We start from the raw sequence: 60,948 nt of genomic DNA on the forward strand, positions 1-60,948 counted from the left end.
TTTCCAGATCTAAAGGGTCGCTCTTTGGTTTAGTTTCTCTCTTCCTTCGTGTTCTAGTGGCTTCTATGATGGTGAGATGGTCGTTTGTCTCACTAGGTTTTGCTTGAGTGTTGCAGATGTGTTGGTTTAATTGTCAGAGATCTCCTTTTGTCTGGTGGGTTATTCTAAATTTGGCTGCAGTGGTGGTGGGATGGAGGTGATGGTGGGTCGGTTGATGGGGAGGGGTTATGGTTTGTTAGCCTCTTGACTGGGTCGAGTTGGTGCAGGGTGGGTGTTGGAGGGTCGCTAGAGTTACGATCAAAGGGGTTGGGACCAGTTCTGAATTGGTTTGGGTATATGGTAGTGAAGATTTGAAGATTAGATCCATTGATCTATGGTCTCTTATGTGTATTTTTTTATTTTATGCAATTATTTTTATTTGCTTTTTATTTTGATTATGGTCTTAATAATGATGTTGCTACACCACCTGTTAGATTAATGAAGTTAGCTATTATTCTCAGGGAAGTTGTTTGTGAATCTTATTAAGTTTTCGATATGTTTCATCAACTTACTCAAGTTGCTTTTGCGAGGTAGCCATAGACTCTCTTCTGGGGTGTCAAATCCGAAAGGTTGTCAAAATTTTATTGGTTCCGTACCCTATGATATTCCACTCTCTGGTGTGGATCGTATTGTGTGCAGTTGGTCGTATGTCAATTATCATTTATTTGGGATTGAATAACGGGTTTGTTATTGCCCAACTTTTGTTGGGAGATATTTGGCTAATAGCCATGGATAGGTATTGTTTGTCAAGTTTTCATTTGGTTTGGAAATTTAGTTTACTTCATACTCATTGGATGCTCGTTGGTGGCTTATTAGACCTTTAATTAGAGTTGTTAGAATTTTTTTCATTTTTATTTAAACGGCAGATGATTTTGTTCAAGTGTTATTTTGATGTAATGGACATTGTTCGATTTACCTATAAATAAAAATTTGCGTGATTATTCACTTTTTTCTTTTTATATATTATATATATATATATATTGTATAATTATATGATGTAATCTTTTTTTTTTTTCATAGTTTTTATATATCTGTAACATTTATATAACAAATCTTTTTAGTTTTTATGTTATTTAACAATCCATTGTAATATTTTGATGTATTCGATTAATGCGTAAAATAACAACTCGACAACTATTTTAACTAGAATTTCGATGGCATCATCTAGAAAATCAACGATAACAATATTGAATAGGACTTGTGGTTGGACTATAATCATTAACCACACATATATATATATACTAGTAAAAAGTTACGTGCGATGCACGTATACTAAATTTTATGCTAGTTTTTTTCTACGTTATTAAAAAGTGATACAATTAAAAATTAAAAAAAAATATTATTAGTTATTAGGTTCAACATCATTAACCTGTGTTCATTTTTAAGGAAAAAATATTTATGAAATAATAATTTATTGCAACGCGAGTACATGCAAAATTCAGAAAATATAACATTTATTAGTAGAGTATTGACAATTTCAATAATAAATTAACTGATTGTATACTTTTTTGTCTGCTAACATGCGCTTTTGATATTTGAGTGGTGAACTCTTATTTGTCCGCTTTTCAAATTTTTCTAACACTCTCATTTTATTCTTCCAACTTTCTGTAGTTGGAGTGGTGTCCTTAATTGTTGTATATAGTGTAGTCATTTATTCACATGTTTTCAAATAAAACAATAGATATACAAAATAAAATAAAATATAACTAAGCTCATATTAAAATCAATCTCACCTTTGAATATAGTAAAAGGTTTTTAAATTGATTCATTCTCACTTAATAATAATTGTGACAGAAATAACGAATAATAATATTATGTTACCTAATAACAAAATAGGAATCCACCAAACAACATTATGAAAATTTATTCCAGGTATAATTATATAAATCTATTGCTCATTGAAGTCTATAAGAAACTCTCTAAAAAGCTCACAATACGAAATTTCACATCAAAAATCTAAAAATGATCAACTATGTAGCAGGAATAATAATACAATAACCAAAATTGCCTAGTCATATACAGTCTTAAAACTTAAAAGAGTGGCATTATTCATTCAAGTTTCGACTAAGTGTTTCTGAGTTTGAGTTATAATATTGTGTCATGTGTTTATGTCCAAATATTATGTGTCTCTGGCTAATCTAGTGAAGAAGATTGAAGTTTTGATTCTCAATAAATAGAATGAATATAAGTGTATACTTTGTAGTAGGTCATTATTGTGTCATTTTTAAGTTAATGTGTCAACTTGAAAATAATTCATTTAATAAACAGAATGGAGTCAATCTAAAAATATTTTTCTACCTTAATAAGTAGAGCTATAGAAAACAAACTCAGTAACTTTTTGAGTGTTAAAAAATTGTAAATGGTTATAAATTCAGAGTAAGTAAGTTGTGTGAGGCAGCTGGTTAAAGAAGCCAAAATTGAGGTTTATGGTTAGAAAGTAGAAGCACCGCTAGAACTTTCCTTTGTTTGAAGTAATAGTATAATAACTAATATTTTTTATTACATATTAATAATTAATTCAAGATGAACTTTTCAAAGTATTTTTGAAACATCGTGGGATATATAAATGCAATACTTTTGCATCTTTAGCAATATATATATAATATATAAATAGTAGTAAATTCTTATTTAATTTTTAATTGTATCATGGCATAAAATTTAATATATAGCTTTTTATTACTTACCATGCATGGTCGACACCTCAATTGAATAGAGTCCTATTCAATTAGTTTCTGTTTTTCGTGTCTTGATTTCAGATTATAAGAAATTATTATTTTTCTTTGGACCTTGACCACTTAATCTATGATCGTATAGTTTTAGAATAAAATTCTTATATGATCGTAGATGTATATTTATGGTATTGTTTATTAATAATTAAGATATCAAATTAAATATTTTAAACCATGAATTTCTCATAAACCATTTTATTTTTATTAATAAATCATTTTATTTTTAATATAAATATACATCTACGATCATAAACTATATTCGGTTCCCTACTCATCCTTTCAACCTCAATTATCTCTTTGTGATTTACAACCAATTTTGTCATTTTTTTCACCTACAAAATTAAATTTATTTAAAAATCCACCCCATATATATCTATTATCAAACTGTACATATATACAAAGGCTTGATTAGTTTAAAATTCAAAAAAGTTTTATATTTCTGAAAATTTAAAAGATGAGTCCACACAAATTTTTTTGATTGGTTGGTAGTTTTAAAAAATCTGTTTGGTTTGGTTTTGTTTTTACTTTTTAATTTTTAAAATTGTATTTTTAAAATTAATAAACCATTTTATTTTTATTAATAAATCATTATTTTTTAATATAAATAAAAAATCACTCATGAATTTTTCATAAATCAAGAATTATGTTATATAGGCACACTTTATATAGAATATAAATAATTATATAATATTCTTCGCTTTTATTTATTTATATATATCACAATTGTTATTCTTTTTTTTTCCTCTCTCAATGCGATTCTTTGAGTGTGTTTACTGAGAATATTTAATGCTTAATAATCTCTTCTCATTCTTTCTTAGTTTACTATGATTTTGAACTACATTTGTGTTTTTGCCACTTTTTCTGTTTATTGTGATCTTGAACCACAATAAATTATTTTAAATAATATAAATAAAATGGACGATTATTTTATATGTATATATATTTTTAATTTCTAGAGTTATAGTTGTGATTATATATAGAGTTGAAATATACTAAATATCAATTCAAATATTAATAGGATTTATTTTTTTATTATTTTATTATATATAAATAATATTTTATTATTTTATTAAATAAAAATAAAAAGTCACCCATAAATTTCTCATAAACCAAGAATTTTAGTTATATAGACACACTTTATATAGAATAGATATACACACATTATATATATTTACAGATACCTGATTGGCGCTTAGTGTTTGTATTAGGAAAAATGATTATGATATAAGAATAAGGAGATAAAATCTGGTCGGCCTAAGTGTGACTTGTGAGAATTGAGATTGACCAATACACATGAATGAATGAGATGTTTTTTATTCAAATAATTACTTTATATATATAAAAATATATTTATAGCTTACTTCTTTATTGATAGATGAGTGCGTACGCAGATGGGATCCAGTCAAATTAAAGTTTTTTGGAGACAATTTAACCAATAATGATCGATCATATATTTGATCACATATTTTCTTTTGGTGTTTGCATTGGTGCACTTATAATATATTGGGTAATATCAAATATCAAAATAATATGACAAAATCAAACGAAACTAGACTGACAATCATAACAGACCAATAAAATATAGTTATTCTCTTTTACATATACATACATTATGTCACAGTTAATACATTAAATATAAGTGTATCACAGGCTCAATGGATTAGGCCATACTTAAAATCTAGCAAATTCCAAACTCAAAAACCCAACATATATATACGACCCATATATTTTAAAAAAATTATACTACAAAAATAATACGTATAAAATGATTAATTATTTTTGAAGAAATTACATTGTATACTTACTTTATCTTATTTGTTTTAATTTTCACTTTCATTTTTATATTTTTTAAGATATATCAACTTTTATAAATGATGACCATTAGACCCCTTAAGTATATGTAAATTATATGATAGACTTAAGTAGAGAGTAAGGGTATATTGTATGTTTACTAATATTAGTAGATTGTGTAACTTTGTAGCCCATAATGTGACCAAATAGACATTTGCTCATCAAAGGTTTGGTGTCATTCGGTTATCTGCCATTCCTACAAACTTATTATGTAACGACCGTGAGGTCTAATTACTTTTATCTATCATAAGTACGCTTTTTTTTTTCTTTAAAAAAAAAAAAACTCATTCATAAAAATGAGTATATTTTTATAAAATATAATATAAAATTATTTTTGATTAATAGATACAAAAAAGAGGTGTTCTCAACTTATCCTATTTTTTTTTAATTTTATTAAAGTAGTTTTGGGCCAATTTTAATTATTAAAATATGCCCACTCTTCTTAAAGTCCGAAATTACCCCTTTCACTTTCCCAACTCTCTCTCTCTCTCTCTCTCTCTCTCTCTCTCTCTCTCTCTCTCTCTCTCTCTCTCTCTCTCTCTCTCTCTCTCTCTCTCGATTACCACCATCCTAACCCAAATCCCCGACCACAACCACCGTCTCAATCCAAAACTACGACCAAGACCACTGTCTCAACTCAATCTCACGACCAGGACCACCGTCCGCCAAACAAGATATTACAAATTCATATTTAGTTACTACCTCATATCCAAATACAACTTATATTTTAAAATAAGGATAATTACATAAAACACAATTTTTTGTAAAAAATTTACATTTTTACGTTTAAAGTTTGTTTTATTTACATCTTTACGATATTCTAAAAAAATATAAAAAAACAACAAAAAAACCTATATGAAAGTAATAAAAAAAACAACATCAAGATAACAACAAAATAACAAAAGTATAATATAAAAAGACCTTATTTTATGTAAATAAAATCTAAAAAACCGTAAAACTGTTAAAAATTCTGTACAAACCATATTTTTGTAATTTTTTTTTTGTTGTTTTTGTGTGTGTTTTTTTTTTTTTTTTTAAAAAAATTATCCCTTTAAAATATAGTATAATTACTAGATTATATAAATACACTATCTACTTATCTAGTAATTACATGGTTACTTCTATACGGAAAAAAAATAAAAAAAAATATATTCAATACCAAAAATATCATTTTAAAATATCAAATATATATATAATAATAATAATACTATAGCAATTTAACAATTAATTTACTTCTCATTCTCCCAACTTTACTAATAATATTAAACTACATAAATAATTCTCACTTTCCCCTTTATCCTTCCTAATTAATTTATCCATTTTCCTCTCCATCTTCCTACCAAACATAATCTAAATGGACCAAATCGAAACACATATCAAAGCTACACCCTTTTTTTAAAAAGGTTAGATTTTTGCCCCCTGAACTTTGACATGTACCAAATTATGCCATCTGAACTATTGAGATTGTTGGATTTAAGGATTTTTTTCCAATTTTAGTAAAAAAGTCTAACATGGATGAAAGTTCAGGGGTCATAATTTAGTACATGTCAAAGTTTAAGGGACATGATTTGGTAGATATCAAAGTCTGGGGAGCATGGTTTAGTACATAAACAATAACTGAAATAGTAAAATTGAATGAAATTAGACAAAAGTCCTTAAATTCAACAATCTCAATAATTCATGGGGCATTTTTAACGACCTTAAAAGTTCAGGGGCATGATTTATTACATGTAAAGTTTAGAGGCAAAAATCCTAATTAGCCTTTTAAAAAATAAAAATAAAAAGCTACACACATTGGCCTCATATTCCTCGAAAAATTAATAACGTTCACTCTATCCATTCTTCAATTTTACTCAAATGACGAGATTATAATATTATGGCCCCCATTATTGGATAATACATAAAAAATAATAGGTGAGATATACATTTTCTTTTCTTGAGATTAGACTTAGACTCTACACTTTCAACTTAATATACTTTTTTTCCTGAATAATTTAACATAAGACTTTGATTACGAATATGTCCGAAAAAGACAAAAATAAAATAAAATAAATAAATAAAAAATCATCAGATTAGTATTACAATTGCTATCTTTAATACTCACACGATAATCATCACAATTTTAATATTACATTAGATTACAGTCAAAACCTATATATATATTTACTTGCTACATTTTCATTCCATTAAGCACTATTTTATTTATCATTCACCAAAAGCACATGACTTCTTTCACCTTCCTCTTCCCTTTTCTCCTCCTCCTCACATCGTCCTTCATATTTTCCAGAAATGGCGCATTCGTGAGATTCGCAGAGGGAAAGATCCACATTACCGATGACCTAGACGACGTCGTTGACGACGAGGAAGACGAGTCCTGGAAGGAATGGGGCAAGAAATCGCCACCTTCTTCGGATGACGACCTCAAGCCCAGCGATCTCTCCAAAATGGATATGTCTAAGATCCAGGCCGAGATGATGAAGCGTCAATCCGGACCAGTCTTCGGCTTCGTTAAGCTCCGTTTGGGAGTCAAACGAACTCGGGTACCTTTAATTTTTTGTTGAATTATTTAAACTGCTTGTTTGGTACTTTTGGTTGATCTGAATTCCGAATTTTGTTCCCAATTTCTTAGGACACGGTATCCGAGACGGCTATGAAATGGACAAAGGTTCTGAAAACTGGAGCTATAGAAGCCAAGTTCATGGGCGTTGATCTCAACACTATCATGTTCACTATGGAAAGAGGACAAGATGTTTCAGAGGTCAGCTCTCTCTCTATATATATAGTTTGTAGTCAATTTGTAATATATCTTGGGGTTGTGAACTGTTTTCTGCGCCTCTTTTTTTTGTCTTAACAGGTGAAAGAGTTTGTGTTGGGTCAAGCAGAGGCATACGAGGTGAAAATTGGGGATCAAGTTTTTCGAAGGCCTGGAGATCCTCCATTAGAGGAGGTTATTGAGGAGCTCCAGAAGAAGAAGACGGCGCAGAATGATGGAAATGTGAAAGAGGAGTTATAGTTATCTTACTTAAGTATTGTTAGGTTGATTTAGTTTGATTAGCTACGCACTTTCTTTCTTTAAGTATCTTACTGTTACATATTAAAAACCATCCATAAACTAATGAGAAGTACGGCAACAATCCAATCAATCAATTCAAAAGAAGATGAATTTCATTAATCTGATTTCCCTTTAGGGCAATTTTGTGTAATTAGATTATGGATGGAAAAATTTACTAGCATTGGAATGCTTTTGGTTTCTTCATTACAAATGTTGTGAATAGTTCCAAAGATAAAGAGAATAAAGATTTTAAAAGGGTGGAATTTCTGTTGAGTACAGTATAAACTCCTCAAGTGGGAAATTAGAACAATAGTTTATTTGCATTATCGCTTGTAAAAAGAAGAATAGAGATAAAGTTACTGAAACAGAAAAGCTATTTCAACTTCTTACTGAAGTCGGAAAGCTCGAGGAGACGAATCCTGGGAATGCTGGCTGCTTCCTCTCTCTCTTTCTTGGTGTTGTAACCCCAATCCCCTGATTTAATGATTTTAGTTAAGCAATTAGCACTTTATAACAACAATGCAGACCAAAAAAGAAAAAAAAAAAAAAGAAAAAAAGGAAGGAAAGAAAAATTGAAGAAAGAACATAGCTAGCTACAGTTAAAGACAAGTATGAGAGAGGTACTTACCGAGATAAAGGTTCCAACCATCTAACTCAGGTTCCTTAATGACATTCTTTAAGGTTGCCAGTCGATCTTCCACAAAGCTGGTGAAATGACAGTCAACATTTTCAGCTTTTAACCAATAGAAGTGCTAGATATGAAAGTGTGCTTAACAGAATTGCCATGTGTATAAAAACATGTGAGCATGTTCACAAGTTGAAATTGAGTTTATTTTATTAGAATGCATTACATATTTTTGCATCAAGAAGCAAAAGGATTCTTACTGTAGTTTCATCCCCTGGTGTTCTGGTTTCTTTTGAAGTTGCTTCAACACTTCTACCTTAGGACTGAAAACCAAATTCAAAGTCAGAAAGAAATCTCTGACCCGGTACCCAAGCCATAGGAACAAGTCCAAGCAAGCATACAGGAAAAGAAAATTAATTAGGTTCTAGCACTGACCCGGTACCCAAGCCAAATATCCTTTCTGGAGGTATTGTTACTCCAGCTAGTTCCCGCAATAAAGCATCAGCAAAGCGCCCCTGGAAGAGGCAAAACAGTGGGAGGAGTCAAGTGTTCAGCAAATGACAAAGACTCAAAATGTTAGAAGAAGATGCATCTTATTCTCAACCGTTTAAATGCTAAGTTGAGCTCTTAAAACTTCATCAAATTTTCCGTGTTCTCTATAGTATACCATGTAAGAAAGACTAATTTAAATATCTATAGGGGGCACACCTGTTTTGTTGTGACAATAAAAATCCTTGAGCTAGCAAATTTTAGGGCATCAGGAACACCTGGATAGAATCTGTAATTAACGCATTAATATCATATGATCAGTAGCACATTTACCCCTTCTGAAAATTTAAGTATACTTAAAGCAATATGAATCCACCCATATCAAGAGACTGAAAATCTTAAAGCAATATGAATTCACCCATATCAAGAGACAAGAATGATGCATCTTTATAATTTAGTTTGTTTCACAAAAGAAACACATGGAAAATTGAGATCACTGAATCACCTCCAACTATCTAATTCACTTTTCCAAAGGGATGTAGTTAGCTGACAATCTGAAATGAATCTGCTTGTGGTTCTCAACAGTTTGACTAGATATATGCAGTAAAAAGTCTATCTTAAACTTGAAAGCAAGAAGCTCCAAGTTCAAACAGTACTAGTATAATACCATCCGCTTTGGCTTTAGGCTGTATTGTGTTTATCTAGAAGGAAATTAGATGGTGGAAATTCAAAAAGTGTAAATGGGATACCTATTTGCGCCAATCCAAGTATCCAAGTCGTTCTCCAACCATTCGTCTCTCACCTTCCCAAAAAGGTCTATCAGAATCTCCCTATTCTCATCCCATTCTTCCATGATGACAGGCTTCAACTTCGACCAATTGTCCAATATCCCCTCAACTGTGAGCCCTTCTGAAACCTACATTAAACCATATTTATAAAGTTCGCACTACTAATATTTTTTTTTTTAAATTGAGGTTGACTGAAAATTTCTTGATTACCAATTTCCAATTTTACAGAAATCTAATGACTAATGCCATGATTTTAACAGCAGCCAGAAAATTGCATGAGTATAAATATATACCTACCGAAGATTTTCTAATAGAAGGTATTCTCATTTCCAGCAATAACCTAACAAGTAAGAGATTTTCATATCCCGTTTCCACCACAGGTCGCACCTACCAAATCAAGATTGTAATCAAATTAAAAAAAAAAATCCTGCTGTTATATGGTGATAAGATTTACAACCCAAATCAATTATGGGGCAGTAGGTTCTGAAAAAATGCCCAAAATTGTGAGACGAGCTTACTGTAAACATCTGTTCAACAATCCAACTCTCCAAGGTAGAATCCACATTATCAAAGAGACCCGGCCACCTTACTTTAGCAGCCTAACAATAAACCCATCAAAAACTAAATCAAATACTCAACTTTCATCAAACCCAACAAAAAAAGGAAAAAGAAAAGAAAAAAAAAGGATTAAGCAGGTGCCCGATTGAATTCTTTTCTTCTATTTTACATATTAAGAACATACTCTTTGACTTAATCATTTGACACAGTCAACTAGAGGGAGACAATCAAATGGAGGAGAGAAGGAGAAAGTAAATGCAGAACCTTGACAGCAGAAACAGAGCTCTCTCCACAGCTATCACAAAGAACTCTATCAAAGTCCAAAGCGTAAAGATCCCCCATTCAACTTCACTTTCTCTTCCTTTCCAAAATAAATAAATAAATAACTAGTCTTTCTCTTTCTCTCTCTAACAACAATTTAAAGAAAAGGAGATAATTTGTTTTCGTTACCCGCCACCAATAAACTGGATTTTCAGGTCACAGAATGCTACAACAAATAGAAAACTGCCACGTATGACGAAATTTTTCCACTAACAATGTCCTGGACCGGGGCCATTAATCAAAGTAGCAAACGTTTCACAGTTTAATTTCTTTTTACATTTGTATTCAGAAAAATAACACCAAAATAATAAAAAAAACCTTATAAAAATAATATACAAATAGAAAAAAATTAACAACAAAATAATAAAATTAAAACATTAAAAAAAATTATTTTATGTAAATAAATCTTAGAAGCTGTAAAAATATTTATAATTCCATATGTATTTTTGTAATTTTTTTTATTAGGGATTTTTTTAGGAATATACTAAATTAGATAACTTTTTACAAAAATAACGTTATTTTTGAAATGGGAACATAATGACGTGACACATCATCGTCTTCCCCACGGTAACCTTCAGTGGAGCAAAGGTTATTTTTCTTTAATCTTAGGTTTTTTATTTTCATTTTTTAGTTTTTTTTATATATATTATGTTGTATGATTTTGAAGTTGCTTTTTATGCTGTTTTTTTTTTCTTTTTTGTTGCTTTTTTTTATTTTCATTTTTGTATGATGTTCGTTGGTGTTGATTTAGCTTTTTTTCTTTTTTTCTAAGTAGTTTTATTGTGAGTTTTTTATATATATTTTTGTTTTGTTTTTTTGTTTGATAAGTTGTTGATTTTTTTTATACTGATTCGTTATATTTTTTTTTATTTAGTTTTCATATTTTATTTTCTTTTTCAGTATGTTATTTTTCATTCATTTTAGTTTTTTTTTTTTTTCTGTATGTTGCATTTTTGAAAGTGTTTTTTTATGTTGCGTTATTTTTGAAAATAATTGCCAAAATAAGGTGGCCCATGAAAATTTCCCTTTTTATTATTGTATTTTTTTTTTTATTTAATCCCTGAAAAAAGTCGTGGACCGGTCCAATAGATTCCGTAAAAACGACCCACTAATTTCAGGTTTGTATATATGGGCCCAGCCCAGCCTTTTGAAACATTATTTACCATCATTTAGGCGCCAATTCGGCCGTTCACCATTTCCCGCTCAATCTCAACTTCGATTATATCTCAGTCACGAACCCACGCCGCTACCACTCTCACAATCCAAGCCCCCCCAACTACCAACTACTACCAACACCTGTCACCGCCTGCCGAGTCTCTCCGAGTGGAGCCATTCAGAAGGTAACTTCAACAGTTTTTTGCCTCAAAATCGTGGCTTTTATGCTTCTGTGTATTGTGGGTTTGTGATTGTTCATCTTTGTGATCGTTTTTGTGCTGTTCCGCGTCTTTTGATTTTTTTTTTTGGTTGAACTAGTCATTAATTTTCTTCTGGGTATCGTTTCCATTTCATTTTCAAAAAATGAAGCTGAAACTAAAGCAAGTGATCAACCGCTCCCTCCCACTCTCAATGACCTTTTCCTTGGTGAAGAAGAAAAATCCATTAGCCTTGATAATGTGGTGTCTAGTTTCCCTGGTAGACGTGTTCAGATTATAGTGGCTATGCGCATTTTGGGTCCTGTGAATTGCCCCACGGTTCCTCTTTTTGTCCATGGATATAGTTCTACCGGGAAAACAAGTATAATTGTGGGAAAATTACTATGAATAGTGCAGAATCACAATCAAACTTTAAACAATCAAACAATTAGCAATGACAAGAGTGACAAATCAAGAACAACAATTGGGTATAAAACATAGCAAATAGTGTAAAAAATCAAAAAAAGATAAATGCAGAGAATAAAAAAATTAACACCAAGATATATACTGGTTCAATTTTGATAGATCAATGTGATCTATAGCTCTATTCCAGTTATGGAACACCACCGTAATTCTTTTTTATTGATTGAGCTAGAATAGGTTGAGATGAGATTCTTTGTTGAGCGCTCGCTAAGTATTTCAACTCTCACACTTACACTCAAGAATCTTCTTCATCTACAGAAGAATCTTCTTAAAAAACTCAAACTCAATCTTTCTCTTTCCTCTGTACCTCTCTCTTCTACCTCTCAATCTTTTCTCTAAAACTCTCAGTCTCATTTGAACAGGGTTCTGAATCTCGTATTTAGTATCTTAAAAAGATAAGTGTAAGTGGTATTTATAGGCTTAGGATCAAGATCCTTAAGTTGGTAGCTGCAAGAAACGAGATTGTTAAGTTAGTTATCTAATTAACTAACTTGACCAACTCCTCTTTGAGCGAAGTCTCCAAGTCAGCTTAAGTATTAGGGCCTTGGGAACGTAAACGAGCTTTTGGACTCAAGAACTAAGGATACTTGCTGAAGACGCTTCCGGATAAGATAAAGTCTACTGATGTCGACTATCAAGAAATTATCATTCCATGATGGATAGCTAGCCAACAAGAACTCCCTCCTAGAGTGAGGCTAGCTATCTTGAGACCTAGACTAGGAGTAGATATGATAGTCATTCGAGAACTTCCTTTCGGACTCGACTATCATTCTACAAGACTCCTTTCAGGACTGGCAACCGTGAGTAAACAACTTCCAGAAATGATGATTGGGGAGGCTTTTTCTTTTAGAGGAACTATACCACAATAACCATCTAGATATTTTGACATCTTAATTGCCCTCTTGTTTATTCAAATTGATCTGAACTCTAAATTTTGTTCCCAATTTTTCAGGACAGGGTGTCCAAGACGGCTATGAAATGATATTGAAGCTAAGTTCATGGGCGTTGATCTCAGAACTATCATGTTTGCCATTGAAAGTGGACAAGATGTTTCAGAGGTCGGCTCTCTCTGTGTATATATATGTATGAAATTCTATGTATTTAGTTTGTAGTCAATTTGTAATAGATCTTGGAGATGTGAACTGTTTTCTGTAGTTTTTTTTTAATAGGAGAAAGAGTTTGTGTTGGGTCAATGAGAGGCATACGAGGTGAAAATTAAGGATCAAGCAGAGGCAGAATGATGGAAATGCTAAAGAGGAGTTATAGTTGGACTGATATGAATTCAACTAATAGTGAAAATCATTGTTAGGTTGATTTAGTTTGATTTGCTAAGCGCTTTCTTTCTTAAGTATCTTATTGTTATTACCTACATATGAAAAACCATCCATATACTAGTGAGAAGTACGGTAACAATTCAATCAATTTAAAAGATGAATTTGAATAATCTAAATTTCTTCTTCAATTAGTTTGGGGTAATATTTTTTATGTAATTAGATTATTGAAAGCAAAATCTACTAGCATTGGAATGCTTTTGGTTTCTTCATTAGCAATGTTGTGCATAGTTGCCAAAGAAAAAGAGAATAAAGATTTTTCAAGGGGGTGGAAATTTCTGTTGAGTATACAGTATTAATTTCCCTTAAAGTGAAAATTAGAACAATAGCTTATTTGCATCATCGGTTGTAAAACAATAAATCAAGAGAAGAATAGAGATAAAGTTACTGAAACAGCAAAGCTATTTCAACTTCATACTGAAGTCAGAAAGCTCGAGGAGACGAATCCTGGGAATGCTAGCTGCTTCCTCTCTCTCTTTCTGAGTGTTGTAACCCCAGTCCACTGATTAAATGATTTTAGTTTAGCAATTAGCACTTTATTACAACACTGCAGACCAAAAAATATTGAAGAAAGAACATAGCTAGGTAGAGATAAATACATGTATGAGAGGTAGTGAGGTACTAACCGAGATACAAGTTCCAACCATCTAACTCAGGTTCTTTAATGACATTCTTTAGGGTTGCCAGTCGATCTTCCACAAAGCTGATCAAATGACACTCACAATTTAAGCTTTTAAACAATACTAGTACCAGATATACAAGTGGGCAGAACAGAAGTGCCAGATCAACGTATAAGAATATGTTTATAAGATGATATTGTGTTCATTCTATTAGAATGCATTACATACTTTTGGGTCAAGAAGCAAAAGGATTCTTACTGTAGTTTCATCCCCTGGTGTTCTGGTTTCTTTTGAAGTTGCTTCAACACTTCTACCTTAGGACTGAAAACCGCATCCAAAGTCAGAAAGAAATCTCTTATGGTGCCATGATAGCCATAGGAACAAGTCCAAGAAAGCATGCATGAAAAGATAACTAATGAGGTTCTAGCATTGGATTAAAACTGACCCGGTACCCAGGCCAAATATCCTTTCTGGGGGTAGTGTCACTCCAGCTAGTTCACGCAATAAGGCATCAGCAAAGCGGCCCTTGAACAGGCAAAACAATAGGAGGAGTCAAGTGCTTAGAAAGTAACAGGCTCAAAATGTTAGAAAAAGATGCATTTTTATTCTTAAACCTTTTGAATTGCTAAGTTGAGCTCTTAAGACTGCTTTAGTTACCTTCATCAAATTTTCTGTGTTCTACACTATGTAAGAAAAACTGATTTAATGGATGAGTAAAAAATACAGGGGCCACACCTGTTTTGTTGTGACAATAAAAATTCTTGAGCTAGCAAATTTTAGGGCATCAGGAACACCTGGATAGAACCTGTAATTGACACATCATGCAATCAGTAGCACATTCAACCCTTTTGAAAATTTAGCAAATTTAAAGCAATATGAATCCACCCATATCAAGAAAATTTAAGAACACTTAGCAATATGACCCATATCAAGAGATTAAAATAATGAGCGGTGACCAGCAGATAAAGAAACTGTCTACTGTGAATCACTTTTACGCAGGGATGGTTGTTAGCAGAACAATCTAAAATGAAACTCTTCTGGTTCTCAATAGTTTGAGTAGGTATGCAGTATAAAAGTCTATTTTACACTTGAGAGCAAGGAGCTCAGTTCTAACACTATTAGTATAATACCATTCTCTTTTGCTTGAGGCTGTCAACGTGTTTATTTAGAAGGAAATTAGATGGTGGAAATTCAAAAAGTGTAAATGGGATACCTATTTGCGCCAATCCAAGTATGGAAGTCGTTCTCCAACCATTCGTCTCTCACCTTCCCAAAAAGGTCTATCAGAATCTCCCTATTCTCATCCCATTCTTCCATGATGACAGGCTTCAACTTCAACCAATTGTCCAATATCCCCTCAACTGTGAGCCCTTCTGAAACCTTGCACATTAAACCATAATTACCAAGCCCACACTACTAATTATTTTATTTTATTTTTATTTGAGGTTGACTGAAAATTTCTTGATTACCATTTTCCAAATATACAGAAATCTAATGACTAATGCCATGATTTTAACAGCACCCAGAAAACTGCATGAGTATAAATATATATTTACCGAAGATTTTCTAATAGAAGGTATTCTCGTTTCCAGCAATAACCTCACAAGTAAAAGAGTTTCATATCCCGTTTCCACCACAGGTCGCACCTACCAAATCAAGATTATAATCAAATAAAAAATAAAAATGAAAATTCCTACTGTTAAATGGTGATAAAGATTCACGTCCCAAATCAAGTCTGAGGCACTAGGTTCTGAAAAACTGCTCAGTATTGTGAAAACAGCTTACTGTAACCATCTGATCAACAATCCAATTCTCCAATGTAGAATCCACATTATCAAAGAGACCCGGCCACCTTACTTTAGCAGCCTATCGATAAAAATACTCGACTTTATCAAACCCAACAAAAAAGTAAAGAAAAAAATTGATTAAGCAGGTGTCTGATTGAATTCTTTTCCACTAATTTAGATATTAAAAACAAACTATTTGACTTAACCATTTGACTCTGTCAACTCAAGGGAAACAATCAAATGGAGAAGAGAGGGAGTAAAGAAGTAAATGCAGAACCTTGACAGCAGAAACAGCGGTCTCTCCACAGCTATCACAAAGAACTCCATCAAAGTCCAAAGCATAAAGATCCCCCATTCAACTTCTCTTTCTCTCTAATTTGTTATTCCTTTTTTTAAAAAAAGAAGAGATAATTTTGTTTTCGTTACCCGCCACCACCACCAGAATAAACTGGATTTTCAAGGTCACAGAATGCTAGAACCAATGAAATGCGGCCACGTATCACGCAATCTTTCCACTATTGTCCTGTAGCGGCCCAATAGCATCAGTAAAAAGCGGCCCAGTTATTCCAGGTTGGGTTAATTTCCCAAATGTACAAAATAACAAAAAAAAAAAAAATAACAAAAATATAGTTTTACGCAATTTTAAATATTTTTTACAATTTTTTTTGATTTTATTTACATGAAATACGGTCTTTTTATGCTGAAATTTTGTTCATTTGTCGTTAATTTTTTGTTATATGTATGTTATTTTTTGTTGTATTTTTGTTGTTATTTTGATATTATTTTCTTATTGATTTTATGTTGTTTTCGTGTTATTTTTTAGAAAACCGTAAAAATATAAGAAAAACAATCTTTGTAAAAATGTAAATATTTAAAAAAAAATGGTACAATATGTAATTATTCCTTGCAAGTTTGTATATTTGGGCCCGGCCCAGCATTCTGAAACATTATTCACAACCATTTAGGCGCCAATGCGGCCGTTAACCATTCGGCATTTCCCTCTCAATCTCAACTTCGACGCCGCTGCTACTCTTAACGATCCAAGCTTCAACTACCAAAACCTCGCCAGGAACCACCGCCTGCTGAGTCTCTCCTAGTGTAGCCATTCAGAAGGTAATTTCAACAGTTTTCTCCTTCAACATCGTGGCTTTTCTGCTACTGTGTATTGTGTGGGTTTGTGATTTTTCATCTTTGTGATCGTTTTTGTGCTGTTCTGCGTTTTTTTGGATTTTTTGTTGTTGTTGTTGAATTAGTCATTAATTTTCCTCTGGGTATCGTTTCCATTTCATTTTCATTGTAGTTTCTGTTTTAATTTATGATTCTATTTTGAAGTAATGGGAAAAGAGGAAACCCCGCAGATTACAAGAAGGGCGACCAGGCATTCTTCAGCTAATGTTTCAAAAAATGAAACTGAAACTAAAGCAAGTGATCAACCGCTCCCTCCCACTCTCAATGACCTTTTCCTTGGTGAAAAAGAAAAACCCATTAGCCTCGATAATGTGGTGTCTAGTTTCCCTGGTAGACGTGTTCAGATTATAGAGGTTATGCGAATTTTGGGTCCTGTGAATTGCCCCATGGTTCCTCTTTTTGTTTATGGAGATAGTTCTACCGGTAAAACAAGTATAACCAACCAGATATTTCGACATCTTAATCGCCCTTTTGTTTATTCAAGTTGCCTTACCTGTTATAGTCCAAGAATCTTGTTTGAATCTGTTCTGAATCAACTCTTGTTTCATAGAAAGAATGCAGCAAATGGTTACTCCAGCGCGAAGCGCTGTGAGAAGCCATCTGATTTCGTTAATCTTCTTCGTGAAGCTTTGGTTAGTGTTACTAGTAGTCTCCAGGGAAACTCGGACAAATCAAGCTCCAAAAAATTGTGTAGACGAGCTTGTGGAAATATGATTTACTTGATATTTGACAATCTAGAGCTTGTTAGAGAGTGGGATAAGAGTTCTACTATCCTACCCTTTTTGTTCAATCTCCATGATATTCTGAAAATGCCTGAAGTTGGTTTGATCTTCATTAGCAATACTTCACCGGATACATATTACACTAGTATGGGATACTTGGAACCTGCCACTGTATATTTTCCTGATTATACAGAAGATGACCTTCGCCAAATCTTATTGCTAAAACAAGAAAACAAGAAGCTTTATTCCTCTTTTCTAGAGTAAGAAAATCATATATATTTTCTTTTCTTCCCTTTTCTGCTGATCTTATATTTTTTCCGATTATTGACGTGCATGTTCTTTTTTTGGCAGTGTGGTACTGAAGTCTTTCTTTCGAATTACCAGACGTGTAGATGAATTGTCTACATCCTTTTCTCAATTATTCAGAAAATACTGCGAGCCTTTAAATGATTTAGGTGTTGTTCCCAATGAAGAAATGAAAAGAAGGCTGTTTAGTACTCTTCAACCACATATTGCCCCTGCTATGAATGAGATATTCAAGGTTTCTTCTCAAACTTCTACTGAAGGTGGAGCTACCAAGCACAAAAGTAGCAGTAAGAAATCAAGTCTTGAAGTTAGTGATCAGTTAGATTTGCATATGTCCACTTCTGCCAAGTATCTTCTTATTTCAGCATTCCTTGCTTCAAGAAACCCAGCTACTCTTGATGCTTCTCTGTTTGATTCTACTGGGGGCTCAGATAATCGGAAACGAAAGAGGAAGTGAGTGCATTTTCTAATCTGTTATCTACATTATACGTTCGTACTTTAGTTTCTTAGCATTATACTTTCAACGGAAGTAGAATATGGATTTCCATCAGTCTTGTCATTCCTTGCAACGGTTGTTTCTGTCTGTGTTCTTTTCCTCTTCAAATTTTAAATGATGGTTGCTCTTCACTTCATAAATGCAGGTGGTAGTATGCAAAACTTTTCGTGACAACAATAAAATACTTTAGTACTTTTCTATAGTATGCAGGGCCATACAAGTTATGTATATATTTATGTATGTCTATAATAAATAATATAATTATATGTGTGTGGATATACATACTTTTTATGCAATGTCAAACAAGTTATGTATATATATATATTTATGTATGTATGTCTATAATGTAATTATATGCGCATATACATACTTTTTTGCTTCGAATAACCTCACTAAGCAGTTCTTTAAACCTGTGCCTTACACTGTCTAAAGGAACCTAGAGTTTCATGGTATATTTTTTTTTGCCTTTTTTTTTCTCTCAACATAATATTAATAATGTAATGGGACTAATGCATTACTTTTGTTTCTTATAATATAGTGTGCGCTCTGTTTTCAAAGATATTTGAGAAATCTATCTGTAATACTTTACTCAATGAACTTTTTTATTTTTTGCAATGATTTAAAATGTGATAGATAATAATCAGGAACAACTTATATTACTTGATGATATAATTGTGTCACTATGGATCATTTGTAGTCACTAATATATAATAATTTACCATGTGTACTTAGACCATCAGAAAAATCATTGGATCTGAAGGAAAGCGCAGAACAGGAGTTAATGATGAAAGGACCTGGAACGTTTCCATTAGAGAGACTATTAGCGATATTTCAATGTATTACGTCTGTAGCAGAAGGTTCATTTGAAGAGGAAGAACAAGAAAATGATGGCATAGGAGTTCAAACTGGAGATGATAGCCTCATGTCTGATGTCCTTTTGCAACTATCCAGTCTATGCAATGCAAACTTTATTGTGAAAGGGGGAAGTTGTCCATTAGAGGGCTCAACTCGATATCGATCTACAGTCTCTGAAGATATGGTCTTGAAGGTAAAACATTATTTACCTTCTCATATTGATCGTTTACATTTCTCTTATAGTTGAAGCATTCTTTTTTGTACATCTTGTTTAGACGTGATTTTTGTTTGGGCTTGCACAGGTAGCAAGGAGCGTTAAGTTCCCCCTGTCAAAATATTTATACAGAAGATAGTCTTTGGTGTGGTGACTGAAGAGGTACTTGTAACTTGGTTTCCATTATTATTCTCAAAGGCTGAATAAGGAAAAATGTAATTAATTTTACTGTTGAGCATTTTAGATTAAATTCTGTGTTGCCTTTTTCTTGTACTTCTGAAATCTGTGCCAACTGCCAAGTAATTAAACATGCCTGTTTAGAGCAATGGATTGTAGTTAGCTCTTTAAAGAGCCAATTAATTATCCACTTTGATTAACCAGATCCCACAACTTCTGTGTAAACTTTGACTTCGCTCTTCTTTTGACTCCCGTCATTGCTGTTTGTCGTATAAACTCATCCCATAATCTCTTCTTTACTCATTTTGCGCTACTCTTCTCTCTCTCTTCTTCTTCTTCTTCCTTACCCTACCTATTTTAGATGCTCAACCCGTTTGTACTCTACATTCTATTGGTCCCTTTGAAACATTGAAATGGGTTGTCAGAATTCAGAGGGCCATTTGAGTTGACTTTGATGCCATATACCCAAAAATCTTAAAATGTAATAGATATTTCATATTTTGCTGAAATCTATTACTATGATATCACACTATCACTCTTCATTCAATAGGCAAGTTTAGTTTCTGTATTTATATTTATTTTGTATGGGGGACAGTATTAAAAGTAATTGTATGGGAATTTTAATATTTTTTATTTATTTATGTAGTTAGAGGAATTTGTATGAGTTGTATACACTAGTGATGGACCCAAGTAGAGATAATATTAAAGGAGGGTGTGATAATTTACGGCTGAAGTGGAGACATTCATTGGTGAGGTTTATGACAGTTTGATCAGAAAGTTGGTTTTTTTTTACTGAAAGTTTGTTGTATTATTAATTAAAATGACAAATCTGCTAACAAAATAGTACGAAGATCAGTTGGGACAAAAAAACATAAATAATTGGCCGTTTTATTCGTACCTCTTTTAATAGGGATAGAATTTATAGAAAGTTGATTATGTATTGGGAAGAGAAAATAAGCTGAATAACTAAGTACTGAAATGGGCCTGCATTTACAAAGGCCAAACAATTGGGCCTTACTGATCGAAAAAAGATATAACAAAAATAACAACTTTATCTAACTAATTCTAATATTAAGGAGTTAAAATTTTACTAGGGTGACCAAGCCCGGTCAATGGCTCTCTCTGTGGTGAGATAACAGTAACATTATAACATCTTATGAGGTTTTCTGGTACTAGAGTCTGGATTGATATTGATCAAGTGATTAAAATATTATCCTCCTATTAATGCTATTAGTGGAGGTGGATACAATGAAATGGCAGATGGCTGATTTTGTTGATGCACTAGTGGTTTAATGGATATATATATTTACATATTTTGCTCTTCACAAGTTTTATTTGTTGACATTGATGATGGTCTTGGGCTATTGAATAACTGGCTTAGTTTGCCCATAGAAATATGTAGCGTCAAAGATTATATCAATAACGCGTCTGAGACTTGAGTTGATTTTGATAAGCGGCTTGGTTCGTAGAATCAAACATTACAATTTATTAACACCACCAACCTTTTTTTCTTTTGCTTTGACGGGAGGTGTTTGGTTGGAGGAATGAAAATATAGGAATAGGAATAGGAATAGGAATGAGAATGAGAATAGGAATAAGAATGAAATAAAATTTAAAATGCATTAAAAAAATTGATAAAAAAATAATTAATTTTTTTTTCTTGTTACATTAGAATGATCATTCTTTTCTTTTTGAAATGGAATAGTCATTCCACCGAAATGGTGGAAAGAGCATTCTATTGGAATGTCATTCTAATACTTTAAAATGCAACCAACCAAACGCCACCTAAATGTTGCTTTTGTTTACAGTTACTAGAATTTAGAAACAGAACTTTGACTCCGTCTTTAAGAATCTAAGATTGATATACTGTGTAGTCATAATGCTAAAGTTCAAATATCTTTGCATAAATATTTGAAACCAAAGGTTTGGAAACAATTAGTTTCGCAAAACTTTAGTAATTTTGTTTAATTTTAATTATTTGTGCGACGTGATTTTTGCACAAATATTTAAAAAAAAAATATACCACGAAATATAAGTATTTATTGAGTGAATTATTATGTGGTCCCCAATAAATTAAGTAGATATATTTATACATAGAAAGAGGAAAAACTGTGATACCTACTTATATATTCTCATTAATCATACTCTTAATTTATTTTAAACATCTACAACTATAAGCAAGCTTTTTTAGTTAGGGTCTTAAGTTGCTGATGATAGTTTTGTTCCTTTCATATATATAGAAAGGTTGTTTTGCTTTTTGCCACTGAATTTGTATTCAAACTAATTAGTGCCACCCATATTTGTGATTGGATGTCTGATCTAATGTTAGTAGAGTAGTAACGTTGTAGTATAGTAGGAGGTTGAGGTGCAAGGACCAATATCGTAAGATTAAAAGTAGTTAAAATAATTAATTATAACAAATATTAAAACATAATTTTATTTAAGCATGTTAATGGTTTCAAGGAATAAAATAGATAGGAAAGTTGAAAAATAAAAAAGTTAAATTGACAATAATCCGATAAAGATAATTGTTCGATTTTACCCAAATATAATTATAATTTTAATTATTAATGTGACTAGTTAGTTTATTCTAATATTTTCAAGAATCTACAACATTACTGTATGTCTATACCCTCTCTTGAGTGTTGCATATAGAATGTGTAAGTGAATAATAGTCTATATTTATATACCAACATTAAACCATATCTTCATAAAGTTTCACTTTAGAAACAATTCTAAAAATTTCACCTCTCTATTTCACAATTTGTAATTATTTTGGTTACAAATAAGTGAATGTTTATCTCTCGATTTCACACCACTTAAGTTGATCTACTCGATGCCTGATTATTTAAGAGTTCCTCTCTTGAGTAATAAATTTCACAATCTAAATAATAGCGTAATTATAATTACATCAAGCAAAACAATACATAAATCATAATAATAGCAACAATTAAACAAGGTAGCATCACATAAAGAATATTAGATGATGAAACTAAACTTTGCATTAAATTATAAAATCAAAATTATAATTAGAGATCCATTTGAAAACTAGTTGCACATAGTGTGGTTTATCATTTTAAAATATTATTTAAAATCTGAATAATAATTGAGAAATAAAAATAAAAAGAATGAATGAAAACTCTTGAATGCAGCTTCAAATTGCTTCTTGCATCTTTCAAAATTATTTTTCTCCTTTAAAATTGTATTTCTCAGTCTCTTTAGTCGTCTCCAGTTCTCCTTAGGATCGTTTTTAGGCTTTAAATAGGTCCAAAATTGACACCTGTCATTGAATTAGGTTAAAAAACACGTTTAAATCTTAATATTATGTTTTTTTGTACGAAAATTGGTGATGTGTTGCCACTCTGTAGGCGATGCATAGTCACTTTAGATTGTTTTGAGTGTTTCAATTTCGTTCAGTAAAACATGCATAATTTTCACATCCTGACTCTAAATAAAATAGTTTAACATGTTTTAGCAAGTTGAGAAAGAACTCTTTCATTTTGCATTTCACGAGCTCTTCCAAAAATTGATGAGAACATAATCAAAAGTTAGTTCAAAGATCTCACTCTATCATAAAATCGTATTTAAGTACAAATCTACACATTTAGAGAAAATATATTAAGTCCAACCAAAAATTTAAGAAAAATAAGTACCTAAAGTAAGGATAATTAAGAGTAATTAAATTCATAAAATACACATTCATTAAACTTTGACTCAGTGTTTAAGATTTGTCATAATGTTTAACATAAAATATCTTTGCATAAATATTTGAGACCAAAGGATTGGAAATAATTAGTTTGGCAAACTTTAGTATTTTCTTTTTTTAATTATAGTTATTTGTGCAGCATGATTTTTGCATAAATATTTTGAAATATAAGTATTTATTGAGTTAATTACATGTGGTCCCCAACAAATTAAGTAGATATATTATTGTGGAAAAATTGTGATACCCACTTATATATTCTCATAAATCACTCTTATTTATTTTAAACATCTACAACAACTACGTACAAGCATACTTTTTTAGTTAGGGGCTTAAGTTGCTGATATTTCTTGTTCCTTTCATATATATAGAAAAGTTGTTTAGCTTTTTGCCACTGAATTTGTACTCAAACTAATTAGTGCCACCCAATATTTGTGATTGGATTTCACATTATTGTGATCTAGTCTTAGTAGAGTAGTAATAATGGTAGTAGCATAGTAGGGATTAGTTGAGGTGCAAGAAATAAACATTTACAGACACGTTATATATACACATTCATTTATATGCATTATATATAAATATTAATGTATCTACTATATCCATCTATCCTATGAATGAATGAAAGTGTAAAATTTATTGAAAGCTGGTGGAGGCGTGTAAGATACTGCCAAACTTCTGCTGCTGCTACTATGCTATATATATATATATAAAAAAAAATATATTATATCAACTATATACTATGGTTAAGATGACCTGTGAAAGAATATTAATGAGGATAACATGCTGGTGTACTTGAGTTTTGCATATGGATTCATTTACTAGCCGACAAACTACAAAAAAATAATGTTAACATAAATATTGACAAGAAAAATGAATGAAAATAAATTTAATTACTCTATACAAAAAGTTAATTGAATAAGAAGAAATGTGAAAATATGAATGACTTTTGTTTTAAAAAAATGTGTAATGTAGTTTATTAATTATTATTATTTGAATGAAATCATCTTCATTAATCAAGAGCAATAGCTAAAATAGACAACATTTCGTAAGAATAGACCATATTTCAGAGGATATCCAAGCCTCCTCCAAAACACGACCAGCTAAGAACAGAGCCGGCCTTGAAATATAATAAATCATAAGAAAAAGTTAATTTTTGGGCTCTTATTTAAAAAAAATATAGAAAATTTTTCAAAATTGATAAAAAATATATAAATTTAAAAGAAGAATTTTTTTAGAACCCCTTCGGCCCTGGCTAAAAATCAAGAATTTTTTAAAAAGGAAATGTGTACGTAGCTGAATTTGCATACCGGTTAACAAAATGTAAGAAAACAGAATTGAAAGAACCAAATAAAGTTTTGCAATCCTCGAAGTAAAATATAATGGAAAGAGCTCCCATTGGCATCAATATATAACCACCAAACTATTAGATTTTACTTCAGCTCGTTCAAAATGGTGAGTCTTCAGTTGACTCTTGAGCCAACTAATTAAAACTTCTTAATTTCATGCCCATGTCAGGATCAACTCTGCCCACCAAATTTCGTGCCAAAACGGTCACCAAAAACATTCCCTCATATCTCGAACACCCACACTACTAAAGCCAAATCGGTTCTCCGTCTGTCTCGAAAAGATATACAATATCTATATTGAGCTTAATGCCTATATATATCAGGTTTACTCCAAAGCTCTGGCGACCATTACTAACCTGTAATGGGGACAAAGAAGGAATATTCTCACGTCCTTGAACTTTAAGGCGCTATTGATCAAAACTCAAAGTAGCAAACTCTACAGACCCATTGCTTCCTATTGTGTAATGTTGTTTATTATTTTTAGGTTTAATAGTCATAGTAATTTAAAGTTTGATATTTGTTTTAGTATTTAATATGTTACATATAGTGAGTACTTCTAATTTAAATGAAATAAATTTTCTATTGTCTCTCCTTTTCTTTCTAAATAATACAGCCTATTTATAATCTTTTTATATCTTTCACTTATATATAGTTTACATTTTTATAAACAGGAAAAGGTGCTTGACTAATAAATAAATCCCATTGGTTACGTACCTATAATCCTATTGTGAAATGCATATATAATAAATGGCACTATTATATACTAGGTCTATGCATGTTTTATTTCGTTTTTGAAGCACTAATATTCTATTAATTTAGTTTTTTACAAATAATTGAAAAGAAAAACTACTATGGTAATCTAGAAAGAATAAAGTTTTTCCTACTAATTCCTAATCTTTTATTATTATTATTATTATTATTATTATTATTATTATTATTATTATTATTATTATTATTATTATTATTATTATTTGTACTGATCAGTAGCGTTTGAGGCCACGTGAAATAACATTTAAGAATTTAACTATGACTATTGTTTCCAAGGATAATTATTAAGTCATATAATGTATTGTTGCTTTCTGTATATTGTGAACATCATCTCATAACTATTTCTCAAAAAATTTAGTACACTGGACAGGTATTCAGTATTCTCATTTCTCTGAACTACTGTAATAATAATGTGCAACATAAATAATCGTACCTAGCTATTTTCTTTTTCACTCACCCCCTTTTGGTTCATATCAAAACTAAAATAAAGCAAAATATATGCATTACTATCCAATAACGTCTATGAAAACACTATCTGACTATTACTTTTTCCTCTAAATTTCTACATTTACATATATATAGGAATTGTTATATTAATCATATCACAGCAATATGATATCACCACCACCGAATCCGATTACAACATACATATATATAGTACTTAATAGGTTGGGACAGAGGGTGGTAGTTGGTAGGTGGCCTAATTCATATTTATTAGATCGATTCTCTCCTCTTATATATATAACATTTTTCTTTTATGTATTTTCATGGAGAAATGTTAATATGCATCATGCATGGCTTCCAAAATCCCCCAATTCAATGATATAAAAGTCCTTTTTTTTTGTGTCCTATAACATAATTATTATTTAATTTTGATCTAATAAACAAAGAGAATATTATTACTAATTAATTGAAAAAATTAATACATATATCTATATTGATCATATGGGTCACAATAACTATCTAACAACCACCAATATTCTCACTAGTATTTCATAAAAGTTTACCCCTAATAAAATATCTATTTTTTTTTCAAATTTATATATGTCTATTAATAACAGACCGATCGAGTCATATGTGTATATATATATATATAAAAATATATATTCCTACTATATTAATAAGATACATAATATAATAAAGAAGGATCTCCCAGATGTTGATCAAAACCTGTCTTGAAGTGATCATTATTAGTTGTTAATTTTTTTTTGTCAAATTATTGTCTCTATAAAAACAAAAGCATGTTCCCTTTCTGAAAAATAAAAATGTTAATTTATTAATTTTTTTTCCTTAAAAGGGAGTTTGTTTATGGTTTGAAAAGAAAAATATATGAACATATATTCACATTAAAATGGACTCTCCACGAACTTAAACCTGCTGCAATACCTATTGTAGTAAGGAATTTATATATATATATATATATGGGGTGAGCTAAAAAGGAGGCTAATAAATGATCCCAACTAACTACCAAGTCATGAACCATACATATATTTTAATTATATTTTGTGTATTATAGATCGATCGATCGATAGAGATAGGGTTATAATAATTAATAGATTTGGCTTGTTTGACTTCCTTCATGTACACTCATTTAAAAATTAAGAATAATTTTCTTTTTCTTATTTTTCCTGCTTAGTTTTTAAAACTGATGTTTCTTAGTTTCAAATAATTTTTGTTGAACAATAATAATTAATTAATTAGTGTACACAATGTTGCTAGCTAGTCAATCAAGCTATATATTGTAATTATAAATTGTTCGTTCAACTACGTACGTACGTACTACTACGTTATTATATATATCTAATTTAATTATTATTAGAGAGTTGTATTTTCTGCGCAAGTCTATATGTCGATCCCTAAATGACGATCTATAATAATAATAATAATAATAATAATAATTAATTGGAGTACAAGTCATGTGTTAGGTTCATATTGAGAATTGAGATATAGAGTATGGTGTTTTATCTTAAAATTAATTGATAATGATCAATGGATGGAGTAGCCTGTATTTTTAAATATAATTTATTGAAACTTTGATTAATATTTTAACAAAATATGGAAGTGTCGTCCTAATGTGTGTGAAGTGGAAAGAGTCGCACATGGGATATGAGCGGTTGTTTATAAGGGTATATAAGGTGCAACTTTGCCACTAATTGAATTAGGACCTCAAGGGGTATCCAATTTTGTGCCAATAGGTGAGGATTCACACACTTGACCCACCACACAACCACTCTCCAATTAGAGCTGGGCTAGTTGGTGTGGTGTGACACTTTATTATTTTTACAAAAAAAATTATTTAATAAAATAATTATTTTTATTTAATTGAGAAACGTAATTGAAATTGATTACTTAGTCGTATTAGTTAATTATGGGATACATTCAACCAACTACTCTCCATGATTTAGAAAACGTTCTTGTTCCCGTTATATTATTTCAATTTACTCATCTATATGTAATTCGATTGAACTGATTGGAAGAATACATCTTTTTTATATCGAAAAAAATACAGTTTTCACTACAAAGTTAATCTATCTACGATATTACAAATTCTAGGATGTATTCAACAATATTCTCTACAGTAGGATTCCGGTACAGTACGATTGGGTTATTTGATCCTAGGGACAACTGACAAATTCCAATTGCTTGCATATTCCTGGGTAGTGCCACGAACGTCTTAAAGAGAGCGACCTAGTCCGCAACTCAACCCAAAAATTTCATTCAGTTAATATCGTTCTCTTTTTATTTTTGTTAGCAGTTTATTCAGCATGATTCAATATCGTCTTTACTTAATTAATGTGGGACAATGCTGTATTGTAATTTATCTCCATTTATAATTAAGCTAATTTAGATTTTTACTTACTGAATTTTGACATACACTAAATTATGCACTATAAACTTTAAGTCGTTAAAAATTCTCTTCGAATTATTGAGATTTTTGAATTTAAGATTTTTTTATCCAATTTTACTAAAAAAAAAAGTGGCGTGTATAAAAATTTAAGGGGCACAATATCAATTTTACTAAGGATTGTTTTACTTGACTTGCAGAATCAAAATATAAACTGCATAAGTTCTTTTACATTAGTTCAGAATTGGAATAGATATTTTAATTTTTGGAATTCTTTTTTTCTTATAAAATTTTATTTGTATTATTTTAAAATTTTCAAAAGAGAAAAAAAAAGGCAATCTCACAAACTTTTAATTGGATTGTCAAATCTCATTATTAAATCAAAAATCTATGTGGGATATGATGAAACTTACATCTTAACAAACAAAATAATAGAAGTAAATACGATAATTAATTGAATATGAATTCTTATTATAAAGAAACCACCAATATAATATATACGACAAAAAAGAGTGAAGACGAGAAAAGAAAAAAGAATAGATCACAAAGCAAAAAAAAGTTATGGAAATATATATTTTTCTTTTTCGAAATATACTTACTGGTAAGTGGTATGATCACATGGGAGGGTCTCATTTTTTTATGTTTTGTTTTTTTTTTTTTTTTTTTTTTTTATAATTTTCGAGTTACATATTCTATATATCCCAATGAATGCATATGATGTGCTTTCAAAGAAAATAAAAATTAAAAAGCATCTGATTGTTAATATAATATATATTTTAATATATATAATAGTAATATATGTATTCATACTATTACTTCCAAGAAAAAAAAAAGAATGAGCTAGCGCTTCTATATATATATATTGTGATACATATGAGTAAATTTAAAAATCTGGACGATGATTAATAAAACCTAATTGATTAAACTATGTAGTAATTATCATTAAGGGTTCGTTTGGAAGTATTAGGTCGTATTGTATTGTATTGTATTATATTTAATTATATTTTATGCAATATTTTTATGTAAAACTATATGTGGTATTAACTTTTATGGACACTTAAATATATAATGTTTTAGTATAAATTAAAGTTTAACATAGTATTATATAAAAATATGATATATAATCCAATTTAATATAATACAATACAATACGGCCTAATACGACGTTCCAAACGAGCCCTAAGTGATCTCTGTATCTCTTTCCTATATATCTTCGTTTCTTTAAACAAAAAATCACTAGGTAGGACCTCCCAAAAATTGCAAGTAGCAGTTTAATTTGCCAATCCGAGCTGCACAAAATTAATTAGGTTTCTCATTTTATCCACCAAGCTCACGTAAAAGAATTAGTAACACAATAATAAATTTAAATTGTTCACTCAATTATGATGCTTGAAGAATTTTGTTCTTAACCGTTTTTTTTTTTTTGGAATTCTTTTTTCACTTAACTATATAAAAGCCATATAAGCTACATTATTCCGCTCATTTTTTAAAATAAGTTTTTGTGATATGACACTAATATAATGTAACATTAACTTAGAATATATATATATATATTAAATTTAATATCATTTAATTAAATTTGGAATGTAACATTAACTTAGAATATATATATTAATATATGTAAATTGTGATCAATATTTTTTTTAAAAAAAAATGTGTATATATTTATATATATTTCAATAAAAAATTGATTATTCTAAATTTTGTGGTTATTTTTCTTGCCAAATTTTGAGACAATATACTTCAATCAGCTTGGAGATTATGTAATTTTACTCTTTATCCACGTCTATATATATTTATATAAATATTTCAATGCAAGACTTGTTGAATAGGTCTTTGATGCATGAAGTTATAAATATACGTCATAAAGCAAGTCTGTGGAAACTTCTGAGTAGTTAGCAGCTTATCAAACGATCGAGGATGAGCACATGCATGCTCTTAATTACACGATTATTGTACACAATAATATTGCATAGCAAACCACACTTCAATATTTATATATCATCACTTTTCATATTTGACTAGTAATGGAATGCAGATACATACAATAATTATAAATTATCTATATACATACTTGATCATAAAGTAATAATATATATGGTAACTTAATTATATAGACTTAAAAGGAAAAAGTTATTGCTAACTAGGGATACTTTTATTGATATATATAATTGATTCTCCTATATTAATTTATTTAAAATAGTTGCACCATACGATATATAGTTGTGTATAGTACACATATATTCATGATCCATAACACACATATTTGTACATGCAATGGATAGCTGATCCAATCTGCAGAAAAAGAGTAAAGAAAGAGATATTAATTGATGATTATGATCAAAGTGATATCTGTCTTCAGGTGAGGGTTTCTCGGCCGCGGGGGTTGACTTTTTCCCATTCTTATTATAAAATTAGAGAAGGCACACAGTTTTGTAATGTATATACAAAAACAGTATTACAACAACACACAGCATTCATTAATAGTACAAGGGTCAAACCTGTGAAAATTCCCAGAAATGGCTCCATTTCTATTTTATTTTACTCATATAATTATTTTATGTACAGCTACAGTAGTCTTCTGCAGAATAATTACTCGCAACGACTTATATATATTTAGTTATATGTATATATCTCTAGATGATCAGAACTACACTAAAGAAAAAATAAATAAATAAAAAGTAAGTCACGCAAAAGTGAAATCGAGGGGCTTGGAAAATTTAAAGTGTTGGTGGGTTGCTCACCAAACCCTAACCATAATCCCACATGACCAACCCTATTTTCATTTAAGACAAACGACCCAAACCCCATGCTTATAAGATCGAACAGACTGTGTTGTGTGACCCGGCCTCTATTTTCTTTTTCTTTTTATACAATAATTTTTATTTTTGGGGTGGTGTCTTCACTATATCTTAGTTTCTCAACTAATCTCATTAAATCCTTTTAGAGTAGTATTGAATGCTTGAATTAATAAGGCATTCCACCTTATACTACTTTCACCAAAATTTCTATTATTAGCTGCCGTGCAAGCGCGTGCAGGCGCGTCAATGTAGAGAAAAAGAGAAGTGATCGATCAGCTTTTTCCTTTTGCCTTTAGGGCTTTTTAGTTTTACTACAGTGACTTTCATTTTCTCTCTATGTATGAAATTATGAAAGAAAATGGGTTGAGAGCTATAATCACTCCCTTTTTTTTAAATTGTAAACCCTCATACAATAAACATTTCACCCAAAAACAAAAGCAAAAAGGGTAAACCAGACAACATACTTTTATTTTATATTTCTCTCTCTCTCAACGACCGATTTGTGGGCATTAATGAGAGAGCTCTGAAAAGTTTTTAGTGCATTGTCAGAGTGTGAGAGAAAGACTAGTCCTGGATTGTCAAAAACCAGTCTGGCTACGATTATTGCCATTCATTACTCTTTCATCTATATAACCTATCTCTATAATACTCTCTTTTCTCTACTATATTATATTGCCTAGCCCCAACTACACACTACTCTCTTACACTTTCAACCTCTTCCCCTTCTTCCTTATATATATTTTTACCTACTTCTTCACATTTTGTACTCTCCATTCTCTCTTCTTTCTCCTTCTTAGTTTATCATCACTACATATATACAAAACATTTATACACATTTATATATGATACCCCCCATTGTACGGTGATCAAGTAATAAACCATTTTTATTTTGTTTTCATTGTATCAAAACAAGCTATATATACTAATTCTTTTACACACATACCCTTTTACGTTTGTATAACTTCTTCATTTTTCAGCTATCTCAGCTGAAGTTCGATAACGCTAGCACAGAAGCATTTTCTCGGGAAAAAGAGCTTTCCCGGGAAAAACTATACATTTTGAAAGCTTATATTCGTAGTGAGATGGAGATTTCTACCGCTTTGATGCTTTTAACGGCGATTACAGCTTATTTGCTTTGGCTCACTTTCATTTCACGTTCACTGAAAGGTCCACGTGTCTGGCCCTTATTGGGTAGTCTACCCGGTTTGATCGAGAATTGTGATCGCATGCATGACTGGATCTGTGATAACCTACGCGCATGTGGTGGCACGTATCAAACATGCATCTGTGCCATCCCATTCCTTGCCAAGAAGCAAGGTCTCGTGACTGTCACGTGCGACCCGAAGAATCTAGAGCACATACTAAAGACCCGATTCGATAATTACCCGAAAGGTCCCACGTGGCAAGCCGTTTTCCATGATCTACTCGGTCAAGGTATTTTCAACTCCGATGGAGACACGTGGCTGTTTCAGAGGAAAACTGCCGCACTGGAATTCACAACCAGGACACTTCGCCAAGCCATGGCTAGGTGGGTAAGCCGTGCAATTAAGCTCAGATTCAGCCCAATTCTAAAAGAAGCCGAGGAAAAAGCCCAGCCAGTCGATCTCCAAGATCTATTACTTCGGCTCACCTTCGACAATATTTGTGGGTTGGCTTTCGGTAAAGATCCTCAGACTTGCGCTAAAGGACTTCCAGAAAACGGCTTCGCCACGGCTTTCGATCGAGCCACCGAAGCGTCACTCCAGCGGTTTATTATGCCGGAGGTGCTTTGGAAGCTGAAGAAATGGCTTCGGCTAGGAATGGAAGTCAGCTTGAGCCGCTCCTTGGAACACATAGAGGAGTATTTATCGAGTGTGATAGATTCACGTAAGCTGGAGCTACAACAGCACAAGGATGGGAACCCTCACGACGATTTATTATCGAGGTTCATGAAAAAGAAAGAGTCGTACACAGACAAGTTCCTTCAAGAGGTGGCACTTAATTTCATCCTGGCTGGACGTGACACGTCATCGGTTGCTCTCAGCTGGTTCTTCTGGCTTGTCATCCAAAACCCTTCCGTCGAGGAGAAGATCCTTCGCGAGATCTGCAGTGTCTTGATCGAGACACGTGGCAGCGACATCGCCACGTGGACCGATGAGCCGCTGGTCTTCGAGGAGGCCGATCGCCTTGTTTACCTCAAGGCTGCTCTCTCCGAAACTCTCCGATTGTACCCGTCGGTTCCTGAAGACTCGAAGCATGTCGTTAAGGACGACATTTTGCCGGACGGGACCTTTGTCCCGGCTGGATCTTCGGTGACATACTCGATCTACTCGACGGGGAGAATGAAGTCGACCTGGGGCGAGGACTGCCTGGAATTCCGGCCAGAGCGTTGGCTTTCGCCGGACGGGACGAGGTTCGCGATGATGGACACGTATAAGTACGTGGCGTTCAATGCAGGGCCGAGGATTTGCCTTGGGAAGGATCTGGCTTATCTTCAAATGAAGTCAATCGCGGCGGCTGTTCTTCTCCGGCATCGGCTGAGCGTCGTTCCCGGCCATCAAGTGGAGCAGAAGATGTCATTGACTCTGTTCATGAAGTATGGTCTTAAGGTAAATTTACAGCCCAGGGAATTGGAGGGAATCCTGACGAGTTTGAAGGGTGAAAGTGATGCAGCTATGAAAACGACGATGAATTCGGTGTCGTTTAGTGTCGCCGTTAAGTGTAACGGCAAATGTAACGGAGTCAGCGAGACAGGTGGAAATAAGAGTGAGATGGTAGTTGGGGTTGCTTAATTAAGGGCATGTTTGGATGTCCGAATAGGTAGGGTCCGGAGGTGGGTTTGAAATCTGAGTGTACATTTAAAGAAGTGGTGGGACCCACGCGTTTTGTTTGGTTTCGGGGTTTTATATGGTGCAGTCAGCTTTAGCCACCCAGAAGAAAGAAATTATTTACGGAACTGTACACGTGTTGGACACTCGTTCTTCCGAAGGTAATTAAAGAGAAGTGGAACTGAGATAAATAGACAAGTGATTTTATATATAGAAGAACTACTAAACAGCTATCAATCTTTATTTTTAAATTCTTTTTCTTTTGTTTTGTTATTGTTTGTTCAGACAATATGAATTTCTTCAAACAACAGTTTTATTAATTTTGTTGTTGTTGTTGTATTATTATTATTATTTTTATTTTTTTTCCATTGATAAGATAAGGAACAATATCATTAATTTATTAGTAATGCTTCTATATTGTGTAACTGAAAGATGCATAATTAAGTACAAATTTTATTTTTAATGGAATGGCTCTTTTGAGCTAAATAGTATTGTTCACTAGCTATTGTCATAATAGTTGTGCACTGATGTTTTAAAGTGCTTGGTTTGGGTATTATTAATTCAAGCAAATTTAATAGAAATCGACTGTGCCTCAATAATCTACTCAGCCTATTAATTTAGCTGAAGTGATCAGTTGGTACGAAAAAGCAATACTTAAATTATCATAATGACATGTCGATTTGGAGCTTAAATGGTGTGATACCGAGCCTACATTACATATGGTACTTACTACTAGTTACTACTATAAAATAAAAATAATATCTTTTAAATTAGTATCTAAAATTAAAAATCTCAATGTCATCAATTTGTTATATCAACTATCTCTTCTTATTAATAGAAGTTATTTTTCACATTAAATTGTGATAAAATTTGATGATTAAAACCTATATATCTTCTCTCAAAATATTTTATGTAGTAATCATGTTTTTTTAAATAATTTAGTTCATAAAAAATGTTGTGCACAAAATTTATTACCATTTTAAATTAAAAGGAAGACCCTTAAGTTTTGGCAAACAGATCACAACATATTAGATTAAACTCACAAAGAATCACATAATTAGTGAAAACTACATTGCTAATATAAAGTAATAATTGACAAAGAAATTTGTGTCTTTTTTACTATCCTGGTTGCTATTGTTTTTAGGAAACAACAAAACTCGAAGCACAAATAATTTATGACTTACGAGACCCACAAACATTAATTGCTCCAACTTAGAATGTTTATTGCAGCAACTGCCTAACATTACAGACCTACTTCTCTTAGCCAAAAAAAAAAAGAAGAGAGAGAGAGAACAGGTAGGGTAGCAACAACAGAGTGAATTCAATCTGATTGTGATCTCTACATTCTCTGTTTCCATTATATTCCACCAAAAAAAACTCATTTAATATGCATTATTGATCAATATTTTAAAAAGGAAGTCGTCATTTCTTCACATAAGAATAAATGTCCTATAGCAGCGTTGAGATGGATAGACTAGGCTGAGGCTTTCAATAACGGGAAAAAGAAAAAAAAAACAAATAAATAAATAACTAAAAGAAGATTCTTGGGCTCAGGAAGTTACACAGAAGTTCTCTGAATTGAAATTAAAATGTAAATGCATATTTGACCTGTAAAAATGAGTCCATTTACCCAAAAGCTTGTGAGGATCAAGTGATTAAGTGCTTCACAAGTTGTTACAAAATCACTAAAATCAGCCTAGTTTTCTCAGCAGGATTTCACTTTACCTGCATCACTCCTTTTTTAAAAATAGAGTTTTCTGATTTTCTCTCCATTTCTGTAAATTTTTGCATTCTGTACCAGTCTAATGTGCTGATTTCTTCCTTCATTTCTTTCTCTTCTTGCACTTGTTTAGTCCAGCACTTTCTCTCCGGTTGCAAACAAGTTCCAAACTACTGTACCTATGATGTACAATGCAACGGCTACCTTAAATACATCGTCCCAAGAACCTGCATAAGAAACAATGTTGATAGTTTAGACTAGAGAAAAAGATAATGTAGCAATTCAGAAAAGGCATTAGATTAGCAGGGCTAAACTTGTACCTTTTTGTAGTATGAGACCTGTTGCCGCTGTACCAAAGACGCCGGCAAGTACTCCAGCCGTATTTGACAGTCCTAGCAATACTCCCTGTAATTGATATGTGTAAGCTTGATTCTAAATAATTCTCAAGACACAAGTAGGACAAATAGTTCAAGCACAAACTAAGAAGTAAATGCTATACTCATAGGGAGTTACAGCTGTTATATACATACAATTGTCAAATTTAATACTCACAGCATAGCGTGGTCCAATGTCTTGGTGATTGGAATATAGACCAGATTGTGAGAATGCATCAGATCCCTGTCCCAAAATAATGAAGAAAGCAAATAAGTAACAGTTGATAAATTACTATTTAAGGTTTTCCTCATAGAATCATTTATTTGAATCTCCATTGTACAAGAAGTTTATCTCCTTTCATAGTTATAAAAATATAGAAGAGGTATGATGCCGATGACTTTCTTTTTACATTTTTAAGAGCTTAACTTTGCTTGATGCCAACTCATGTTAAACTTGTGCCTACCTGACTGCATGCCATGCAGAGCACTGCCATAGCAGGAGTTTTGACATGACTAAGCTGAGTGAGAAAGAAGGCTGGACCAAGAAAGCCAATTGATTGCATGATCTGCAGGGTAAAAAGAATTTAGAATAGAACCAACCAATTATTATTCTATACTCCTAAAATTACCTTGTAAAGATTAATAATAAAGAGTTCGATCCATAATTGCTAATTTCACTTTGGTGATGATTCAACTTTACATGGGTATTTAAGTTGTAAACATTTATCTAGTCAATATAAATGTCCCAGAATATGGTTTACTTGGTATTTGGTTTTGTATCTAGTCAACTTTATATAGTCAATGTTCTAATTAATTCTACTTCGCAGTGCATGAACACCAACTGGGATTCATACCAATGCAAGTTCTTACCTTACGAACTGATGTTATAGAAAAACCTTTGCTCACAAGAGTATCTGCAATCCAACCTCCTATATTTGCAAACACAGCCATAGTTAACCACGGCAGAACACAGAGAAGACCAGATTCTGTGAGGTTAAACTTCAAAACCTGAGAAAGAAACCAACATTATACAGAGGTTGAAAATAACCATGTTCATCCACCATGCAACTTAGAATGTGTCTGTCAAAATAAATCCTTTCAATATCATGACAAAGTTTGTGCAATAGCAAGAGTATACTCAATTACCTGATTGTAATATGTCGGCATCCACGTCAAAAGAATAAAGGTGCCCCAGTTATGGCAAAAGTGGGAGATAATAAGAGCCCAAACAGGTGCTTTAGATAAAATTAACTTCCATGGAATGACTGTTACAGGTTCCTTAGATACATTACCCCCCAAAATATATTTTTTCTCTTCTTCACTAAGTTCTGGATCATCTTTCGGTGAGCTATATGCCTGGTAAAATAACATATACAGTTAGACACAGAAAAAAGTTAAAAGTAAATTTTAGCTTCCACAAGGAAATCTAAAGAGCATCTTAGCTACAACTTATATCTTCTACATAAATCATGCTCAATATTACAGTCAGATGATTGCCCAACAAGATAGCAGCTGGTTTACAATTTAATTGGTAAATGAGAATTCATAATAAAATCAACTGGTGACTTTGTATTGTTTGAGAGTTGTCCTCTCAGCAATTGGTTCTAATTGTATTGCTCTAATATTTTTCTGTAAGATGTTAATCAGATTTTTGTCCAGAAAGAAAAACATACTTTACTTAGCCATACTGCAAACCAGATACTTCCAAGGGAGCCAAAAGAGTAAAACACAGATGGCCATCCGAATTTCTGGATTAGATAAGGGGAAAAAGCCAATCCAGTGACAGAACCAAGATACATGCCACTGTACACAAGCGCTAAAGATCGGCTTCTCTCTGACACTGGAATCCACTTAGAAAGTAAGTTATTCATAGCAGGCATGGCAACACCCTGTAGACATAAATAGCTACTGATTGAAGAAACAATAGTTGGACTATGTGTTGTAAAGCAGTCAAGCATAAGAAAAAAAAAACTAAACAAGTAAAAAAAATCCTACCTCGCCAATCCCCATAAAAGCACGCATGACAAGCAAACAAGGAAGTCCAATTTTCGCAGCAATCGGCGTCAAAATCGTTGCAATTGACCACCAGACAACTCCGAAACCTAATACTAGCTTCCCACCAATTTTATCTGCCCATATGCCACCAAGAATCTACATGCCACATAAATTATAATATAGTTATCGGAAAAAAAGATAGCCATTCTTAACTTTGTTGGGATAAAGAGTACATATATAAATAATTTAAACACCAAACAGTGTCAAAAGTGCAAATTCAAGCATACAAAATCAGATCCTTTACAGCCGTACAGCCATAGAACAGCAGAAGCATGACCATTTGAATGAAACACACGAATACGAGAATCAAAAATCTACAAACGGATAGATTTAAGTATATTGAGTTAGAACCTGGGTAAGTAGATAACCCCAGAAAAATGATGACTGAATCAGGCCAACTGTTGCACTGTTCCAGTTGAATTCCTTCGACATGGGAAGTATTGCAATGCTCATGTTTACCTACAAAAAAGATGTCAAAGTAGTAAGCAAACCCATCACTTAGAAAGAACTACGATAACAACCAATCAACATGTGTAAGAGTTACTATCCCAGTCCAAAGAACAGTACAACCATATATTGTGAAACAATGCTGCAATAATGGAGCAACAACAGGAGGATCTAACTCAGTAAGAAACAAAAATACTCACACGGTCCATGTTGCACAATAGGAATGCACAAAAACAGAGAACTACAATCACCCAGCGCTTAGGAAATTGTTGCCACCAAGAAGATGCTTCTTGCAGATTACCATTGACTAAAACAGCTTCGCCTGACCCGTCCACAGACACACGTGGCTCCACATTTGCATCATTTATGTCATAATCTTCAGACTTGTAATAAGCACAGGTCCTGTTGATCCTCACATTTGCAGACTTATGAAATACTTCATTTCTTACATCTAGATTATTTAACACTCTAAACTTGCTCCAAGTGCTGCAAGATGCATTTGGAGAAAGACTGCTGTCACATATTGCTCTAACTCTTTGCTTAGAAATTTTGCTGCAACACCTTTTACTAGATTGCAGAGATGGAGGGTGTTGCCTTTCATTAAATTTCCCTATTGACATCCACTGGTTCTTTTTTGAAGAGCCAGTAGCATGAAGAACATGGCCATATGTGTAATTAGATCTATAAATATTATTTCCCAGAGTACATAAAGTTCGATTTCCGATTCTCTCTTGACCATATCGTACAGTAACAATCCCTGAACGCTCTCCTCTGTGATGTGAAACAGCCTGTTTGTTTGTACAGACTTTACCTGCCATTAACAAATGAGCATTAGAAAGTTACGAACTTTGAAAGAATGAGTGCATTGCAAATGTATCTGAATGCAATTGCATATTTTTCTGACAGAGATAGCAAGCCCTGTCACTACTCTCAACTCAAATCTATTTCAAATCAAAACATATGGCACAAGCTGCCATTTTGGGTATAAACATAAAATAGATCTGCATGGCCAACAGAGAGATATCTCCATGCAATATTACTGTTCTTGTACTAAAATCCCTGCAGCCACTCTCATCCGATTTTAACTCATAACATTTAGCAAAAGTTTCCAATTAGGAAAAAAAAAATAACAGCCAACAGCTAAAAGGGCTATAAAATTATAAATAGTAGAGTTGGCCATAAATTAGTCATTGAATTGCTTCTCTTCCTTTATTTTGGTCTTCACATACACTCCATGAAATGCAAAAATCCTATTGGTAATGGAAGTAGAAAATGTGAGGTTCCCACAAACAATCAAACCAATCTTGCTTTAAGATTTGTATAACTTTTTATATATTAATCTATGTAAAAGCGTTAAGAAATCATACATGCAACAATGAAATCAATCGATTCTATGCAATATCTCCTTATCTAATTATGGATATTTATATAACTATGTGCGTGTATTAAAAAAATTAAAAAAAGAAAGAAAAAACTAATAAAAGATAAGGAGCTGCATGCACAGGAATTTGCTCCATGATTAGTGAAACAAGTTTAAGTTTCAGTCCAATGTAAACTCAGACACCTCTCGAATGAAAATTCAGCAGTTAAAACAGAATTTTTTAACACAATTCATAAACAAGACTGGTATAAAAACTAAATTCGATTGAAAAGAAGACAATGGAAGAGAATACCCAAATCACTGTTTAAAAAAGAAAGAAATGTGCCAACATAATCTGTCAGAAAATAAATAAATAATAATAGAAATAAAACTAGAATTGGACTTATGGATAAGATAAGCAGCGAGTGCGAGGTTATACCTGAGCCAATAAAGGAACCGAAATTCCGATTCGATATCAAACCTCCGATAGCCATTCTGTTTGCTCCGACACCAGTAAAAACGAGCTCAATGAAACTGAAACAATCAGCTCCAATAGAAGAAGCTACTTATACAAACTCAGTATCCATTACCAGTGCTTTTTCTCCTCGAATACGTCGCCGTTTTTAACGCTCTCTCTCTCTCTCTCTCTGTGTCAGAGACTCGGATCAGCTGAGAGGATAACCAACGGCGTTTCTTCGTTCAATTTTTGCTTCTCAGATTTTTCTTATTATTATTATTATTATTTTTAAAAGCGGGAAAAAAATCTGAGTGGCGTTAAAACCCGAGGTGTTGTAATCATGCCACGTGGAATATCATCTTCAGTAAACATGAGAATTGAGAGGCTATAATTGAAGCAAAAACGAAATTATGGGAGTGCCCCTGAATCGCACACAGAATCTTTCGGTGGTCTACAAGTTCAACGAGGGTATTTCGGTGAATCTGAAGAGTGAAATATGCGTCTCTTTGTTCACCGCAGAAGGTCCAAATTCCCTAATTCCACCGTCGAAAACGACCGGAAAAGCTATTGAAAAAGTACATTTTAAGAAATATGTAATATGTATATATATTAACTATTAAATAAATCATTATTATATTATTTCGTATTTCACAGACCGCATATTTCATAGGGACGTGGAATATCCTCAATTGTAAACGTGGCAAGCCTCTCACTTTTCGCCAGTTGGGCTTAAATTGTGATAGGCAATCGAACGACAATGGGATTTTTGTTAAACGTCGTTTGCATTAACCACTTATTACAGAATTAAAAAGTCCCAAAATTTGGTGTCTCCTCTCTTTCTTTTTCTTTTTTTTTTTCCGTTTGATAATTTGGTGTCTCCTCTCTGCACCTTATCTACCAAGACTCAAAAGATAAAAAATTATATATTTTATTTTTTGGTTTAAACATATATTATGTTGATTATTTATATATTAATACAAACAAATAATGTAGCATTTTAATAATAATAATGTAGCATTTAAATAGAGATGGGACACGAAACTTGGAGACGTGTGATTTTAATTAGGCACATTACGCCACTATCGGTCAACACTGTAAAATTTCTTGATGGTCCGATCCGACACAATATCAATTCTACATATAACTAAACTAATTGACAAGAATAAAAAAAGGCAGCATAAATCCTCCAATTGATCTATTTTATCTGTAACACGCTATTGCAAAGAACAATTACATATCTCGTATAACTTGATTAGATTAATAGCTCGTGAAACTCTAATAAAAAAAAATTAATACGTTATCTAATGAAGAAAAGAATGCTAATAAAATCAAATAAAATAAGGCAGAAAAAAAAAAACAAATTAAATATATTATTAAGGTAAGTACTGCTAGGTTGGCAAAGCCTAAAATCAACATAAAATGCTCACTGTGCAGTGATATTCCGTTTCCGTAGAAGCTGCAATGATCATTAAGTAAGAAATAAGATGACTGAAAATGCTCACTTTCTTGCATCGAAAAAAAAAGGCTCACTTTTCAATTTGCATATAAATAAGTAATATAGTATTTGTTAGACATTTATTTGTATAAACTGAAATATATGTATGATAATGTATAAAGTGCGGAATTAAATCAAACATATATACATTATGAATAAGGATCGAAATACCTCCAGCCATTGATTCTTGAGCTTCAAACCCACATAAGCTTTGATCTGCAAAGGAAACTGGTTGATGTGGGTAATCGGGCTTCCTCGCTCTCTCAACTCTCTTTAGATGGAATTTGCTGTTATGAACAGAATGAGTGAGGAGCTCGGGGACCGAGACCCTATATTTATAGGTGAGATACTCCATCGATTCGTGCCACATTAATTGTCAGAATATTTTGACAATTAATTTAGGAAATCAAATCAGGTAATGAATATAGAAATCTGACCATATATAGAATATTACGTAATTGATTCTGTCAAGATTCAATGAATATAAAATATTCATTTATCAGAATCAATAATATTATTTTATTTCCTTAATTAGAAATATTCTAATATTCTCCCACTTGGTCAGCATTTAAACTAAAACATTCAAACCCAAACGTTCCTCATTATATAATAAACATACGAATCATAATGTATATGTCCTCATTATAAGTCGAGTATTATCTTCCATGTATTACGATATATTTATTATATAACAATGTACTTTATGTGGCAATGTACTTAAGTGAATAAACCCTAACCCTTATGTTTATTCAGGTCCTCTTACGATAATTTTCTCAGATGAAATTAAGGTGCACATAAATATGAGAAAATATCGAAATTAGAGTTTCATTAAATAATTTTTGGTTGTACAAATAAAAAAACTGCATATGGGTTAACTGAATCCCATATTTACTTTATGATCCTTGAATTTGTGTTGCGGCATGCCTTTAGTCAAGGATCTATGCGATCACCCAATTCAGTTTGCGTGATTAATGACCACTTATCACGCCTTTTTTATGGCTAAATACTTAATGTCGATATGCTAGCTTCGACCAGTACTCTTAGAGTTATTAGCCATAAATATTGTAGCTGAATTTATCGCAAAATTTTCTTAATGGCCTAATGAAACTGTAATTCTGAACTCTAGGCCTACTATGAAACTCTATAATACATCATACGAGATGTATCCTCAAAACAATAAATGAATGTGACTTCTATAGTGAAAATAACAATCAAGATTCTCCACAATATAACTTACTGGTAATCTTAAGGTTGTAATAAAATATTGACTTACGTGAATCAATATAACCAGTGAAGTGTGGAAGAATCTAATTGGTTAACTATATTTCCAGATGGTCAATTCATCTTAAAATATGTATGAATATAATTTTTAGTATTTTAAAGATACCTCATCACTTTGTATGAAAAATAAAGTGGTCTTAACTTTAGTTATTCTGATACTACTTAACGATCCTGAAACAAATGTAATGCAAAGTCTTATTCAGACTCTTAGGCATACATTAGGCTTCTAAAATAGAAGCAAATGAATGTTCTTAATTTATTCTCACTCCACATCATTTTTCAGATGCTAGTTCGAGTTGAATTTATCACACTTAAAGATAAAGGTTATATCTGATGAATAATACATAATTTTATTTAATCAGAGATGCTGTGGCTACTCTCTAATTAATTAAAATTATATATATTATTTATATTCCTTATCTCAAAATAATAATTTAAGATATGAATGATTTCAACTTATATAGAAAACTTTTATCATCATTTGCAAGTAACATATTGTCAACGTATAAAACAAATATTACTCCCACTAACCTTCTGGTATATAATTATTTCCATAATTCTCTTTTCAAACCTAAAGGAAAAGATGATTTAATACCAATTTGTGAGATGTTTGTTTTAATCTACAGGTAGACACTTTAAGCTTGCATATGTTCACCACTATTAGAGGAAAATCTTTATGACAGTCTATATACCTTCTCCTCTAGTTCACTATTTGGAATTGATTAATGAATTAAAACAAGCAACAAAGGCCAAGGTCTATAATAGAATCTTTTATAAAAACAAGTGAGAATGTAAATCTCCTTTGTTATTGATTCTTAGTTCAAAATGAACTTCTTAGCAATGAATATTCTTTTATATCTTTATGTTTCTCAATGTTGCCTAATGAATATTATTGGTGAAAAAACCTATGCTTAATTAATGTTCTCCACCCCATTAGGCAACTTTACTAAAGATAAACTTTATTGCTATTTAAGATATTCATTTCTTCATTCATGGCATATTGTACTACAACTTCAATTCTTTATCATTCTATAATTTAATTTGTGTCTCAAATTAATATTGTAGTTGAACTCTTATTGTACAAAATGTGATCACTAGAATACATTGATCTTACTGTTCTAATAAGTTATCTTAAGGATGGACCAACAAACTCTTAAAAGAGCAAATGGTTCAATAGCATGTTATTTTAGAAATTGTAAGCAATTACTAAATAACATAACTTATTAGAATTTTACCAATGACTTGTATATTATTAATGATTAGTTATGAATTCTCAATAACCAGTAATCTTAAGGGTTGTTGTGAATCATAATTAATCTAACACTTGAGGTGGAAGTTTGAGAAAATATGAATGATCTTTCTCGGAAACTAGGTTCCTAGATTGATCACTCCCACTGATCAAGTCAATTCTTAATTCCACAATTCTAGTGTTGTGAGATGGATAATAAAATATGTAACCCTTAAACCTTATAGCTTTTCAAATGAAATATGCTCATTTATGGTTTAGGGCCCAGATCTTTTCTTTGACAATTGTACTCTAACTATATATGGGTATTTATAAAATGTGTACATGTCATCAAGTCGGTTTTCAACCTTATCACAACTCAAAATATGTTTGAGAAACAACTTTGGTTAGAACACGATTCGATATGTACACCCCATTGTTGAGTATCAATAGACAAAGATTTAGGAAAGATTGGAGTTTGCTATGTAGGCTCCACCCCATGTCCAAAAAATGCTTAGTTTCTTAAATCTGTTACACACTATAATTTGGGTGTACCAAGCATATGTATCGGGCAATGAACCCATGCTTTTAAAGAAACTTTACAAATACACTGGGAGTTTATCCATACTCACGAATTTTAATGTAATATTCTCTATTTTATTTTTGATCTCACTATCTTAATATGCAAAATGCACTATTTCTCTACTTAAGATTTAAATGTCTTTGAAACATATAAATCTATACTTTTGTAGAAAAATAATTTATGTGAGTAATCGTTAAAAATGAGATGCAAAATTTGAGTCCATGTCTTCAAAATTAATTGACTTGTATGATTTCTAATATGATAGAATTCTAATGTGCACCGATTTTGACTTGTTGGAATACATATTCTTAATGAAATTCACACAAGTTCTAAATAAAGTTAGTAAAATCAAGTGTAATGAAGATCCCCACCATTTACTAACATTTATTCTATTTATGGAGATATGTTCCATAATTTTTGGTGCTATAATGTAGAAGAATTCTTATTAATAACACATTTCTTATTGTCAGATTGAACTTGCATATCTTTATGAGTGACATCATTTGTAGTAAAGACCTCTAAATGTGTCTAAATCAAGTTTCAATAGAATCTTGGAACATAAAGGTCTTTGCCAATTTTAAAACAAAGCCACTACTATATTGCTTGTTCCTTAAACTTCTAAATGTGAGAACTTATCTTGTCTGTGGATAAGATTTGGTCACAAGCTATCGACTTTCTTAGGTTTATTTGTAAACCTTGCAAGAAATTATGAATGTGGAATAACAATCTAAAATAATCCACTATGTGTTAATAATCACATTAACTATATTAGAATGAATTCATACACAATAAATTAAAATTTATTGGTGATAATAAAGTGTGATTTATTTTTCTTAATAAAAACTGTACATTTTAGATTAAGTTATCAGAATAAATTTTTGGAAATTTCTACTGGTATGGAAGAAATTTATGAATAGTGATGTAATAAAATTACATATATAGTTTTGAGGTTTAAATGAATCATGTTTTTACCAATGAATAAACATGCTTACATATGAAATCTTATTAAACAAAAATTGCCTGTGGGCTAAATTTTTAATTTAATAAGATTAGATTTAGATGTAGATTATGATAGATTTACACAATTTATGAAAAACTTAAAGTTTAATATTTCTATCTCAATGAAAGGTATGAAACACTTAATTATTTATAAATGTTTCAAAATTTTATACTTTATGATAAAATTATTAAATTAAATCTACATAATTTCCTGTGGGATAAATTAAGAGAATTTAACTTAACATATTAATTATGTAAATATAATAAAATCCCTGTAGGGTAAGATTATTATGTTCACATAATTCATGTCCATTATGTGATCTTGATCCACTTAATGTATATAATTTTATATAATTAAGGATGCTGTGGCTACTCCCTAATTATTTAAAATTATGTGGTTCACTAGACACCAAAGTATAAACTGAAGATTAAAATTTTACTAAATCCAAAATAGCCTGTGGGCTAAATGTTAAATTTAATAAAATTAGATGAACTTTATGATAGATTTAATTAAACATTTAGTTTTGGAAAATGAAGGTTTATTATCTATCTTTAATTAAATTTGTGATAACACTATTAAATTAAATCCCCATAACTCCCTGTGGGGTAAATTAAGAGAATTTAATTTAACATATTATCCTAATTAATTATACAAATATAATAAAATCCCTGTGGGGTAAAATTATTATACCTATATAATTAATTACAAGTTATGTCCATTAAGGTGAATTTTAATTAATGTATAATTTTATACAAATAAGGATGCTGTGGCTACTCCCTAATTATATAAAATTATATGGTTCACTATGACATTAGGTATTGGGCTCTACCTAAAAGTAATTTCGTTATTAACATAGTAGACAATCACTGAGATTAGTGCTCCTAGTGTGGTCGTCCGAAGATCATTAAAACCCGTTCTAGATATGAGCATTTGTCCCAAGTTCATGTTTTCTTATGTCAAACCACAAAATTACTTACATTTTATTCATATTTTATTCATTTTAGGAAGTTTTATGAATATTTTATGAATAATTTTATGAAGTTTTATGAAACTTAATGTGCTAGATAAAATATTCAACCTATCTTAATGTTTGAACATTTCTAAATATATCTAGCACTATAAAAGGAATTTATGTATAGCATTTAAATCATACAAATCAAAATTAATTGTATTAAAAATAAATTTTCCAAATAAATACAAATTAAAACAATTATTGTATGATAATATATTAAATGCTTAATTCCATGATATGTAATTAATTATGCATTTATAACCATATAATATCTTAATTATTTGTACTAATAATTAATTTGTATAAATAAGGTAAATATACAAATTAGTACAATTAATTATATGAAATCAATTAAATGCAAAATTAAAGAATATACTTAATGGCAGATTATCAATTAATTTAATCAATAAATTACTTAATTGGTAAATAAATATAATAATTGCGCACTTAATTGTAGAATAATTAAATATTCACATTCTTAAAATATCACAATTATTGTAATTACATGTAAAAGCATGTAATTAATTTACCAAATTAGAAACTTTCCATAATAATTTATTACTAAATAACATATAATATATGAAGATATATGTTAAATAAGAATGGAAAGTTAAACAAATGTAATTTAATTGACTAAATCAACAAAAATAAGGAAATAAAATAAAATTCCAAAAATAAATCAAAGTAACAAAATTTCGAAATTTTCTTAAATTTTTCTTAATTTTCCTTTTTTTTTTTTTTGAAAAACTGCCATGAAAAACAACACCGATGACCAAAATTCATGAAACCAATTCCAAAATGATCTAAATGAATAAATTAAGAGATCCATATTGATTTCAAGCATCGAAAACACGTAAAATGTAGAATTTAATTTCATAAAAAATTCTTTCGGGTCCGATCGTGTTCTTAAGAGAATTTTTTCAGTTTTCAGATGGGTTTTAAATCCTTTTCATTCATAAAATCGATCTAAAATATTATATGAATATAGTAATGAATAGAGGATTTAAATAAATACCGAAAATGAAAACGGAAAAATTATAGACCGAAAAATAAAATTTTCATGTATATATATACTCGTATACAATGTATATATACTGCATAAAATCATCATTAATGTATGAAAGAGAGTATTACATACAATTTTATGCAACAAAAATATGAAAGCATTGAGTATTATACATAAACATATATACATGAAAATTATATGTATACACACAGTATATGAATATAAATATGAATGTGCATATATATATGAACATATAGATTATGAAATATTAATATAAAAGTATGTATATAAATATGAATATATATACGTAAATGAAAAGAAAATGTATATAAAATATATATACAAACAAAAACCAATACTGGATATGTATATATATATACATATATACTTATATATACACATTAAACCATATAAAATATCAACACTGTATATACGAGTATATATATATATATATGAAACTCAAACTAAAATCAAGACAGAGATAAAAACTGCTCTGATACCAACTGTTAGACATTTATTTGTATAAACTGAAATATATGTATGATAATGTATAAAGTGCGGAATTAAATCAAACATATATACATTATGAATAAGGATCGAAATACCTCCAGCCATTGATTCTTGAGCTTCAAACCCACATAAGCTTTGATCTGCAAAGGAAACTGGTTGATGTGGGTAATCGGGCTTCCTCGCTCTCTCAACTCTCTTTAGATGGAATTTGCTGTTATGAACAGAATGAGTGAGGAGCTCGGGGACCGAGACCCTATATTTATAGGTGAGATACTCCATCAGTATCTGTGCCACATTAATTGTCAGAATATTTTGACAATTAATTTAGGAAATCAAATCAGGTAATGAATATAGAAATCTGACCATATATAGAATATTACGTAATTGATTCTGTCAAGATTCAATGAATATAAAATATTCATTTATCAGAATCAATAATATTATTTTATTTCCTTAATTAGAAATATTCTAATAGTATTTTCTTTCTTCTACGAAATTCAAAACGCCCACTTTGAATGAAACCCAATCGATCTGCTATGGTACATCGTTCATGGATATAAACTAAACAAGGAAAAAAGAGAGCATAAATATATAGCTAGATCAAAAAAAGAGAAGAAATTCAATGCTTATCACATAATCATTGTCATTACCAAAGAAAGATATAAAATACAACTAGGCATTAGCTATTTGTGTTATTGTTATAATATTAAAAATAAAATGAAATAGAGATAACAATAATAAACTATGGCAGGATTCCAACAAAATAGTAAACCCAAACCCAAAATCAATTCACTAGTTCACTTCTTATTATTATACATAGACTCGACCTTGCCATCATTATCCCCAAGCAACCAATACTTATCCTTCCGCGTCAATCCAGTGCACTCGAACCCCAGAGTATCACCCAGCACCTTCTGCACGTGATTGGCCACCTCGATCGACGACTTCCCTCCGGCCTTACACGTCATACTCTCCGGCAATTGATCAAGGAACGTGATCTCGTAGGTGGGCCTGGGGTTCATGAAGAAGAAGTATGGGTCCCAGAACTTCACTCCTCTCACAGTCGTCCCATAAAACATGCTCTGCTTACAGTTCACTGCAACGGGCACGATCTTATCGCTCATCTCTGCAAACAAAGCACTGAATCGCAGCAAGTAAGGTTCTCGACACGTGGTGCCCTCCGGGCATACCACTAAATCTCCCTTCTGGAGCAGCGCCGAGATACGGCGCGCGTCGTCCACGCGGTCCCGTGTGAGCGCAATTGCGGGGATGGGCGAGAGGAAGCGCGAAAGCCTGCTGACACTGTAGGTGACGGTGGACACTTTGCGGCCCAAGGCGATAGCGCAAATGATGGGGTCCAGGGCGGTACGGTGGTTGCAAACGTAGAGAATTCCGGGGCTCTGCGGTGGAGGTCGATTTCCACGGATCTTGAGCTTGATGCCTAGCATGGCGTAGGTGTAGGGGACTATGCGCTCGGGAAGGGGGAGGTTGATGTAGACACGAAGGATACAGAGGATAAAACCGAAGGGTAGCCAGAGGTAGGTAATGATGGCATTGAGTATGTCCGGGCGTTGGACAAGGCGGCCATCGTGGAAGATTATCTTGTTCTTAAGGCGATCGAGTTCGACTGGAGTGGCTGTTTTGCTTGGGGGCACCATGTAACCTTCCTGCTTGGCCAATTATATATAGATAGAATTAATGAATATTTATGATACATGTTTCTTTCTTTAAAATAAAGTCATGCATGCATGCAATTAATATAATATATTATGCTGTTTTAATAGTATTAAATGCTATACGTTAATTAACCTAGCTAATGATTTATAGCGAAAGTAAGGTGGCGTTTGGTTGGAGGTAATAAAATGGAATGGAATGGAAAGAAAATAATTTTCATTCCATTCCTTTGTTTGGTTGCATTTTAAAGTATTGGAATGGCATTCCAATGGAATGCTCTTTCCACCATTTTGGTGGAATGGCTATTCCATTTTAAAAAGGAAGAAATGACCATTCCAATGTAACAAGAAAAAAAATTTAATTATTTTTTTATCAATTTTTTTTATCCATTTTAAATTTTATTCCATTCCATTCTTATTCCTATTCCCATTCCTATTCCTATATTTTTATTCCTCCCAACCAAACGCCTCCTAGTTCGCTTGTGTAGTATTCATATATGTTAAATATATTAGAAATGTTAAAAGGTATGAGGTGTAATATTGTTATCGCAATTAATATCATCTCATTTATTATATTTTAATAAAGAGTATAGTAAGTCATTAATCAATTATAAAACATCACCTTAATTAGCACCTTATTAGTGTCTTACATATATGTTCTAAATATATAAGATTTTATTATAAAATTAATATTTAAGTATTTTTAATTAGTGACATTTTTCCAATTGACACTAGAAAAGAACATAATGACATTTATGCATCTTTACTCACATGAATATATCTTACATTTTTCGCAAATGTTATTAAAACCATTAATATTACTGAAAATTTTCAAATGTTAGTAAATCCAATTTTTAGTGTACTTCACAAGTTCATGATAAAGACATTAATCGTTTAAAAGAGTAATAAGAGTACTACTGTACTACTATCAATAATAATTATCCACGACTTATAAAGGACATCACACCGAAATTATTTGAATTGTATTTATTTATAGCTTTGTCTTATATATGTTCATCTAGAAAAAAAAAATCAAAGGTTTTTGAATAGCTATTGCAATTTGCACGGTCATAATATTAATCAGAGATAACTATTTCTCGAAAGCAAATTGTACTTGTGACGCTTAAATGTATTTTTTTTTTTTAATTGCCAATAATAGATCAGAAAGGAAATTGCACAGAGTAACTTAATTTGTGTACTGTGCCTGTGTGACCACACTTCTCACGACGAATTATATATTAGTTCATCACCACAAGTTATCCTTTGGTCACCTTCTCTTAATTATCCTACTTTTTGTTTCAACATACTTCAAACTACCTATGGTATATGATATGACTATATATATATATCAAAAGGATAAAAAAAATGTTTGTGTTTATTATAATTATTGTAAATGATATAAGTTTCAAATTCAATGGTATATATAAGGGTATGACGTAATTACGTAATAATTCAAACTATCTTTTTTTGATGTGAATATCTTAATAGCCTACAAAAGTATGAATATAAACATTACTATTATAAACATTACACGCCCTAAAACTGACTTTCATTGAAGTATATTAAATGCGACATGAAATAATAATTTAAGAATGGACCACCTAATCGTCTTAGCTGGAATGCAGTTGGGGAATGGTTAAGGCAATGGGTCCCAATTGGGGCCCGCAAGCCACACTTCATAATTTCATAATATGACTAGTTTTTTTAATTTTTCTCCTACTTTTCATTACGTCAAACCCATTCTCACATTATCACATATTAATTTTTCTTCTACTTTTCACTCCAAAATATGACTAATAATACAAGTAAAAACAGAAACTCGATCGACCAAGAAAATCTCTCCCATCAAAACTATAACCGATCAGCAAAAAAGTTATAGTTTTCGTTACCAAAAAGAGCAACACTTGAATTTATAATGTGGCTTCCATGTTTTATACCAGTTAATTAACTAGCAAGACTGTGAGTAAGAATTATAAAATTATTATTGATCAATAATCATGACATCATGTCATGGACGTGCATTATTGGAGGATATATGTACATTTTATAATTAATCTTAATTTAAATTAATTATCATTATATGATAGTGTTTTAAGAGTAATAATAAGATGATAATGATTGAGAGAAAGAAAAACCTTGCACTGAGACATGAAATCGTGATCAGACTCCCGGTCCCCAATACCGATATCCGGCGAGTCGCCACCAAACTCTTTCTCAATGGCAATCTTCTTCCATTTCCCGACCAAAACGCCGGGACTTTTGACGAAACCGGTGGCCTTCTTGGTCTTTGGATTCACCGCGATCTCCGTTCCCAAAACCTTGGTCCCGCCAAGAAATTCCTTCACGAACGGCTCCACCATCAACGTCGGGTTGGCTGTCACGACAACCTTTCTTTCACACTTGTCGAACACATCGAAGCTCTCCGATCTCACATCCGCCGCGTAAAATCTAAATGAAAATAAATAAACCACAAATGTTATCATTAACAATCAATCGAGTACTTAATTAGGGATTCGAAACGGCCGATCGAGTACGAACCTTGGCAAGACGGCGCGTGAGACGAGCTCAATATCTCGGATCTTGAGGCCGGCGAAAGAAATAAAGATGAGGATTTGGATTCCCAAGGCTTCTGAAACGAAAAGGTAGGCGAAGATGACGAGAGGTAGAGAGAGGAGAAGGATGAAGCCACGGAGTAGACTGCCAGCTTCAACGGCTACGAGCATGAAGTAAGGGATGGAGCTTCTGGAGATGAGAAGCGTTCCATCGAGATCTGCTGCGATCGAACCGTAGGAAGTCGTCGTCGACTCATTGCACTTTGTAATCGGCGGGAACTTTTTCGCCGTCGACGACATTGTTTGGAGAATTCTGTTTGAGAAGCGATGATGAATACTGAAACTGAGAGGAGGGAACGTTGGGGTTTTAAATGAGGCAGTTGTGCATTTCAAATTACCAAAATGGGTCTCAATTCTTACCCTTTTTATTACAAAAAAAATTCTCTCTCTTTCTCCTCTCTTCTATAATTTTGGCAATTAACAAATCGGTCCATTTCTTTAATTTTTATATTAGAAGTGGCCATTTTAGATGAATTCTACAAAATGAATTAATGTGTTTTTTTTTTTTTTGTCTTAAAGAATTGCTATCTATCTTTTTCTTTATTTTATAACAATATAGTTTGATTTGGTATTATACAATTTTATCTATTTTTTGTTTATGAATCATAAATCTTAAGAATATAATGCATTAATTAATGTCGGTCATGATCATTAAGAATGTTTCATGGAAAAAAACCGACTCCGCTCATTAAAATATATTTGATAATTGTAGTTGAAAAAGACAAAACAATGGAGATTTACGTAGTGCATGTATATATATCTCTGTTTGCAAATATCATAACCCTTTGGTTTAATTTGGTTTTATTGAGTTTACTTACAATAAAATAAAAAATAAAAATCAGTATCTAGAATTGAAAAAATAGAGAAGGTTGAGTGTTGGAAGTTGGAAATAGGTAACTTTAGTTAAGGATAGCAAAAATACTTAAATTTTCTTTATAGTTAGTTGGGGTAGTTGGAAACCTTGAATGGCTTAAATGGTTAAACTGCTTTTATTGGTGGCCATACTTTCTTGCTCAACTCATTAAAATATTAAATTAAACCTTTTCAAATAAGCAGCTAATTTTTTGACCTTGCTTTTATGTTTTTTATTTTTAATTTCAATGGATTAATTGTCTAAATATCTAAAACTTGTACTGTTAATTCATCAACGAATAATTGTTTGTTAGGACCGTTGGTTTTCCCTAACTGCTTTCACGATTATTAATAAACTAATATATAATTTTAATTAGTTTAATAGGTCGAATAATAACTAAATTAACAGCCACTAATATTAATTAAAACATGTGGCACGCAAACAAAATTAGGGATGGTAATTATACTGCAGGTACGGGGGTAGACTTTCGAGGGCGGGGGTGGGTATGGGTTTAAAGATTCATACCTGAGTTGGAAATGGGGCGGGGGCGGGGGAATAGATACCCGTCCCGAACCCGTCCCGATATGATATATGTATATATTTAAATTTTAAAATCATAGTTACTACAATTAAAATAACTTCATGCTTTAGGCTTTTTATTGATTATACATTTTTTTTTTTACTATACACATTATTCTACTTAAATTTATTGTTTTACTAAATTTTTTTGATTATTTTTTTTAATTCTCTTTAAGACATCATTTTTTTTTCAAAAATATATATGTAATAGGTACCCGATGGGGATCCTTTCCACGGTCGGGTAATACCCGCCCCGCCAGGGGCGGACCCACATTGTAGCGAGGGGGGGCAGTCGCCCCCCTGAAAAAAAAAATCGAGAAAAAAATGTATATGTATTTTAATTAGTTACAACATATATTTGTATTAAAAGATGATATTTATAGACATAATAGTAACCTTGGTGTAATGGTTAAGGTAGTTGGTGAATAGGTTAGAGGGTAAAGGTTCAAACCCCACTAACTACACTTTATATTTTCTTTTTAAATTTATTTACGCCCCCCTCACTTTAAATTCTGGGTCCGCCACTGCGCCCCGCCCCGCTTTAATTTAAACGGGTATTGGGACGGGTATGGGGTGAATTTAAGAAACAAGTATAGGGGTAGGGGAGCGATCCCCGCACCCACCCCGCCCGGTTTACATCCCCAAACAAAATAATATTATGTTGTTTATGCTATGCTAAACATCACACTTCATTATTTTCCTTCACTTGCTTATAAAATAAATTAGCGGACCACTATATATAGACACTAGTTATACAGGATGAGTATTAAGACAGATTTGAAAATTCTATTAGTTAAATTAATTTATTATATTGTTTTCGCAATTAGAGCGACTGATTTTTTTGGAGAGGAATTTAATGCGGAGTTACATGTAGTTGACGGATAAGGACATGACATGTACAGTGCTATAAGTATTATATCGATATTTTTTTTACTTGAAGTTCTACTCATGAGCTTTTTATTATGTTTTCATTAACTTCCTTTAATATATATATATATTTATTTATTTATTATATACATCTCGTTTTTATATATATTATTATGGTTTTTTCAAAAAAAATCATATAAATATGGCGAAGGATTGAACTTGAAGGGGGATATTTTGTTATTTAAATAATAATATATTAATATGCTAACTAAAAATAATTTGTTAAAAATTAATACGAATTTGCAGTCAGCCACAATTTTTAAAGGAGCAATTTTTTATTTTTATTTTTTTGGTTAAAAGAGATTAATGAAAATATAATTTTTGTAGACATAAAAATAAAATAAAAGTATGTAAAGAAAAAAAAATGTATAAATTTTATTGGAAAATAAATAAATTGTGTATTAGCTTGTGTATCTCATTTTCATGATTTGATTGATGATATTTTTCTTTTACTATCCTACTTTTCTAGAGTTGTTGTTTCTCATGTTAGGCTTGATGCTAATAGAGCTACTCATGGTTTAAGTAGATTTGCTCTTCGATTGGATAATAATTGTTGTTGGTTCGGGAGAAATTCTTTCTCCAATCCACTCTATTATTGTAATGGATTCTATTCATTAATAATAATAATTTTTTTCAAAAAAACTAAATAAATAAATTGTGTAGAATAATAATGAAAAATAAAATTTTTAGAGACAAAAATAAAATATGTAAGAATATGCATAAAAAATATTAATTTTATGGAGATAAAAATATAAAAATTTTGTTTATAGAAAATTAAGGAACGTCCAATTCAAAAAGAAAACGAAAGAAAGAAAGTTAAGGGACGTGACCACTACTACAAAAATGGGTTTTCCCGACGCTTTTAAACAGTCGTTTAAAGTATTGTCGTCGGTTTCTATAACCGTCGCCTATTATTGTTGCTACTGTTCAAAACCGTCGGGAATGCTTATTTTTCCCGACGGTTTTGAACAGTTACTTAATTTTTTTAGCGGCGGTCCAAAAAAAAAATTCGTTTTTAAAACCGTCGCGAAAACGAATATTTGTAGTAGTGGACCCACAAGCCTCTCTTGCCTCGCCCCTCCGAACTTGTATCTTTATAATTTATAATGTTAAATATAATTTAAGTTCAAAGTAAATATATAATAATAAAGAATTTAGCTGCTAATGTTCGGATTTTTTTTTCTTTTTTTTTTTTTTTTTGAATAAAACCTGCAATAGTTAGGATGTTAAAGCTTTTATTAGTTTGAGTTCAATTATTAGAAGGAAAATGTTTTTTTTTTCTAAGAGAAAAATATAAAATCTAAATATTAGAAAACAAATACTAATTGTTAGAATTTGAACCCTTATCATAGTGTTGCTGGCCCAAGTTATATGTATTTAGATAAAACATAAATAAATTATTTCAATAAATCATTTATTAAATGCTTTTAAAAACAAAAAACCAGGTATCATATTTCTTTTCTTTTCTTTTTTTTTTTTTTTTGAAATGAGGTATCATATTTCTAAAAAGTTATATTTTAGTTTACATAGATTGAAATGAAATAGGCGCGTACTATTCCACTCGACATTTTGCTTGAGACCAATTAAATTAAAACAAATACATTGAAATAGTATTGAATTTTTCATGTGGTTTCTGGGACATCAAATTAGGCAATAAAAGCCTCCACATGCAAAGTTTCAGAGTTAGATCTTCGGTGGGGTCCGCACCCCACACCACACCACTCTAATAAGTCTCTAACCTCTTTATTTCAGCCAAAAGAAAGGTCTCTAACCTCTTTAATTTTAATTTATTTGTAGTCAAATCTTGTTACATAAATAAAATTTTAACACAATTTTTTTTTTGAACAACACAATAAAAAATAGGGTCAAAATATTTTTTTGGAAAAAGTTTTACTCCTAAATTATTATCCCTTATATAAAACATAAACATAAAAAATTTATATTTTTACTTTTAAAGTTTTATTTTTATTTTTATAGTATTCTATCTATATATGAAGATACAAAAAAAAAAAAAACAAAAAAACTACATAAAAATAATAATAAAAAAACATTAAAATAACATTAAAACATAAAAAATAATATAAAAATAACAAAAATTAACAACAAAATAACAAAAATATAACATAAAAATATATAAAAAAAAAATTGTATTTTAAGTAAATAAAATTTTAAAACTTAAAAATATTTATAATTCCATATAATCAATATTTTTGTAATTTTTTATTATATTTTTTAAAAAAAATGTATCCTCCACTACATCATTCGGCAACTATGGATGTGCTTGGGCCATGCCCACTGCCCGGGAATTTGAGAGACTAGAACTGGTGAAATCCAGCATAGGAGGGCCCAAGATTAGCCCAATTTACACTGAGGTATTCCTGAAATGAAAACTCAAAATTTTCAAAAATACCATTCTATGTACAATATTGTATTAATTTATTTGTAGTCAAATCTTGTTACATAAATAAAATTTTAACACAATTTTTTTTTGAACAACACAATAAAAAATAGGGTCAAAATATTTTTTTGGAAAAAGTTTTACTCCTAAATTATTATCCCTTATATAAAACATAAACATAAAAAATTTATATTTTTACTTTTAAAGTTTTATTTTTATTTTTATGATATTCTTTAAAGATTCGAAAGAACAACAAAAAAAAACCACATCAAAATAATAAAAAAAAAAACATCAAAATAACATTAAAACATAAAAAATAATATAAATATAAAAAAAATTAACAACAAAATAATAAAAATATAACATAAAAATAAATAAAAAAAAGTTGTATTTTAATAAAATTTTAAAACTTTAAAATTTTTATAATTCCGTATAATCAATATTTTTTGTAATGTTTTATTAATTTTGAAAAAAAAAAAAATAACCCAAACATAAATACGTATTCTCCACTACATCATTCGGCAACTTAGAACTGGTGAAATCCAGCATAGGAGGGCCCAAGATTAGCCCAATTTAAACTCAGGTATTCTTTAAAGGAAAACTCAAAATTTTCAAAAATACCATTCTATGTACAATATTGTATTAATATATTATATTTTGCACAAGACCCCTCAAAGTTCAGGATCAACCCTAAATATATTTATTAGATTTTTTTTTGTTACCTTGCGAAAAAAAATTAAAACATAAGTAATTTTTTTTTTGAAAGATTCTTCGATGTAAGTTTACTAGGTGATTGTTACGTGCCAAGCCACGTAGTGTTAGTTTTATTTAATATTTTAGCTTTTTATTTTAATTAATAATTAAAATAGTATAATTAATAATTAAAATAGTATATTTAGTAAGTAAAATATAGTTGTGCTATAATAATGTATGTTATTAATAGTAAAATGTACATTAATCTTCTAATTGAAAAAAGTTTTATTATCTCATTTCATATCTAATAATAGCTACACAACTATATATTTATAGACTTTCACATTCTTTGCAAATTACTAATAAGCACCAATAATATAAGGTAAAGGGGTAAGTTGAAAAATGCCTCTTTTATTAATCATTTAATCAAATTTACCTCTAATTTTATATTTATTTGAAACATACCTCTTTTTATATGTATTGTACCCAAAATATCCTGACATAAGAGAGTCACATGGAGAGTATCTTGAAGTGACAGGGGCAAAATTAGTACAATGTTTAAAAAAAGAGGTAAAAATGATAGATTTTAAAAAAGAGGGTAAAAATAAAATAGGACAATATAAAAAGGGTATAGAGTGTAATTTTCCCTAAGGTAAATACTAATTACAGCCCATTTCATCTTCTTTTTATTTTTTTAAGTCCAAGCCCAAAAATCTATAAGTCAACACAATCAATCTTCTTCTTCCTCGATAGCAATGAGTTGCCCCTTCTGTAATTATTTATATTATTTTTTTTAATTAAATTCTCTTACATATACAGTCTCACATATATATTTATATTTATCTGTACATTTTATCTTTTCTAGGTAATTACAAAGGGGCAACTCATATACAGTCTCACATTTATATTATCTTTTCTAGACATTTTATCTATATTTTTCTTTTTAAAAAAATAAATAAAAAAATTATTAATATTCTCCCAAGAATGATAGGTTTGTTAAAGAGATATGTGGCTAAGATGATTCTTTTAGTTTAAAAAGAGATTATTAATATTTAAAAGTTGTTTAATTTTTTGGGTTTAATTATTGGATTTATTTGTTAACGGGAGATCAAACCTAATCGTTAAATTTAACAGAATATTCTTTTATTTTTAAGTATATTCTGTTAAACCAATAAATGTTAAACCAAAAAATGTCGTTAAATAAGCACTTTTAATATATAAAGATATCAACAAATTAAATTAATGATAGCATGATATTTACCTTATTTAATTATATTTTCTAGTTTAGTAGGTTTACCATATACTCATTTAGAGTTTTTCCAACTCATAATACATTAAGACTTTCATATTTTAGCTTTATTTATTATTATTATTATTATTATTATTTAAAAATTAATTATCACATAAGTTATATTTTTTCAACTTAAATATATTTTTTTAGATGCTGTTGTTCTTTTGTAACTGTATGTTATGTAATACATAAATTTAAAAATTAGTAGTACCAGGCTAAATATTATACAAAAACTAATAATAACTTTTTTTTTTTTTGAATGATCAAGTGTTTTATTAACCAATAACTTCCGCTACCAAACAAGGTAGCAAATCAGTTGGAACATCCTCCAAACTGAATCGACGATCAGGGAATAATATAGCAGCCTTCGCAAAGTGATGGGCCACTACATTAGCAGATCGTTTCACAAAAGAAACCGAAACATTACCAATAGAGTTAATCAAAGTCTTACAATCATGAATAACTAAACCAAACAAAGAAAGCATTTTTAAAGAGCTACGAATAGCTTGAATAGCACCGAGGCAATCAGATTCCAGTTGAGCATTTTGCCATTGCTTTTCCTTATTCCAACTAAGAGCTTCCTTCAAACCGATAGCTTCTGCAAGAGGAGGATCAACCAAACTATGTGAGAAAACTGTTCGGGCTTCAATGAGGAAACCGTGTTGATCACGAGCCACCATTCCCAAACCATACTTATGTCCACCATCAAACAAAGCCGCATCCACATTAATCTTGATACTGTTACTGTTGCTCCTAAATTCGCCCAATATACGTGGACCAGTCAAGAGGGGACACGTGGATCAAATTACTTGAGAAGAACTGCTAAGTCTTTGTATGACACCAGGAAGCATTATTCGCATGGGTCCCGGAAGGTGTACCCGGAGTACAAGGTACTCCCGGAAGCGAGCATAGCTTAAAGGCACTCCGGGATGTGTCAGGTCTCTCCCGAGAAATCAAGTCGCATTTAATGCTGCATGGGAGGAAGCGTGTTGGGACTGTAACACGCAATAAAGTCCGACTAAGCACAACCCCCAAACAAAGCAGCTAAGGCAAAGAATGATCATTTAAGTCTAGCGACGGCCACTACTCTGCGAAGAGTCACGTCAATCACAAGACAAAAAGGACATTCTCCATAAAAACCCTA

The 60,948-nt window shown here is 31.2% G+C and overlaps 7 protein-coding genes across 9 annotated transcripts; 3 read left to right on the forward strand and 4 right to left on the reverse strand.

The window, feature by feature from the left end:
- Positions 1 to 6,747: 6,747 nt before the first annotated feature.
- Positions 6,748 to 7,791, forward strand: LOC115706476 (uncharacterized). The gene is made up of 3 exons (XM_030634136.2): positions 6,748 to 7,159; positions 7,249 to 7,377; positions 7,474 to 7,791. Exons 1-3 carry the CDS (start codon positions 6,842 to 6,844, stop codon positions 7,630 to 7,632), a joined length of 606 nt encoding a protein of 201 aa, XP_030489996.2. The 5' UTR covers positions 6,748 to 6,841; the 3' UTR covers positions 7,633 to 7,791.
- Positions 7,792 to 7,834: 43 nt separating this feature from the next.
- LOC115706475 (uncharacterized) lies at positions 7,835 to 10,567 on the reverse strand. The gene is made up of 9 exons (XM_030634135.2): positions 10,396 to 10,567; positions 10,092 to 10,172; positions 9,871 to 9,960; positions 9,535 to 9,701; positions 9,005 to 9,074; positions 8,732 to 8,811; positions 8,557 to 8,619; positions 8,300 to 8,376; positions 7,835 to 8,145 (listed from the first exon to the last, which is right to left on the reverse strand). Exons 1-9 carry the CDS (start codon positions 10,471 to 10,473, stop codon positions 8,045 to 8,047), a joined length of 807 nt encoding a protein of 268 aa, XP_030489995.2. The 5' UTR covers positions 10,474 to 10,567; the 3' UTR covers positions 7,835 to 8,044.
- Positions 10,568 to 13,804: 3,237 nt separating this feature from the next.
- On the reverse strand, positions 13,805 to 16,470 carry LOC115706477 (uncharacterized). 2 transcript variants are annotated; one of them, XM_030634137.2, is made up of 9 exons: positions 16,303 to 16,470; positions 16,024 to 16,104; positions 15,795 to 15,884; positions 15,452 to 15,618; positions 14,974 to 15,043; positions 14,684 to 14,763; positions 14,497 to 14,559; positions 14,245 to 14,321; positions 13,805 to 14,120 (listed from the first exon to the last, which is right to left on the reverse strand). In XM_030634137.2, the coding sequence occupies exons 1-9, from the start codon at positions 16,378 to 16,380 to the stop codon at positions 14,020 to 14,022; spliced, it is 807 nt and encodes a 268-aa protein (XP_030489997.1). In that variant the 5' UTR covers positions 16,381 to 16,470; the 3' UTR covers positions 13,805 to 14,019. The 2 variants fall into 2 exon arrangements, with proteins under 2 accessions (XP_030489997.1, XP_060969764.1); XM_061113781.1 differs by lacking the exon at positions 16,024 to 16,104 and having other exon boundaries at positions 16,303 to 16,458.
- Positions 16,471 to 16,986: 516 nt separating this feature from the next.
- Positions 16,987 to 20,919, forward strand: LOC115708201 (origin of replication complex subunit 5). Of its 2 annotated transcripts, XM_030636412.2 has the most exons (6): positions 16,987 to 17,138; positions 17,358 to 18,195; positions 18,287 to 18,694; positions 19,470 to 19,785; positions 19,895 to 19,968; positions 20,630 to 20,919. In XM_030636412.2, exons 2-5 carry the CDS (start codon positions 17,360 to 17,362, stop codon positions 19,943 to 19,945), a joined length of 1,611 nt encoding a protein of 536 aa, XP_030492272.2. In that variant the 5' UTR covers positions 16,987 to 17,138; positions 17,358 to 17,359; the 3' UTR covers positions 19,946 to 19,968; positions 20,630 to 20,919. The 2 variants fall into 2 exon arrangements, with proteins under 2 accessions (XP_030492272.2, XP_030492271.2); XM_030636411.2 differs by having other exon boundaries at positions 19,895 to 20,919.
- A 10,548-nt stretch (positions 20,920 to 31,467) lies between these two features.
- On the forward strand, positions 31,468 to 34,716 carry LOC115706480 (cytochrome P450 86A8). The gene has a single exon (XM_030634141.2). It carries the CDS (start codon positions 32,529 to 32,531, stop codon positions 34,215 to 34,217), a length of 1,689 nt encoding a protein of 562 aa, XP_030490001.2. The 5' UTR covers positions 31,468 to 32,528; the 3' UTR covers positions 34,218 to 34,716.
- Positions 34,717 to 35,811: 1,095 nt separating this feature from the next.
- On the reverse strand, positions 35,812 to 41,116 carry LOC115706481 (ascorbate transporter, chloroplastic). Its single transcript, XM_030634142.2, has 11 exons — positions 40,649 to 41,116; positions 39,050 to 39,660; positions 38,754 to 38,861; positions 38,343 to 38,498; positions 38,021 to 38,236; positions 37,494 to 37,703; positions 37,218 to 37,355; positions 36,812 to 36,913; positions 36,526 to 36,591; positions 36,294 to 36,378; positions 35,812 to 36,200 (listed from the first exon to the last, which is right to left on the reverse strand). Exons 1-11 carry the CDS (start codon positions 40,701 to 40,703, stop codon positions 36,103 to 36,105), a joined length of 1,845 nt encoding a protein of 614 aa, XP_030490002.2. The 5' UTR covers positions 40,704 to 41,116; the 3' UTR covers positions 35,812 to 36,102.
- Positions 41,117 to 49,396: 8,280 nt separating this feature from the next.
- LOC115706483 (probable glycerol-3-phosphate acyltransferase 8) lies at positions 49,397 to 53,952 on the reverse strand. The gene is made up of 3 exons (XM_030634144.2): positions 52,990 to 53,952; positions 52,587 to 52,899; positions 49,397 to 50,445 (listed from the first exon to the last, which is right to left on the reverse strand). Exons 1-3 carry the CDS (start codon positions 53,301 to 53,303, stop codon positions 49,576 to 49,578), a joined length of 1,497 nt encoding a protein of 498 aa, XP_030490004.2. The 5' UTR covers positions 53,304 to 53,952; the 3' UTR covers positions 49,397 to 49,575.
- Between the last annotated feature and the right edge of the window lie 6,996 nt (positions 53,953 to 60,948).

The sequence above is a fragment of the Cannabis sativa genome, chromosome 1 (genome assembly GCF_029168945.1).
Source record: "Cannabis sativa cultivar Pink pepper isolate KNU-18-1 chromosome 1, ASM2916894v1, whole genome shotgun sequence".
In the NCBI taxonomy this organism is placed as follows: domain Eukaryota; kingdom Viridiplantae; phylum Streptophyta; class Magnoliopsida; order Rosales; family Cannabaceae; genus Cannabis; species Cannabis sativa.

Coding starts and splice junctions, on each gene's coding strand:
- LOC115706481 (XM_030634142.2), bottom strand. CDS start 40,703: ATGGCTATCGGAGGTTTGATATCGAATCGGAATTTCGGTTCCTTTATT. Junction 37,704..38,020: donor TTGCAGTATGGCTAAGTAAA/GTATGTTTTTCT, acceptor TTATTTTACCAG/GCATATAGCTCACCGAAAGA. Junction 36,379..36,525: donor ACATTGGACCACGCTATGCT/GTGAGTATTAAA, acceptor TATCAATTACAG/GGAGTATTGCTAGGACTGTC.
- LOC115706475 (XM_030634135.2), bottom strand. CDS start 10,473: ATGGGGGATCTTTACGCTTTGGACTTTGATAGAGTTCTTTGTGATAGC. Junction 9,702..9,870: donor CTTCTATTAGAAAATCTTCG/GTAGGTATATAT, acceptor GGTTTAATGTAG/GTTTCAGAAGGGCTCACAGT. Junction 8,377..8,556: donor CACCAGGGGATGAAACTACA/GTAAGAATCCTT, acceptor TCATTTCACCAG/CTTTGTGGAAGATCGACTGG.
- LOC115706480 (XM_030634141.2), top strand. CDS start 32,529: ATGGAGATTTCTACCGCTTTGATGCTTTTAACGGCGATTACAGCTTAT.
- LOC115706483 (XM_030634144.2), bottom strand. CDS start 53,303: ATGTCGTCGACGGCGAAAAAGTTCCCGCCGATTACAAAGTGCAATGAG. Junction 52,900..52,989: donor TCACGCGCCGTCTTGCCAAG/GTTCGTACTCGA, acceptor ATTTTCATTTAG/ATTTTACGCGGCGGATGTGA. Junction 50,446..52,586: donor ATTTCATGTCTCAGTGCAAG/GTTTTTCTTTCT, acceptor TTGGCCAAGCAG/GAAGGTTACATGGTGCCCCC.
- LOC115706477 (XM_030634137.2), bottom strand. CDS start 16,380: ATGGGGGATCTTTATGCTTTGGACTTTGATGGAGTTCTTTGTGATAGC. Junction 16,105..16,302: donor CCGCTGTTTCTGCTGTCAAG/GTTCTGCATTTA, acceptor TTTTATCGATAG/GCTGCTAAAGTAAGGTGGCC. Junction 14,121..14,244: donor TGGTTGGAACTTGTATCTCG/GTTAGTACCTCA, acceptor TCATTTAATCAG/TGGACTGGGGTTACAACACT.
- LOC115706476 (XM_030634136.2), top strand. CDS start 6,842: ATGACTTCTTTCACCTTCCTCTTCCCTTTTCTCCTCCTCCTCACATCG. Junction 7,160..7,248: donor TGGGAGTCAAACGAACTCGG/GTACCTTTAATT, acceptor CCAATTTCTTAG/GACACGGTATCCGAGACGGC. Junction 7,378..7,473: donor GAGGACAAGATGTTTCAGAG/GTCAGCTCTCTC, acceptor TTGTCTTAACAG/GTGAAAGAGTTTGTGTTGGG.
- LOC115708201 (XM_030636411.2), top strand. CDS start 17,360: ATGGGAAAAGAGGAAACCCCGCAGATTACAAGAAGGGCGACCAGGCAT. Junction 18,196..18,286: donor CTTTATTCCTCTTTTCTAGA/GTAAGAAAATCA, acceptor TTTTTTTGGCAG/TGTGGTACTGAAGTCTTTCT. Junction 19,786..19,894: donor CTGAAGATATGGTCTTGAAG/GTAAAACATTAT, acceptor GGGCTTGCACAG/GTAGCAAGGAGCGTTAAGTT.